Source organism: Cornus florida, unplaced genomic scaffold (genome assembly GCF_030987335.1).
Source record: "Cornus florida cultivar Cherokee Brave unplaced genomic scaffold, ASM3098733v1 CherokeeBrave_3.0.0_Hap2_Chr11, whole genome shotgun sequence".
NCBI lineage: Eukaryota > Viridiplantae > Streptophyta > Magnoliopsida > Cornales > Cornaceae > Cornus > Cornus florida.
Window position 1 is genome coordinate 68,499,932 of NW_026775581.1, and position 72,089 is coordinate 68,572,020.

The 72,089-nt window shown below is 37.8% G+C and overlaps 4 protein-coding genes and 1 long non-coding RNA gene across 6 annotated transcripts; 4 read left to right on the forward strand and 1 right to left on the reverse strand.

Annotated features, from left to right (window-relative positions):
• The first annotated feature begins 18,829 nt into the window (after positions 1–18,829).
• LOC132281237 (uncharacterized) lies at positions 18,830–21,532 on the forward strand. The gene is made up of 4 exons (XM_059782961.1): positions 18,830–19,277; positions 19,398–19,993; positions 20,042–20,631; positions 20,740–21,532. Exons 1-4 carry the CDS (start codon positions 18,830–18,832, stop codon positions 21,530–21,532), a joined length of 2,427 nt encoding a protein of 808 aa, XP_059638944.1.
• Positions 21,533–26,128: 4,596 nt separating this feature from the next.
• LOC132285281 (uncharacterized) lies at positions 26,129–31,842 on the reverse strand. Its single transcript, XM_059787448.1, has 4 exons — positions 31,724–31,842; positions 30,504–30,635; positions 28,517–28,719; positions 26,129–26,643 (listed from the first exon to the last, which is right to left on the reverse strand). Exons 1-4 carry the CDS (start codon positions 31,791–31,793, stop codon positions 26,626–26,628), a joined length of 423 nt encoding a protein of 140 aa, XP_059643431.1. The 5' UTR covers positions 31,794–31,842; the 3' UTR covers positions 26,129–26,625.
• A 3,141-nt stretch (positions 31,843–34,983) lies between these two features.
• On the forward strand, positions 34,984–37,157 carry LOC132287049 (uncharacterized). Its single transcript, XM_059789511.1, has 2 exons — positions 34,984–35,938; positions 36,041–37,157. Exons 1-2 carry the CDS (start codon positions 35,336–35,338, stop codon positions 36,854–36,856), a joined length of 1,419 nt encoding a protein of 472 aa, XP_059645494.1. The 5' UTR covers positions 34,984–35,335; the 3' UTR covers positions 36,857–37,157.
• A 7,251-nt stretch (positions 37,158–44,408) lies between these two features.
• Positions 44,409–50,684, forward strand: LOC132284908 (uncharacterized). 2 transcript variants are annotated; one of them, XR_009472393.1, is made up of 4 exons: positions 44,409–44,760; positions 46,176–46,290; positions 47,138–47,361; positions 49,678–50,684. It is a non-coding gene; the product is annotated as an uncharacterized LOC132284908 (long non-coding RNA). The 2 variants fall into 2 exon arrangements; XR_009472394.1 differs by lacking the exon at positions 46,176–46,290 and having other exon boundaries at positions 44,422–44,760; positions 49,678–50,682.
• Positions 50,685–51,484: 800 nt separating this feature from the next.
• LOC132286657 (putative RING-H2 finger protein ATL21A) lies at positions 51,485–54,254 on the forward strand. Its single transcript, XM_059789012.1, has 2 exons — positions 51,485–52,445; positions 53,423–54,254. The coding sequence occupies exons 1-2, from the start codon at positions 51,767–51,769 to the stop codon at positions 53,842–53,844; spliced, it is 1,101 nt and encodes a 366-aa protein (XP_059644995.1). The 5' UTR covers positions 51,485–51,766; the 3' UTR covers positions 53,845–54,254.
• Positions 54,255–72,089: the final 17,835 nt, after the last annotated feature.

Here is a 72,089-nt window from a genome sequence, read left to right on the forward strand (position 1 = left end):
CCTCTGAAAACTAAAAAGCATCATCTCTAATCAAACCAAACCTAATAAAGTTTTAACTTTAATAAAGTACGATATACATGTCTATATATAATTATATATACTATACTAATCACATCCGTTAATAGGTTTATTAAATTTCCATACCTATTAAATAATTATTAAAATAATATTCATACCTAGACCAATCTACCATTTCATTTTAAAAAAACTCCTTTGACCTTAATCCCATCCTAGTCAGTTGTTTAATCATTTATATAATAAATTATAATAAAAGGCATATTATAATTAATCCCAAAACCCGATGATGATTTTAACTAAATCACATATCCAAAATCTCAGCATTGACAAATCATCCATGTCTCCACCAATATTATTTTATTAATATAAAATAATACACTAACCAGTAAGTACTAGATTATTTTAATTTAAGAATATATAATCCTAATCCAGTCTATACATACAATAACCATAGATGATATTTTAATCATCTAACACATAACAATTTAATTACGCTTTGGCAAATTAACCATACCATTATAAATATTTTCATTGATATATTAGCAACTCAACCATTCCTCCTTAAATATATTTATTTATACATTGGCAAATTAACCATGCCTCCGCAAGTATATTTATTTACATATTTGGCAAATCAACCATGCCATTATAAATATATTTATTTATACATTGGCAACTCAACCATGCCTCATTTAAGTATATATATTTATACTTTTAAATTAACAATTCAACCATGCTTTCTGTGTATGTATTTTATTCATACAAATACTTAGGCAAAATACTTACGCCTATGGCAACTCATCCATGCCTACAATTCAACTATGTATCAACTTTAAATTTAAAAATAAATTAATTCACACATAACCATTTAATGCATATTATATGCATAAGATTAATTTAATAACCAGCCTAATATAATATATCAAATAAGAATAATAATTTAATTATCTTAAATGATATATACATATAGCCATATATTATATAATATTTGTATATGTATAATACCTTCAATAATAATCCTTGATTATTTAAAATCATATATACATATACATTAATGAATATATATATATATATATATATATATACATATAATTCCTTCCATCCTACACATAAATTAATTAAATCATATATACACATATATAATTAAGTATATATATAACTCCTTTCTTCACCAAACTATTAATTAATGACATTTACGTAAATTAAACGTTACTAAATATCGTCACAAATGTTTTCCCATAAATACTCCATATCAATTTAAATAGTTTTCCGACACCGTCTCACTAAAACGTAATTATCTTCTAGTAGGATAGGAAACTGATAATGAAATTAGTACCATTGGAAAGAGGACGAAAAATCCTTAAATTTGAGCTCAAGAATGACCCAATTTCGATTTAAGATGACTAAGTTATAACCGTTTTAATTTTATGTCACAAACAGACAACATAATTGGATGAACTCAAACACTACTGTGAGTGCACCCACACCGGATTAGCTCACTTGAGCTCACACAAATGCACCCACACCAGATTAGCTCACTTGAGCTCACATGTATGCACCCGCACCAGATTATCTCCCTTTCATCAATCAAATCAAACCGCTGGATTCCGCATGTGCATTAACATATCATGTACCGCAATGCACTGAATCAATCCATTAATATTTAAGTAATCTAATGGTCTAGATCAGTGTGTGCACCATTATTCCATGTACCGCGCCACACTGAATTGCTTCCCTATTGAGGCGCCGTTCCACTAACAGTGTATATATGTATAAACAATATACATATAAATATATTTCCAATAAATATATAAAAATAAATTCTAATAAATTACCAAAAATACCAGAAAAATATCAGAAAATTTAACAAAAATTCCAGAAATTTTAGAAACACTAATTAACCCCTCTTGGGTCCAAATCCAGCCTATCTGTTGATGTAAACAATATATACAACACATATATACAACTATAGAAATCTAAAATTCCAAAAAAAAAAATATAATAATTCATATTTTAAATATTCCGTTCTAGCCATCATTTAATCAATAAATTTAACCTTAGATTTTGATACTCAAGGTGAAATCCTTATAAGTTCTAAGAGGAAAGTTAGAGAATAACTCGCCTGAAGGTTTCAAAACGAAACCGAAGTTTCAAGCCTTGATTGCCTCTTCCAAATCCAATGTCCTCTTTCTCTAAGCCGGCCTCCTCTTTGTCGGCCTTCTCCTTTTTTCTCTCTCTCTTATTTTTTTAACGTGTAAACTTTTAACCCTAAAGTCTTATGCGTATATTTATACACATTAGAATCCAAATCCTATTCCTACTAGGACTTTCAAATAAAATAATAATTCTTAAATAATATATATCTATAAACACATATTATATTACAAATATATATATATACCTTCCATAATTAATCCATGGGTTAATTAAATCATATAGACCTATATATATCCATAAATATATATCTCTATATATATATTTTCATAACAATTATTAATTAATTATATTTATACAAAATTATATATATTTATAATTAATACAAAAATGATCATTTAAATAATTAAATAATCATAGGCCTTTATTAATTAACCCAATAAGGCTTCATACAAGCCCAATACCACATCTTTTGGTCCAACTTCCCTTAATCCCAAATTCAATTAATTTAAATAAATCAAATAATTAAATAGACACTTAAATAATAAAAACTAAAAACTAATTACACTAAGCACATAAACAAAATAATAAATTACAACCAAGTTATACCATACCAATAAAATTAACACGCCAACAACTCAATCAATAATTAAGCACACAGACAACAATCATCATATCAATAATTCACGAAATATAAATAAAATAAAACAATTAATCTAAGCACTCAATAAAACAAATCAATTAAACATTAAAATAAACGCAATTAATTCAAATTAAATCAAATACATCATTTAAAAATAAAATAAAAGTAATTAATTCCAATTAATAAATCATTTAAAATATCAGGGTATTACATTTATATTTCCAACTTCCTTCTATTTTTATTATTTATTTTTTTGTATACTGGTTGCATTGCATTAGTTTTGTTCAATGAGTTGATTTTAAGTTTAAGGGCTAATTCACATAAAATTTAATTTTGGGGCCTATATCCTACAGGCACTGCTAGTATCGAATGTATATATATTGTTTCAGTTCTTCAATCATTTCCTTTTTAAGCGTTTAGAGCAAGACTAATTTATGCACCAAATTTTTTTACTTTACTCTGGATAACAAATTTGTAACTTTTTTTGCTTAAGGTTTTATTATTTGATTTATAATAAGATTGATGGTGGCATTATTATTATTATTATTACTATTACTATCATTATTAATTTTAATTTATTCGGTAAATGGCTTCATGTATATAGAATTGGAGAGTATATATATGTTATCCACACATGTAAACAAGTTTCCTTATTTAATATATATATTTTTTAATATAGTTCTTTTGCAAAAAACTAAGTATGTAAAAAAAAAGTCCAAAGAAATTAGTTTTCTTCCTCTTTTTTTTCAATTTTAAAATTAAGTGTTCATTCTTGTTTGCATTTTTATGCAAATTTTTATCAGTTAATTGCTGAATGTAATATTAACTCTATATTAGTTACCATTTATTTTCTTTTTCACTTTTTTTTTTTAATTCTAAAATTAATGTGTTCATTTTTGTACGCATTCTTATGAAGCAACAAAATTAGTTAATTGGTGAACATAATATTAACTTCATGTTTCTTTCATGCCACTTTTAATTTCTATTGCGTGCATTAATTTGTATTTCATATTTTGATTTCTTTTGCATGTGTTTGATTTCTTAGGTTTACATATCATTTTTTTATTTTTTATTTATGTTAGTGTTTGAGTCCATCTATGTTGATTTTTGTTACATGTCTCTCATACCATATTTTGATTTATATCTCAATGTATTAAAAACTTTGGTATTTGAATTTCCAATACTATAAATTAAAAATATTGAGTTTTAGCTGATCGGTGCTACTCTTTCCTTTATCTTATGTGTAGTCTATAATCATGATTTTTTTTGCTATACTATGTGCAATTGTCTCCAATCAATATTCTTTTATCTTGTATTTTTTTTGTGCAAATAATGTTAAATATTAGATATTTTTATGATCAATGTCTATCCATTTTAAAACATTCTATTAGCGTGGACCACATTAGTGTCAGGCATATCATTTGTTGTTAGTTACCAACAAAGTGTGTGTGTGTGTGTGTGTGTGTGTGTCATATTCATGAATATTAGTCTTGATAGCTAACCATTTTAGATTTTAAATGGTCGACGACATGGGAATGTTACGGTGCAATAGAGCAAATACTTGGACTTGAGGGGCCAAAAAATTTAATCGGAGATCAGCATATGTACCTCCAACATTGTTTTGAGTCTAGGAATCATGATGCAAAGTTTGTAAAAGGTAGTACGGTAACTAAGATTCTAAACTTATATTAAGAGTTCTAAACATTTATAATTTTTAAATTTAAACTGCAAATTAAATTGTTGTGATTGCAGGTAGATTAGATTATCTACGACACTAAATGGTTGGCATTCCTGCGTACAAATGGAGTTAAGTTACAATAGGAAATTATTCATGTACAAGTTGGCATAAATGCCATGTATATTTATTTATTTATTATTATTATTTTTTTTATGTATAATTGAAATTTTTATTATACAATTATGTTATAATATAGAGAACAAATAATTTTGAAACACGTTACATAAAACTTGGGATGTATTCTATCCATATTAATGTGTTCTAGTGAAGAGCATTCATTCTTGGTTTATGTTGGGAATTCAATGAATAATTACAATTTCACATGCTTCAGTTTTAATTTGGAATGTATGTTTTCTATTAAGATTGATTTAATTTGTCTTTTTAAAATGTAATCAAATGTGATTTTTATTTGAGATGTGTGTCTTATCTATGAAGACTGTAAACCGTGTTCAAGTAAAATATGGAGTGATTCTTTCTACAATTTTGTTGGGATTTATTGTACGATATTTGATTGTCACATATTACATTTAATTTTGGGATGTATATATCTCCGTGATGTTCTTGTGTTGACGTAAAATAAAAGATGATTCATTTTAGGTTATTGTTAGGATTGTATTAACTATAATTTGAAACATATTATATATATATTATGGGATACATATTTTCCATGATGAATAATTAAATGTGTTCAAAATAAAAAATCAAAGATGATTTTTTGAAGGAGAAATAAATGGTGATTCAGTTACAATTATTCATGGAATTTAGTGCACACCATTGGAAAGACAACGAAAAATTAACAAAGTTAGGTTCAAAAATCACTTGATTCGGAGTCTAGATGAAGAATATATGAAACCTCGAAATTTTACAAAAAACTTAACAAAACTGTGGGAATAGGGATGTCAATACAACCAAGCTAACCTAAACAAATGTATGAGATTGTTTGGTATGTACAAATGTATTTGCATAAGAAGATTCGGAGTCTCGAAATCGGCAATGGATCGCCGATTACATAAAAGGACGTCAATACAACCAAGCCAACCTAGGGATGTTGTGCATCCTAAAATAAGGTCTCATTACCTGAAAAATATCCCAAACAACTAAGGGGAGTAAACAAGTTACTTGTAGGAAATGAGTATGCGTATACCCTATAGTGTTAATGCCTCTGTATGAATAATATAAACTATACTCAATGGATCATGCTTCCTAACGTCTACATTTCAAGGGTAAGCTAAGGCAACATCCTATGATTGAAATACATTGAAAGCAATCCACAATAGGTATAAAAATCAAATACAATGGGATAATCCATTATATACAACAAGTTATAGAATGAAATAGATTATTTCTTTAGTTTTTTCAATTTTTGCAGGGCCAAAGCAATAGAATGAAATACAACTTTAAGTTATTTGTTTTTGCAAATACATATGTACCAGTCATCCCAATATATTTGTACAAATAGAGATGTAAAACTGTTTCTCTTATATAATGGGATAGTTTGTACATATGTATTTGCATAAGCTTATAACTTAAAAGGCGTATTTGGATTATATTACTTTGGCCCTTACAAAATTGGAAATTCTTTAGACAACATGTCAATTATGTCTGAAGTAGTGTAGATGGAAGTACTCTGGTACTTACGAATATATTGGGATGTTCTTTATACCTTTATAATGAAACTACCTATATAAATATCGGGATGACGGGTAGATATGTATTTGCAAAATAACATAACTTAAGAGGTGTATTTGAATTCTATTACTTTGAGCCTTCAAAATTGACTTACGAATTTATTGGGATGTTCCCAATAACTTTGGAACGAAAATATGTTCATAACTATTGGGATAGTTTGTACATATGTATTTGCATAAGACTATAACTTAAAAGGTTTATTTGTATTATATTACTATGGCCCTGAAAAAATTGAAAATACCTTAGACAACACGTCAATTATGTCTGAAGTAGTGTGGATGCAAGTACTCTGCTACTTACGAAGGGCCAAAGTAATAGAATCCAAAGATACCTTTTAAGTTACAAGCTTTTGCAAAGGTACTTACGAATTTATCGAGATGTTCTCTATAACTTTGGAACAAAAGTTTGTACAAAAATATTGGAACTAGTATTATTTGTGAAGTAGTGTGAATACAAGTACTCTGGTACTTATGAATTTATTGGGATGTTCTCTATAATTTTAGAACAAAACGATACATAGATATTGAGATGATTTGTACATATGTATTTGCATAATCGTATAACTTAAAAGGTGTATTTGGATTGTATTACTTTGGTCCTGTAAAAATTGCAAATACTTTAGACAACACGTGAATTATGTATAAAGTAGTGTGGATGCAATTACGCTGGTACTTTTGAATTTATTGGGATGTTCTTTATAACTTTGGAACGAAACTTTGTACAAATGTATTAGGATGATTACGAATTTATTCGGATGATACGGCCAAACTTTAAACCACATATGTATTTGCATAAATAGATCACTTGAGAGTTGTATTTCGATTATTTTCCTTTGGACCTTAGAAATTGTCTTGCAAATTTATTGGGATATTTTCTATAAACTATTACCGACATTAACTATAAAAATATAAGGATAAATAAAACATATGTATTTGCATAAATGTATTACTTGAGAGTTGTATTTCGATTATTTTCCATTAGGCATTAGAAATTGTCTTACAAATTTATTGGGATGTTTGTTATAAACTAACGACATTAGCTATAAAAATATAAGGATAAATAGAACATATGTATTTGCATAAATGATTATATTTCAATTATTTTCATTTGGGTTTTGGAAATTATCTTACAAATTTATTGGGATGTTTTCTATAAAATATTACCGACATTAGCTATAAAAATATAAGGATAAATAGAACATATATATTTGTATAAATGGATCACTTGAGAGTTGTATTTCGATTATTTTGCTTTGGGCCTTGGAAATTGTCTTAAAATTTATTATGATGTTTTTTTATAAACTATTAACGACATTAGCTATAAAAATATAAGGATAAATAGAACATATCTATTTGCATAAATGGATCGCTTGAGAGTTATATTTGGATTATTTTCCTTTGGGCCTTAGAAATTGTCTTACAAATTTATTGGAATGTTTTCTATAAACTATTAACGACATTAACTATAAAAATATAAGGAAAAATAGAACATATCTATTTGCATAAATGGATCACTTGAAAGTTGTATTTCGATTATTTTTATTTGGGCTTTAGAAATTGTCTTACAAATTTATTAGGATGTTTGCTATAAATTATTTACGACATTAGCTATAAAAATATAAGGATATATAGAACATATGTATTTGCATAAATAAATCAGTTGAGAGTTATATTTAGATTATATTCCTTTAGGCCTTGCAAATTATCTTACAAATTTATTGGGATGTTAACTATAAATTATTAACTAAATTATCTATATAAATATAAGGATAAGTATAACATAATTATTTGCATAAATGGATCAGTTGAGAGTTGTATTTGGATTATATTTTCCTTTAGGCCTTGGAAATTGTCTTACAAATTTATTGAGATATTTTTCATAAACTATTAACGACATTAACTATAAAAATATAAGGATAAATAGAACATATCTATTTGCATAAATGGATTACTTGAGAGTTGTGTTTCGATTATTTGCATTTAGGCCATGGAAATTGTCTTACAAATTTATTGGGATGTTTGCTATAAATTATTTACGACATTAGCTATAAAAATATAAGGATATATAGAACATATGTATTTGCATAAATGGATCAATTGAGATTTGTATTTGGATTGTATTCCTTTGGGCGTTACAAATTGTCTTACAAATTTATTGGTATGTTATTTATAAATTATTAACGAAATTATCTATATAAGCATAAGGATAAGTATAACATATGTATTTGCATAAATGAATCAGTTGAGAGTTGTATTTGGATTGTATTCCTTTGGCCTTACAAATTGTCTTACAAATTTATTGGGATGTTTTCTATAAATTATGAATAAAAATATATTATGAAATGAAATGAAATTGATGGTTTATAAGCTAAGTTAAAAAAGTTATGTTGTAAAACAATTTTACTTAAATTGATGAGTTGACTTAAAAGTAATCATTAAAATTAAGAGCAATAAACGGTATTATATGCCAAATGTATTGTGTTAATACATCAATGCATTGCCTCGTTTTAAATAGGTCAGTCACCTGCATTTAATCATCGAAAAAAAAATCTAATTTCAATACATATATAATACACAAAATTATCTAAAGTCGGTCAACCACTACATTTCCAGATATACCAAAATGTACATACCGTATAAAACAACTCACGCAAATTCCAAAAGGTTACAAGTACGCAGACGAAAATGAACAACATCATAAAATTAAAGTCAAATATATATTGGAATGACTGTCAAGAATCAAAGAGTCGTTGTTGAATTGGTCAGCCTATCTCCGAAATTGGCAAGTGGGACGTTGGCGTGCCAGTCGATTGGCAATTGTTTTCATCTGGTATCTTTGAATATGATGATGGGACAAAATGCAATCCAATTTACATCTGGAGTCGTTCTTAAATGCATGTTCCACCTTAATAGCATATTTGCCTAGTTAGTTAATGGAGTATTGAGTTCACCACCATTAATATTGCAGGTGGTGGTAGCGTCACATATGAAAATTCTTATAGTTGCAATAATACTGACAATAACGAACAGGTGGTAGGGGATTGTTCAACTTTGATTGCCACCTGCCTCTCCAGATACAAGGGCTTCAGTGAAATTCTGCAACATAATAATGAGATTTATTACGTGTGCATAATTTAATAGACAAATGGTATTATTTATGAAACTACATGGAAAACGGTAAGGGGAGAAAAGTACCTCAACCTGAAATGTTCCTTTCGTTGAGTTCATCTTATTGTGAATCTTTAGCTCCATGGTTGGTTTCAACCTCTTACATTTTCATTTACATGTATCTTTACAATTGAGGCTATTGGGGATTTTGTCAGTGCTTTTGTTGCTCCCCAATTTTGCCTTTACCACAACTATAAATTGCATTCATCTCAGCAAATTTACGACTACAGTTTTGTGACCAATTAAGATTATCAAACAAACACAATGTATCAAGAATCCATGGCACTCAATTGCAAACCAAATTCAAACCAAAGCCAATCAATTTTCTATAACGTTAGGATAAGACTATAGAAAAAATTAAAGTCAATGAATATACTTAATTTCGTACAATAATGTGACAGTTTAATTTTTTTATTTTACTTTTTCTAACTGAGACATAAACTTCAAATCTTTTTCGGGACTAGTATTTTCTTAAATATTAAAACTATGTTAAGTTACTACTAATTATTACGACCACTCATAATTCTCAATTACCATTACAAACAATATCAAATAAAAACATATAGTCCATTCTGTATAACAAAGTACATCCCAACTCTTTTCTAGTATGTATCAGTAATTAAATTTGAACAATTTCTCATCCATTTATTAATTATCAACTATATACTAATACTTAAAAATATAAATTCCTCTCCAACATTAATTAGGGTTCACATGTCATAAAAGAAAAAGGTTAAGAATTATTCTTCAAAATATGAACCCAATTAATCATAGAACAATAAATGCAATTTTTGTTTCCAACATTAATTATGGTTCGAAAATTTTGCAATATGAAATATTAAATATGAACCCAATTAATCATAAGAACAATAATTATACAATATTTGTTTCCAACATTAAAAAGGTAAGAACAATAATTATGCAATATTTGTTTCCAACATTAAAAAGGGTTGAAAATTTTTCTTCAAAATACAATCCTAAAGAATCAGTACATAAATGTAATATTTATTTCCAACATTAATTAAGGTTCAGAATTAAATAAAAAGCAACCAAATTTTTTTTTTTTTTTTTTTTTTACAAAATCCGAATCCAAATAATCATAAGAATAATAAATGCAATATTTGTCTCCAACATTAATTAGGGTTGAGATACTAAACAATATATATATATAATCTTTAATAGTGGTTCAGATCAGGAATAAACTTATAAATACATCAACAAACTAAAAAAAAAACCTAATATATTGGAAACGACTTTAACTTATAATATTAAAAATAGGTAAGTCTTTATCTTTGTAAACCCAAATAATTTACGCCCGACACTTTCGCAATCTTTCTCTTCTCTCTCTTCCTTCTTATAACTTTCCTTTTCCAGCCACTCATGTACCCGAGACAGCATGTACCAGTTGCTCTGTTTCTTTGAAAACAATTATCTATGGAAGTAAAAAAAGAAAGAAGAACAAATTTGAGGAAAGAGATGAGACTTCTCTCTTGTTTTGGTAATAAATAAAAATTTGATTCTATTTTGAGCTTTTGGAGAAGAAGATACAATAAAGGGCGGGCTTTTGAAATTGGCTGCAACACTGTTCTGATATACGTATATATTATGCGTATAATTCATATATATTTTGTATATAATTTATATTGCCATAAATATAGATTTTAACTTTTTTACTGCCGCTATAATGAAAACCGGCCAGAACAGCAGCACTGTTCCAATGGAGAGGATTTTGGTTTGGGACGGCCCCGGCTTTTAATACATGTGTGTATTCTTAATTTCTTAATATATTAGAACTTAGAAATTCGTAATTAATCAATTTTTTTTATATAAAAAAGTCAATTTTTTTGAACTAATTAGATGTTACTTTTATATACTTAGAAATTAGTTATTAATGGTATCTTTAAAATATATTAGGTCGAATGATTATCTCACATAAATATATATATATATATATATATATATATATATATATATAAATAACATGTTTGAGGAAGGATAGGTAGCGCATGGCATTACCTAATAACTTAATTTTTTTAATTGAATAGTAAAGACGTACGGTTACAAAATGGTATGGTATCAAAGTAAGTTAAGTGTTTTAGAGCATCTCCAATCCAATGCTAAAACGTCTGTCATTTCTAAAATATAGCAAGGGGACTTTAAAAGGGGTTCTCCAATGCAATGTTAAAATGACTGTCAATTTTTAACTCTGCCAAAAGTTTTGCCAATTGTAGCACAAGAAATAGCTACTGTTATTTCAAAGAAAGAGAGAGAGAGAAAGGCGGGGTTTAGATTTGGCGCGCACGCGCGCGCACACACACACACACACACATATATATATTTTCAAAAAAGGTCATAAAAAATTTCATCAACGCTAGAGAGAAGAGTGCAGAGATGGTGTTGGAAAGAAATAAAGATTAATCTCGCCGGAATCCATGGACGCCACGGTTGCCAATGAGGATGTCTGTGAACTAGTAAACTGCTAGCGAGAGAGGAGTGTAGAGATGACATTGGAGAGAAACTTAAAAAAATTTGCCGGAATCGAAACCATGGTCGCTGATCATTTTTATTTAGAGATTGTCTTTGTTCTGGCAAAGGCATTGAAAGATGATGCGAAGAGATGGAGAAAAGCTGAAAAGTTGGAGAGGATAGATTTGGAGTTGTCTGTTTGTGATAAGGTGATGAGTTGTCAACTTCTTATTAGTTATTGAGATTTCATTTGACACCATCAGCAATAGAAGTCCATAAATCATTTTGTTTTTGTTTTCTTGTTTTTTGTTTTGTTTTTTTTTTTTTTTTTTTTTTTTTGTCCTTTTTTGACTACATATTTTAAATTTTTGCTTCTTTTTAATTAGGTTTAATTTTAGTTTCCTTCTAATATCTACAAATTGACTTGGAATGTGCCTAATATTAATATTACTGACACAAATATGAATGGTGGGAATGGTATTTGAAAAATAATGGTGGTTGTGTCAAAAAATAGCATTTTGCATAAAATGCATCATTGGAGCAGAATTGCTAAAATGTAGCATTTTGACACTGTAGCACTGTCAAAATATAGATTTGGCATCCAAATTTAGCAATTCTGCATTGGAGATGCTCTTAGGCGTGTATTAGGCCATCCGTAACATCCTCTTCGAAATTTTATTTTCTAAATTAGTCATATAAGCTTTTCTAAAAGTCGTAGCCAACTTTTGCTCTCAAAATTTTGGTGCTGCAGCCACCTCACCGGATTTTCGCTCTCTTAAAATAAATTTTTTTTTTAATTTAATTCTTCTGTTACCAACAACTATAATTATAACGGCTATATTTAAACAGCTATATTTTTCATCTTGTATAAAAGCAATACATCATCACTACATTCAACTAAAAAACAATACATTACATTATGGAATAAAATAACAAAAAAAAGAAAAGAGAAAAAAAAAAATGCAATATCCATTATCATGGATTAAAAACAATTATAAATAACAATACAATATACAAGCTTGGATTAAGTAAATAAATAGATTATGACAACTTTTATCACATAGATTCCAATATCTCCCTTTGTCGCATACGAACTCACTCTTACACTTCTGGTGTTGGCATCAATTTTTGATCTATTAGCATCATCTCCTTCTATTTTTCCAATAGTTTATCCTGAATCTCTAGTTGTTTAGCCTTTTATTTCTCTGTTTTTCTTGCCTCTCGCATCATTTTCGCATTTGCAAGATTATCTGAGTTCGTCTCAGTATGGAATTTGAGTTCATAAAAATTGTTTAGGAATGAACTCCGCACCTAATTCAAATTCGAACTCAAACCTATATCTTGGCATTGTTTCACTGTTTTTCTTTCAGGTGGTTGTTCAAGCGATTGACATTCTTCAACATCGAGTGCATCATTTTCACCGATGTTTTGTGAAGATTCAATCGAAGTTGAAGTTGGTGTCGTAATTGCATGAGTACATGTAGTAGACGCCGTACCTGCATCATTATCGAATGCACTCCTTCTCTTCTGCTGTTGTTCTGGGTTGTTATTTCCTTCTTGTTCGGCACAATGTATATGTCATTTACTGGTACTTTTCACAATATTCCATCAGCTGTCGGGAGTAAATTCTTTGTGATATTATGCCTTAAAAAGATTTTTAACTGGTAGCATCTACACAAAAAGTTAAAAGTAATTAGAAGTCGAATATTTAAAATATTTACGAGTTAAATTTAATAAAGTAAAAAACTAACTATGTCTTCATTGTTGTAGCCGTTAAGGTGATTCCTATTTATTTTATCCATGCATGCAGAAATTTAGGTCATCATTTTTTGCATGATGGACCAATGATTAATCAAACCATTTGGAATCCTGGAAGATGGACAACCAAGTTGAAGCACATTTTTTTTCATTCACCTGGAACCATAGTTTTACCCTAGTTTGGTTTGTACACGTAACTGCATCACCGGAGATGGCCAATCAAGCCTTGCATAGAGCTTCACTTTCGTCCCTCTTCCAATTAGACTGCCTATCAACCAGTTGTCTTGAGGAAGGTTCGGCGCTACTTGATTGTGGCATCTCAAGAACATAAATTGGGAAGGGATTTAGGATTCTGGTACACTACTCCCATAATATGGAGTACTGTCTGGTTGTGACTGGGAAAACAAATCGATATTATTTTCGTCAAAATGAAAAAAATTCATTGGTCGGTTAGAAGTTGCAGTAGAATGGTGATCTTGGATCCATGGAATTGGAAGAATATATAAATAAAAGTTAAAATAGACAAATAAATAAATGAAGCTTGGAAGAGTAGAAAATAGAGATGGGTTGAATGTAGTTTGGATGATGGTAGGAGTTGGGGAAATTAAAAAGTTGAAAAGTTCTTTCTTTTACTTTTTTTTCAAAAAATATAGTTGTTAAGGCACTATTTGTGTCAAACAAACAGTGCCTTAACGGGTAATTTGGCAGGTTTAAATAAATGAGGGAAAAAATGAAAAAAAAACTCTTTTTAGGTGGGAAAAAAATCCCCCCACCAACCCCCCCTCGCTCGGGCGCGCTTCTTCATCTTTTTTGTAGGCCAATATAGTCCTTAATTTGGGTTACCCAAACAATGCCTAAGGACTATATTATTTATTTACTGTTTTTTTTTTTTAAAACATCAAAAAAGTGAAAAAAGGGTTTTGGGGGCAACTGGTCAGCAAAACGGGGCCTTAGGACCATTGTCCCCTTTTGTTTTTGAAAAAATAGTAGTTGAACGGCAACGTTTTAAATATTTTATTTATTTTTATTACCTTCATTTTGAGAAGGATTTTTGAATTTTTCTTTTAAGCGAGCCTGTTGTGGCCTATTTAGGCCATTTGCTTGTCAAATTGGTCTCTAAAAAGCCCACTGCGGATGCTCTTATACGATGTTATGCAAAGTGTTCAAATCATATATCAGGTCCGGGCAAAGCCACAATTTTATTTTAGTGGGGCCAATATACTTGACAAAAAAATAAAAATAAAAAAACAAAAAACAATAATAATTACAAATAATATGATAATCAATGAGTAATATACTAAGTATAAGAAGGATAAATATATCACAAATATGAGAACCAAAATATTAATTGATAATATTTGGATGGAATATAATTACAATTGTTCACGATAGGTTTTTTGTATTTTGAAAATGATGCATAAAATTTCACGCATTGATTTCATAAATACACAATAATAAATTTAAATAAGAAGAAGAAAGTAAAAAGGAATAAGAGGATAAAAATAAATAAACAAAAGGTTGAATTATATACTAAATACATCATGCATAAGGGCAAAAAGAAAAGAAGTGCAATAATAATAATAATAATAATAATAATGAGAAAACTTCAAATATGGGTTAGACTAGTAGGCGAGATAGCCCGACTATAACATCCGTATCATTATCGACTTCCTTGTAGACAAGGTAAATGAGTCGATAAAGTGGCCCGACTGTGACAAAGGCGCCAAATGTTCAACTGTGACAAAGGCGCCAAAAGTTTGTTGGGGTGAATCGTTAAGGATACCGGAAGAGACATGGGCCGGATATGACCCACGGAAAGAGGATCGGACCGAGAAACTGGATTCAGCCCACACGGTGACGTTGCGGAATGGGCCGAATGCATAGCTAGGCCTGTAAGGAATGAAGCCTGTTGAAGGACCTAACTTAGAGAATCACTTATAGCATTCTAGTAGCACTTGTAAATGCCTATAAATAGGCAAGAAGGAGATAATGTAAGGGGATTTTTGTTGAAAATGTAATGAGACTCTATGAGGATAAAGAGAGTTAATTCTTTGCATCTTCAATTGGCGTCGTCTGTGGGAACCGATGAAGAACACTCATTCATGCTTGATCGATGTCATGTTAATTCAAACTAATCCATGAAGACAAAGCAAGATTTCTGGAAATTGAATCCAGATCGAAGAGATTGCAGTTTTTTTGAAGGATTGATTACTATTGGTTTTGACGTGTTTGCGTTGGAGTTATGCAGCTGAGATTTGCTTGATCGCAACTAGATCCGGTGAGTTAGAAGCTAGAAAAGCTCAGATCTAGCGAACTATGATCGCGATTCGGTGAATTTGAGTCCAGATCCGACGAGATTTGCATCAGTAAAGCTCATATCTGATTAAGATCTTGTGATTCATGCCTTCGCTTCGCTTCGCTTCGGAATCATGATAGGAGGCGAGAGCTCCAATCCGGTGGAAAATGTCCAATAGATGAAGCTTGATGAGTTGATGAACATGATCGAAGTTCTCAGGAAAGAGAATACAGAGCTGAAAGCTGGAATGCAGCGCCAAGAAGCTCCGGTGATTCTGCAACTGCTTCCGGCGGGTGAAGAGGTTATGCATCCTGTTGTTACGCGTCAAGGTGAGGGGGAAGAGAACAATCTGACAAATCCTTGTCACGAGGAGGTTAGGCCGGATGATTTGCCGCCAAATCCTCGCCGTTTTGATGATCGAGAAGGCTCAATTCACTTAGATCCACAGCATGAGCAGATCAGGCAGAACGAGGCAATGACTTTTAATCCGTATCAGGAGAGGTTCAACCGAGAAGAAGCTATGGAGTTTGGACATCACAAAATTACACCGATCTGGCAGAAGGAATATATGGAGGAAAGATCATCTGATTCGCTTTATCGACCTTCAATGGCTACGTTAGACTACCGAAGCTCAGAAAGGAGATCTACGGATCAGAGAGCTGCCACAAGGTTCCATAGAGAGAATGAGGCCCTTTGTTCAGCAGCTCGGACGGTTGACTCACCGTTTACTGATGAAATTCTGAATGCTCCGAGTCCGAGGAAATTCTCCATGCCAGTTTTCATCCTGTTTGACGGAACGACTGATCCGATCGATCATGTGTATCATATCCAATTGAAAATGGCTCTGAACACGGAGAACAACTCCTTAATGTGTAAATGTTTTCCAACAAGCTTAGCTAGACCAGCGCTTAATTAGTTCAAAAACTTACCGAGGGGATCGATTGATAGTTTCCGATTGCGATCGGTTCATCAGCCAGTACTATAGGAATAAGCACCAGGCAAAAGATGTCTCCAGTCTATTCACGATGCGACAGCATGAAGATGAACGCCTCCAAGCCTTTCTTACCAGATTTAATTTAACCATGAGCATAGTGATCGAATGTCATCCGTCCACGGCGATTCAGGCATTCAAGCTGGCCATGATTCGTGGGACTCCGTTCCACACAAGTCTGGTGGTGAACACGCCACAAACCATGGACGAGCTGAATGAAAGAGCTGGTGGATTTGTCCATTTGGAAGAGGAAGAGGCAGCTAATGCAAGGAAAACGTCAATTATGTCAACAGAGGAAAAGTCCAAAGCTAAGATCAGGCAAAAACCAGCTCCATCACAGCGGCAGATTCCTTGGAAAGCAGAAAAGAGGCCCAGGGAAGAGGAATTGGTCACTCTATTGAAAGTCACTCTAGCAAGGTTGTACCAAGAAAACAAAGATAAGTTCCGACTTCCTTTACCTATCAAACAACCACCGGAGCAGAGAGATAAGTCTAAGCATTGCGCTTTCCATTCTGACTTTGGCCATCAGACTAACGAATGCAGGAACTTAAGGAGGCAGGTGGAGATGTTGATAGCCAGAGGGGAGTTCGCAAGTTATATTCAAGGCCCGGCGGTAGAGCAGAATCAACCGGCGGAGCAAGTGAAGAGGAGGAATCAGAAGCCGAACTCCTATAACTCACAACTAATTCAAATAATCAATGCAATTCATGGCCGGCCTGAACGTGAAGAGTTAGATGAACTACTTCGAACACGACTCCGCCAGGCGCAGATGAAGAGGAGGATAGGCAGTGTAAACACTCTGCACCAACAAAGCACATCAACACAGATAAAGTTTGACAAAACAGATCTGTTGCGTTTTCAGATCCCTCATGATGACCCGTTAGTTGTTAGTTTGACAATGGCCGAATACTTAGTACGAAGAGTTCTGATTGATCCTGGAAGTAGTTCGAATGTTATGCCGAGGGACATGTTCGATTGGCTCGATATAAAGCCCGATAGGCTCAAGCCCACTGGCAATCCCTTGCTCGGGTTCGATGGAAAGCGGGTGGAACCCGTTGGAGTGGTGGAAGTAGCAGTGCATACCGCAGAAAGGGTTCTGATGGAGAGTTTTGTGGTTGTCGAGATTCATCCCTCTTCTAACCTTCTGATAGGCAGAGGGTTGATCCATATAGTTCACGGTGTTCCTTCCACTCTGCATCAAGTAATGAGATGCCTGGGGCCAGACGGAACCAAGGTGATTGACATTCATGGGGACCAGGTTGCAGCTAAGGAATGTTATTCAGTAACACTGAAATATGCTGGAAAAGGGAAAGCACCCATCCGTTCGGCAAGCCCGAGATAGCAATTACAGGAACCTCCACCCAAGCAGAATGGGGAGGGGGAGCCAGTGGACTTGACCGAAGAACCCTTAGTTGATGTACAGATCGATCAATTCCGACCAGAACGAACAACCAGAGTGGGGGTAAGACTTGCTGAGGGGGAGAAATAGGAGTTAGTTGATTTCTTGTCTCAGAACGCTGATGTATTCGCATGGAGCCACCTAGACATGCTTGGAATCAATCCTTCCGTATCCTGTCACTCCTTGAACATTAATCCCAATGCAAGACCTGTAAAGCAGAAGCAGCGAAAGTTTGCTCTAGAGCGTACCCGGATCATAGCCGAGGAGGTTGATAGGCTGCTTTATACAGGATTTATAAGAGAAGTGTACTATCCCGACTGGTTGTCAAATGTTGTTGTTGTGCAGAAGAAGAATGGGAAATGGTGAGTGTGCATTGACTTCACCAATTTGAACAAAGCCTGTCCGAAGGATAGCTTTCCGCTGCCCAAAATTAATCAAATGGTGGATGCTACTACTGGGTATGAGCGTTTAACCTTCTTAGATGCTTATTCAGGTTATAATCAGATCTCCATGGACCCTGCTGATGAAGAGAAAACTTCTTTCGTTACCGAGCGAGGGACCTATTGCTACAAAGTTATGCCGTTCGAACTGAAGAACGCTGGGGCAACTTATCAAAGGCTTATTAGCAAAATTTTCAAGGATCAAATAAGGAAGACAGTGGAAGCCTACATTGATGACATGGTAGTAAAAAGTAAGAAGAAAGTTGACCATTTGAAACATCTACAAGACGTATTTGATGTGTTGAGACAATATGGAATGAAGCTCAATCCAACCAAGTGCTCATTCGGCGTGAGTTCTGGTCAGTTCCTAGGACACGTGGTTAATTATAGAGGCATAGAAGCTAGCCTTGCCCAAACAAAAGCTCTGAGTAAGAATGCCGAGCCGAAGACAATCAAAGAAGTGCAAGCACTTATGGGACGGATAGCTGCATTGAGCCGGTTCATTTCCAAATTTTCAGGTTGCTGCAAACCATTTTTTGACACAATACGAAGCCATAAGAGACAAGTTTAGGGGGATGACTAGCGCCGAGCATTAACTGGTTTGAAAGAATATATGTAGAACCTTCCGGTCCTGTCAGCTCTCGAACCAGGAGAAAAGCTATTTTTATACCTCGGGGTATCCAGCATCGCGACAAGTGGCGTTCTAATCCGTTGTAAAGAGGAGAAGCAATATCCAGTGTTCTATGTTAGCAAAACGATGACTGAGGCTGAACGACGCTATTCAAAGGCCGAGCGGGTGATACTTTCGCTAGTACATGCGAAAAGAAAGCTCAGGCATTATTTTGAATCCCATCCTATCATCGTTATAACCATTTTCCCTATCAGAATAATCCTGCACAAGCCAGACCTCTTAGGGAGGATGACGAAGTGGGCCATAGAGTTAAGCTCATTTAACATAACATATGAACCCAGAACGGCAGTTAAAGGGCAAACAGTGGCAGATTTCTTGCTGGAATGTGATTCAGAAGACATGGAGGAAGACCTTCGAGGTTGCTTGTGGAAACTCTTTGTCGATGGATCCTCAAATCAGATGGAGGCAGGCATTGGAGTCAAACTACAGACACCAGAAGGCACGTTCCTAAGTCAAGCGCTCCGGCTTGAATTCAGAGCCACTAATAATGAAGCGGAATATGAGGCACTACTGGCTGGACTTAAGCTCGCCAAAGAGCTAAAGGTCAGGAATTTGACCGTCTTTAGTGACTCGCAGTTAATTGTCTGACAGGTCAATGGCGAATATGAAACCAAGGATGAAACGATGGAAGCATATCATTATACTGTTATACGAGAAGTCAGAAACTTTGAAAAAATTGAATTCATCCAAGTACCAAGAGAGCATAATGAAGATGCTGATCGGCTAGCATATAGCGCTTTGGTTTCTAGAGAGACATTGGCAAGGGTGATTCCCGTAGGAATACTGAACCAGCCATCCATTTTTGAAGAATCTTCGGGCCCAGATCCTTGGCAAGTGAATGTTATTCCAAATGAGCCAAGTTGGATTGATTCGATTGTAACTTATATTCGGAACGGTACTCTGCCTGAGCAAAGAGATGAGGCTAGGAAAATCAAATCGAACGCTGCAAAATACGCCATAGTGCATAACCAGTTATACAAGAGGTCTTTTTCTGGGCCGTACTTAAAATGCGTTACCCTCACAGAAGCTCGGCAGTTATTGCGGGCTATTCATGAAGGCATGTGTGGAAATCATTCAGGGGGAAGATCTTTAGCGCACAAAGCAATGACGCAAGGGTACTTCTGGCCGAACATGTCACGAGATGCGGAAGAATTCTCCAGAAGATTCGATAAGTGCCAAAGGTTTGGACCATTAATCCACCAACCACCTGAGGACTTGCACGTGATGGCCACACCATGGCCTTTCGCAGAATGGGGGATGGATGTGGTTGGTCCTCTGCCAACTGCAAGAGCTCAGAACAAGTATATATTGCTGGCAACAGATTACTTTACCAAATGGGTGGAAGCAGAGCCATATTCGAGCGTAACGCAAACCCATATAAGACGCTTCATCTGGAGTAATATTATTTACCATTTTGGTGTCCCGAGGTCAATTGTTATGGATAATGGGACTAATCTCGACAGCAAGCAAGTTAGAGAATTGCTGGAAGAATATGGAATTAACCAAAAATTGGCAGCAGTAAGTCATACCCAGGCCAATGAACAAGCAGAAATTATGAATAGAACAATTTTCGCTTGTATCAAGAAGAAATTGGAAAACCGTAAAGGGAAGTGGCTGGATGAACTCCCGAACGTCCTATGGGCTTACAGAACGACCCCTAGACGGCCGACCGGGGAAAGCCCATTCGCCATGGCATACGGAACCGAAGCAGTCATACAGGTTGAATATTTGGTTCCAACTGTCCAAAGCTTAGCATGGAATCAGGAACAAAATGAAAAAATGCTGAGATTTAACCTTAATATGTTAGAGGAAAAGAGAGATGCTGCGGTAATAAGGCTTGGATCCTATCAGCAGACACTGGCTAGCAGCCACAACAAAAGGGTGAAGCACAGAGATTTCACACTTGGTGATCTGGTTCTGAAGAAGAAGGTAGGAATGGTTAAAAAGATGATGTCGCCTTGTGAAGGACCATACAGAATTGCAAAGATCATAGGGAAGGGGGCATATATACTAGAGACCATGGCCGGAAGGTTGGTTAACAAGCCATGGAATGCTACATCTTTAAAAAGGTATTATATGTAGAAAGTTTAAAGTTCTAATTATGGCATTACTCATTTTCAGTGTACAGAATTCTGAAATTTATAAAAAACTATCTTCTTCTAAAAAGTTGAGTGTATGAAAACAGCAAAGTAAGTGGCAGCTGGCACTATGAGTCGAACGCCAAAAACTTGCCAAAAAAATAAAAGCGTGAAAGTGGCGAGTGGGATTCTAGCCGAGCGCCAACCACTCAGCAAAGTAAGTGGCAGTTGGCACTATGAGCCGAACGCCAAAAACTTGCCAAAAATTAAAAGAGTGAAAGTGGCAAGTGGCATTCTAGCCGAGCGCCAACACTCAGCAAAGTAAGTGGCAGCTGACACTATGAGCCGAACGTCAAGAACTTGCCAAAAATAGAAGAGTGAAAGTGGTAAGTGGCATTCTAGCCGAGCGCCACCCACTCAGCAAAGTAAGTGGCAGCTGGCACTATGAGCCGAACGCCAAGAATTTGCCAAAAATAAAAGAGTGAAAGTGGCAAGTGGCATTCTAGCCGAGCGCCAACCACTCAGCAAAGTAAGTAGGTTGGCACTATGAGCCGAACACCAAAAATTTACCAAAAAATAAAAGAGTGAAAGTGGCAAGTGGCATTCTAGCCGAGCGCCAACCACTTGGCAAAGTAAGTGGCAGCTGGCACTATGAGCCGAACGCCAAGAACTTGCCAAAAATAAAAGAGTGAAAGTGTCAAGTGGCATTCTAGTCGAGCGCCAACCACTTAGTAAAGTAAGTGGCAGCTGGCACTATGAGCCGAACGCCAAAAACTTGCGGAAAAAAATAAAAAATAAAAATAAAATGTGGCAAAGTGGCACACTAGCCGAACGCTAACCACTGACATACAGAGAGAAACCAGATCAGATAACATTAAATCATTAAGTAAAGGGATTTATGGCAAAAGTTCAACCAAAAGTCAGCCATCTCATTAATAGTGAAGTTTCTGAGTTACAAAAAATGAGGTATACAGATGACAAAAGTGCAAAAGGAAGGAGGTGGGGACATCAGAAAGGTTCTAACTAGAAGTATTTGCCCCGTCAGCTTCTTGATGGTGCTGAACGGTCCCTTCATCACTATTGGCGGTTCCGTCCTCACGAGGAGGAGAATCAAGCTGAATGACAGAATCATTCTGCTGAGTTCTATCCTCAGTAGCATTGGAAGAATCATTCTGCCGAGGTTCATCCTCAGCAGCGGTGGCGGATGGAGTCACAGTGGACAGAGGAAGAACGCCCAGAGGTTGAGCAGTAGAAGGAGTAGGAGTGATCCTAGAAAAGGCGATCTCTTGGCATTCATCAAATATACCCTCAGCAGGGGTAGAGTTTGGGTCGGCATAAACACCCGGAGGATCAATCTTCAGCTCCTTGTCAACCTCATCAGGGGTAGAACCGGTCTGACCTTCAGCTGGAATACGATCGATATAACCCTCTCGGAACCCCTGAGCATATCTGAGGGCCCCAACCCTGGAAAACCGAGCGTGCAAAACTAGCATACCACCATTTACCTTACTGATGGTGTTGAGTAAAGCATCACGCTCATCTAGAGCTCTTTTCTCAAAGGCCATCGGAGTGGATTGCTCATCACTCAGAAGGCGCTGAAGTTCTTCCTTCTCAGCCTTAAGAGATTCTCGCTCGGTATGCCAGACATTCTTCTCAAGTTGCAGAACATCCTTTTCGTCCTGAAGAGAGTCTGTCTCTTTTATCAGAGCGTCCCTCTCTTTCTCAACTTTGTTGAGCTGAACCATCAGCTCGGCATTCTGAGAAACTAAGGCATTGTTTTCCTTGTTAGCTGCACCAAGGTTGTCAGAGAGCTTACGAGCCTTGGCGTTTCCCAGCTCAACTTGCTTCTGCATGGCCATCATCCCAAATAGGGTCTGCAGAGATATACATGATAACTAATTAAGCTGAGTAGGTGATCAGAAGTAATCAAATGTAAAGACTATGTAAAGATTCATTGACTGAGGGGCAAAAGTTACCTCTATGGCAGACAAGGGGAACCGGCTGAACACTTCTTTCTGAGACAAACCCTTGGCTACCTCGATATCTTTAGAAGTCCACATGATCCTGTAGTATGCCATAGCGGTTTGACCATCCTTGAACATGGTCTCGTCTGGCTTTACAAACGACCCGTCTGTTCGAATAAAGCGGAGGTTCCATGGTGCCGATACAGAGGCAGAGGCATTAACAGAGATAGGCCCAGAGAGGGCAGAAGGCCTAGTCAAAGGGGGCCTAGTCAGAGGATGCACGAACACACTTGGCCCAGAGGGCCTAACCCTTTGAGACAAAGGAACGTCATCAATGCTGAGAGCACTATCAGGCTGAGGCCTTTTTCCTCTCGCCTTTTCCCAAGCGGCAACAGTGGCAGAGCTGGGAAGGTTGTTGACAGAAGGGGTCACGTTCGGATTGACAGGCGTAACGTTAGAGACCGGGTCGGTAGTCGTCACGGTCGGATCAATGGAAGGAGTGGTATCAGAAATAATGGCAGAAGAAGATATTGAAACTGGGGAAGAAGTTGCCACAGGGGCAACAACGGTCCTGGGGGCAGCCTTCTTCCTGCCGAAGGAAGGGATCTAGAGTTGACTAATTGTCTTGCCAAGGGCTGAGAGAGCAAGAAGGTTGTATGAGGTAAGGAGGTCCGAGCAAGAGGGAATGTCGTTCAGAACGCACTTCTTCAAATAGTTATCCCTATCCCTGCAAACACCGTAGCTCAAATCATCACAAGGAATGCCTAAGGAACGGCATAAGAAAGTATAAAAGCGAAGAACGCAAATCTCGCAAGGACAGTCACTCTTATGGGTTTTGTATTTTTTATACGAAGAGACAGAGCACTCGCCAAAAGCGCTCGGGATAGGGAAGTTGTGATACCCGGGTATTACAGAAGTCCTTTGCGACTGGAGAAAACCAGGCTCCCCTAATCCCAATTATATTTTTCCTCGAACCCTTCTCAGATTTGATTTTATCTTTGCATATGGACCTCTTCTCAATTGGGTAGAAATGGCAGAACGGTTCATCAATTCAGATTTTGCTAACCTTGTAACAGAGGAGAAGATCTATGAAGTCAAGATCTAGACCTCTGTCACGGTTCAGAAGCAACATAACAGATAGAACCCTAAGGAAATTTGGGTTTTCTTGCAAAGGGGAAAGTTTCAGTTTATTAAAAACGTAACTAAAGAAGGGATACAGAGGGAACCTAATGAGATTTAATTGAAGATTGGAAAACAAGACCTCGCCGGGAAGAAGGCTAGCACCAGTCCTGATATTTACATCTTTGGGGCAAGCCCTAATTTGAATGTCATCAGGAAGGTTGAGTCTCATACAAAGAACACTTAAATCTATAGTCATGGTGAAAACGAACAAAGATTCTGAGGAAGAACAGCAAATCCCTAAAGGAGGAGAAAAAAACAAAACTAACCTCGAAAGATTGAACATCGCGAAGAGCACTGCAAGATCACCGGAAAAGGAAGCTTTTGCAAAAGTTCGTCGGAGGGGATTTAACTCAAAAGAGATAGATGAAGATTTGAATGACGGTGAAGCAAGATAGAAATGGTAAAGAGGATTGATGGAACATCTCTGAGACTTATAAAGACAAGGTGGGCTCGAAGGCCGAGGAGTCAGGAAAGCGAGGAGTTTTTTGAATCTCGAAGCACCGACTCCCAAATCCAACCGTCCATTCTTCCATGAGATCTTCTTGAGCCGTCAAGCCATGATTAGCAGCCTCTAATAATTACCCCCTAATTAATTAGGGAGTAATTATGGGGGCAGTTGAGGATATCGGAAGAGACATGGGCTAGATATGACCCACGAAAAGAGGATCAGGCCGAGAAACTGGATTCAGCCCACACGGTGACGTTGCGGAATAGGCCGAATGCATAGCTAGGCCCGTAAGGAATGAAGCCTGTCGAGGGACCCAACTTAGAGAATCACTTATAGCATTCTAGTAGCACTTGTAAATGCCTATAAATAGGCAGGAAGGAGAGAATGTAAGGGGATTTTTGTTGAAAATGTAACGAGACTCTGTGAGGATAGAGAGAGTCAATTCTTTGCATCTTCAATCATGAATGTCACAGGGTCTTGTGTCAGAGGGCAAATATCATAGGGTTCATGCAGACTCCTTGCAGAAATTATTAGTTATAGAGTTGTTGGATTATGATGCACTTTTTTTTTTTTTTTTTCCGAATTAAGATTTTGAATTTCCTAATGGGATTGCAATTCTTAGATGTGATTTTTTTTAAGTCACTTCCTTATACGTGCCCTACTTCTTTTCTAAGTCACATAAAGAGCGTGTCCAGAGTTAACATATTTAGAAGAAAAAATGTAGTAAAATTGGTAGAGATGTATCTTTACACTTTTTAATGCATTTGAATGGTCCACACGATTGTTTTGTTCACGCTTTGATTGATTGTTTGTTTTGTTCACAACAATTGTCAAGCCTCATCTTCTACCATTATTTTTTTTTTTCTTTTTGTACTTATTTTCTGCATAAATACAATATGCATGACTTTCATTCATCGCATGTTCTTGACTTTGCTCTACAATGCGCCCCAGTGGAACACCAACAATTTAGTACACATCCTGGTTAAAGAGATATTAGAAAGCAACATGTAACAACCAGTCACAGGACTGAAAAGCCATGAAATAATGTCTGACATTCTCTAATCAACAGAACTTAGTTCCAACATGCAATAACCATCAACACATTAGCAAAATCATGTCTCCTCTATGCAAAATTACCATCAATATTTTCCTGAGCCAAGTTGCATAGAATCACAATTGAAATAAAGAGAAACTTCAACGGCCTCTCAAAACAAACTTGAACAGAATAGCTCAGGAAATTCGGAACCAAAGCAAAAAAGGTCGAGAAATTTTCCCGACGAAACAAATAGGTCAGCGAAGGAAAAGCTAATGCATGCCTCCCATTTCTTCACTTTTGGTGTGTTTATCAAAGATATCAATTAGTTGATCATTCTCTTAAAATCTCCAAGTTTGAAGAGTAATGTTTTTATTTTTTATTTCCCGAGAGAAAGGAATGAAAAATTATATATGAAAGCCAAAGAACTGTTGAATGATGTCCTCCCTTCTCACAACTCCATCAAAAGATCAGAAACACCCACCCATCTGCCAAAAATAAATAAATAAAAAGAGTCAAAAACAAGGAATAATAATCAATTCTACAAGCTAATTGTGTAAACAAGGAATAAAAGTTCTGGTTAAAGTACATACAAATTATTTCCTCATATCATGATCATCATCTTTGCCTTTATCCTATATGATTGAGATTGGTTGCACGAATTTTATTTTCATTTCTGTACTCTTACAAGTCATATCTCTTATTATATTTAACTTTTTAAAATCACTTCTAATAGTTCATCCCATGCGAGTTTTGGTCGATCTCTTTGCATCTTACCTTTTATCCAAATAAATGTAGTAATCCACCTTTTCTTACCGGTGCATCCATGGGTCTTTGTTGTATATGAACATATCACATAAGTCTACTTTCTCTTATTTTACCACTAATAGGCGCAACTCCTAGTTTCTCCTTCACATGTTGATCATTAATCCTATTTTTTCTTGTCATTCCTATCATCCATCTTAATATTCTCATTTCAATAACATGAATGCATTGTTCTTATTTCTTTTTTAACACCCAACATTCCACTCCATATGATACATAGTTGGCCTAATAACCATCATATAAAACTTATTTGGTATTCATTTGTCACAACCCTACTCCAATCCTACTTATTACATTGTCATCTATCTCTCCATCATTATTGTATGCTGGACCCTAAATATTAAAAATGGCTATTTTTAGTAAAATCCTTTGGTAACCGTCCTATAAAATTAGACTCCTTGGATGTTCAATGCTTTAGAAAGCTAAGAAATTGCCCCTCTGAATGCAGCTCTTAAAATCTATATTGTTGAAAATAAGGGACAGACAAAACACAGACCAATAAAAAGGAGGGGGGTGTTGCTTAACAGGAGACAAAGAACAAAAATATAAATGAAATGAAGAACTAAAAAAAGGAAAAAGTTTTCAAAATACAACAACAACAATAATTGCATTAATTGACATACAACACATGAATTAGTTATGGACTTGACAAGACATTAATTGCATTGTAAGGAGGATATGACTACAAATAGGTATCTATTAAGAAGCATGAACTCTTCTACAAAGGCGTGGTGTCCATATTGGACATGTGTCAACGACAACACTTCATAGACACTCTAAACACGTCTAACACTTCATCGACTTGTCTATAATTTGAAAATAAATTCATTATTTTGGCCATTTATCCAATGCATCCCAAACACTTGGCCAATGCATTCTAGACACTCCCCAACACAAGTCTTATGTCATACACACACATCCAAGAGTAGCTATGTTCAACAATCTTGGAAACAATATGAACACACCTCTAGGCAAAGTCAATTTTTTTAAGGAAATAAACATTATGCACATATTGTGGTCATGCATGCAATGACATCTTTTAATATAGGATAAAAATATAATTACATTGACAAACTAGGAGAGTAGTATAATATATAATATAATAATTAATATTTACATAACTTCATCTTCGAAATTATGTAACTCATAGTATAGAAATTAAAAGGCAAAGTTTTACGATTGTCTTAATAGATAGAATGTATATAAATCAATTTTTTTATTTATATATAGATGCGTTCACGCCATGTCCATATCCTATATTTTTTGGCTTTGATGTGTCAGCACCTTATAGTGTCCGCATATGTGCTACTTAGAGTATCTAATTTCATTACCAAATGGTGCTAGTTGAAAATGGACCACTTTCCAATAATATGGTCCAACCTTCAAAATTTTCTCCAGTGTGATACTTGATATATGAAGAGTGACTCAATCATAGACATGCACACTTCAGATAAAAATAATTTAAGGAACGCCAGTGATTATTATATTATTAAATATGTGAATTTCTCAATAATCTAGCAAAGAGGTCTGACATACCAAAATAGCCTCAATCTCTTCTTCAGAGACAGGTCTTCGATTGGGCTGAAGAGAAGCTTTTCCTCCCAAAGTCATGTTCGTTTGGGCAGACCTTGAAAATGAAGTTTGATGAGCATCACCAGTCATAGATGCTGCTTGAGGTTTGGATGAAGTTTGATGAGCATCACCAGTCATAGATGCTGCTTGAGGTTTGGATGTGGAATCTGCAGAGGAAACTACTTTAACACTCCAATAGAATTGAGAAAAGTCAAATGGTTTAAGCAGATAATGAATTATAAAATAAGTGCATGCAGACACCAACTGAATAAAGCATTAAACTGGGAATGGTAAACATATCCTCTAAAATGACTAATGTTTGTCCACATAGAAAAATCACAAAATTCTCACAGTGTAAGAATATAAATTTTTTATTTTATTTTATTTTATTTTTATTTTATATATATATATATATATATATATATAGAAATGAACATTGAAGAAGCACAATATAAGTTTGGAAGATAAGTCCACAAGTTGGTTCCGAAGGGTAAGCAATATATTTTTTTGATAAGTAAAAAATATATTAGAAAAGCGTTCAAAAGGGGAACGCGTCGCTAATACACAAAAACGAAAGACCTAAGGACCAACATAGTCCAATAGATCAAATAAATCATCAATCGAGGAGAAAGCACTGCCTCTTACATAACATAAAAGAGAACGAAGAGAAGGTTAAGCAATATTAATTGTCAACTACAAAGTGAAAAGCGCACTGTGCACCTATAAACTAGAATGAGAAAAACATCAATGCTTTGACTTTTGACTAGGTATACCCAACCTACTTAAAGTAATTAATCCTTCATTGCAATTTTACCCACCCCACCTCCGCCCCTATTGGGGCAGGTGTGGGACTCTTTTAATAAGGTTTGGGACGGGTATGGAAATAAATAACAAAGCTAATTCGGGTTTGGGCAGGGATGGGTTTTACTCTATCCCATCCTGCCCCAAATATATATATATATATATATATATAACATTTATGGAACTTATATTTTATATACATAATATACCAACCCTAACACATTTTAACCCTAAAGCTTCCAAAATATGCCACACCCCACCCATTCAGTATTCACTCTACCCCCTTCCATCATGATCTCACTGGTGCCTCTCTGTCTCTCCCCCTCCCTCACTCCTTTAAGCACAATGCCGAAAAGATCCACACCAATGTCTTCATCTTCTTCTACTTTACTCTACCTCTCTCTACAAAGTTTTGTAGAATACAGATTTTTATTTTTATTTTTTTATCTCTGTGATGATAAGAGTAGTTGCTTGAGAAGTGTTTAGTTCACAAAGCCTCAGATTCATGACTGAAGACTTTCCGATCGGCAATATTCAACTTAGGCGCACAGCCTCGCATTTCAATCTAGCTAAGTCTTTTGACGGCAAACGTCCGATTGTATTAGTGACGTTCTCATATATATCAATGTATGTATATACATATAGATCTCTCTCTATAGGGATGGGATTAGGTGTATAGACCGCGACCGGTATGGAACAAACAATATCTAATCGGGAAGGGGTAGAGTTTGGGAGAACCCAGACCAAACCCACCCCGTTGCCATCCCTATCCCCAACTGTTACTTGCCCCATGGCTTGGAGCTTACAAGCTTATTGTCAGAATTTCTTAAAAACTACTTTTTCTAAGGCTTGATACTCATCATCCGGATCAATAGTTGAGCCCCATTTAAGCGTCTCTCTCTCTCTCTCTCTCTATATATATATATATATATATATATATATATATATATATATATCGATCTATCTCCCCATGGTTTGCAGCTTACAAGCTTATCGTCAGAATTTCTTAAAAACTACTTTTTTCTACTGCTCTATCTCTCTCTCTTTCTCTCTATCTATCTATCTCTTAGATGAATTGTACCAAATCAACTCAATTGTTATAATGATCAGTCTATCTAAACTCAATGAATAAAGCTATACATACATATACCTTCATTTGTTTTAGGATTGAAAAGTGCCCAAATGTGGAAAGATGGAATAGAGGTGGCAGTAGCACAAACTGAAAACAGTGTGAAATAAAATCGAGTGATGGTATTTTCATTTGCAATAAAGTCCCCCCCAACTGCAACCATAAATAGATTGAAGTCAAAGATGATTTAAGAACAAGAGGAAAACCAAAAAGTTAGTCGATTTAAGCTGCTAGAATATATACAATGGATCCACGATCTAGAAAGGGAATGTGTGCCTTGACATTGTTGAATGACTAATAAAAATAAAGTTAGCCGTTTAAGTTAACATAAGTAAGGCTTTATTAAGTTGCAAAGCATTGGGCATTCTTTTAGTGCCAATTGCTGGTCAAGTACTTTTTTTCCCGGACGGTGGCACAAAAGCTCTACTGTAACAGATGATAATATAAGCAGCTAAAAAGGTTAAGGTTTTCTGTGTTACATGAACAGCTGATATATTAGCACAACCACACTATGGGCAATGTTAAAGTGAGCAACAACCTCAGACATTGTTATAGTGGAAAAGCTCATAGAAATTACATCCGGTGATCCAATACAGTCCACAATAGCAAGAAAACATTGACGGTCATATTCTTAACCATCTAATTACAAAAAGTTCTTTTGGGACCATTTCAGATTTGATTACAGACTTAAAGACACCCAAAATTATATATTACATGATCAACCATAAGTATCAAAGCAATTTGGGACATATCAACAGCTCTGTAAATAGAAGTCAATCACAAAGCTATAAGCAATGTCAGGACATAAAATCTGAAGGGTAGCTTAATTTTTCTAGAGCTGGAAACATTTCCCTACTAGCAGAGTGCAGGAGGTTTGAGGGTTAAAATGTACACAGCTTTACCTCGGCATGCAGAGACTTCTCAGTTGTAATTTTCTAGCAAACACGCACATCATTTTCATTAAATTCAACCCGGATACAGAAACATATTCAATCTAATATATCTTCGGACAATTTCATAAAACATATTAATATAATGCTTTGAAATTTCACAATAGTATGTAATGATGTTACAAAATTCAATCATAGATAAAATAAAAATAAAATAAAATAACCCTGCTCAATAGTTCAATCAATTGGTCCAACAATAGGTTCTTTTGGTGAGTGATCGGACAAACACGCATACATATACATATACACACATAAAAAGTTTATCTGTTTTGGGTATACAGAAGAACAAACCAGAGGTTTTAGGATGCCGCTGAGGAAACTTGATGCGGGGAATTCGCTTCATCACCTGCGCTGCACTCATCTCTCTCTCCCTCTCTCTACAAAACCAATCCTCCTACAGAATCTGATTAAGGTGCTATTTAAGGGTATGATGAAGTTGGGAGTGGAATATGTTCGGTTTCCACCCGACCCATATGACCCATCGCAGACCCGAATGGGCTTGGACAAGATTAACCTGTTTGGGATTGCTCTTAAAAGCCCTTTTATTTTGAAAAATTGCATTAAATGTGTTTGGTAAACCATTAAACCTTAGAAGCATTGTAAAAGAGCTTTTATTTTGAAAAATTGTATTTATTTTCAATCAATGAGCGATGCAGCACCTCTAAATGTGTTTGGTAAAAGCAATTTTAATGATTACCAAATTGAAGAGAGAATTTGAAGCTTTTAAAATTGGGTTTTGAGTATAGGTTGAATATTTTAAGTAATTATTCTACATTAAGTCAACTATGTCTTTTTTTATTTTTTATAAAGATAATTACATTCAGACGTTTAAATAGTTCAAGTCTCCCCATGGAGGCATACGGGAATGACTATCAAATAAAGAAAAAATTATAATAATTTAATTATAAAAATGCTCATTATAAGAGCATCTTCAGTCGTTTGTTAAAATACTTTTTAATTTTTTTTTTGTAAAATATATATTGTCACATATGATATATAATTTTTTATTTTATTTTTTTATCTCTAGCGGTCTGTTAAGGTACACTACCATGTTACCAATGTGTAAAATTATTGTGTATTTTATATAACTTTTTTACACAGTCACATCAGTATATTTTCTTTTTCTTCCCTCTTTTGCATTTCGTTAACGAATTAACTCTATATTTAGTAAGTTTGTAAAAATTATGTGGGGTCCAGGCATGACAAAGGTTGGTTGTTATTGGAGAATATATTTTTACACGAAAGATATAAAACAACTATTGAAACTAAAAATAAATAATTCAAATTTTTGTATAAATTTATTATGACACATCAAATTAAAAAAATAAAAAAATAAAAAAAAAAAAACACACACACACACAATGATCAAAGATGCTCTAATGTGTTATCAAACACCTGACTGTTTTTTTATTTATTGACTTACGTATTTTATGCTTGGGTTGGGCCGTTGAGGCCGCCAGAGTTGGGGCCATGACCAGTCTTACCTTCTCCTTTGAAAAATAAAATAGAATAGAGACAATATGTTTAGTGCACAAGTCTTGGCATATGTTAATTACTACATATTATATCATCATATTATGGTTTTGTACTGGTTATCATTATTCTATTTTTTAAAAACTTCTTTTTTTCAAACACTCAAATTATTCTTTTTGGGACTTGAATTGGCAACAGGTATAAAAAGGGGCATCGGAGTACAACCCTTGGTTACTTAATATAATTGTTTACTTGTTTTATTATATGTTAATTGAATTATTATTGTATTTGAAGATTATATAATTTTATGTATTTATTTCGATCTTAATATGGTCATTTTATTCTTACGGAGATTTAAAATTTAAAAATTAAAAGAAATAGCACCGACCTATATCATTTAGTTGTATAATTCAAATTTTTATTTTTAATTTTTATCAACTTGTGAGAAGAAGTGTAAACGAACTTGACAAAATAGATTGAATTATTTGTTGGTCCAACCGGAACCTAGCTACGGAGTCTATGGAGAATAAGAGACTAAGCTCAAATGTACCAGTGATTTGAGCTCCCATTAAGCTTCCTCGGTTTGGATGTTGAATTCGGTCATGCAACCATTTTAAATTAACAACATAATAATAGTTATATAAATGTGTTAAAATTTTAATTTAATATAATGTTGTATGCGTGTTGTTTTTTCAATATAAATATATTATATAATTTGTTGAAAATTATGGCATTGGTGCTTATATTTTGTGATATATTTGTATTCATCGTGATATTAATGTGTAATATTCTGTTCATCGTGATATATTGGTGTTCATCGTGCACAAAATCCCCCAACCAAGGTAAAATTCGGTTCTTTTTTGTGATCTAATAATCAAGCCCCTTCGATTGGAAATAAATAATTGACAAACTATAGATTTTAATTTTTCCCTTACGAAGTATTCAAAATTCTATAATCATGTTTGAATACTCGTGATTGAATTTCATTGTTTGTGACTGAAGATGCAAGAAACTCCTTCTACTCTTTCTCTCTCTAGAATTCTTACACCTCAACCCGAATCAAGATCCCCCTCCTCTTCATTCCAACTCCTATTTATAGATACTTCCCAGATATTTACAAGATATTTACAAGATATTTACTAATTGCTGGACCTGGGCCTATTCCTCAGTAAGCCCTGGTCACTCTTGATGGGCTTACTCCCGCTCGGCCCATATGGCAGTGTCTTTTTATGGGCTGACCCAGCTGTTCGGACTGAAGGTTGTGTTTTGCGAGTCGGACCTGGCCCATGTCATCCAGGGCCTCCTCAACTGCCCCCATAATTGCCCCTTATTTAATAAGGGGTAATTATTGATGGCGTCTCATCATGACGCTGACGGCTCGAGATAACCACGTGGGGGAGCGAACGGTCAGATCCAGAATCAATGTTCCGGGGTTCGAGGGATTTCTTGCCTTCCCGACGCTTCGGCCCTCGGGCCCCCTTGCCTATATAATGCTCTCGAATTCCACTTCACTTCCCTTTACCGTCTCCATCATCAGCCAAATCTCCCTCTTTCTAGAACTGTGCTAAGCCTTTTCCGGTGAAATCCTTCGAGAGTCATTCTCCCAGCGATCTTGCAGTCCTCCGAGGTTAGTTTCGTTCTTTTTACTTTCGGCAGGCTTCCATTTTCCCTCTTCTAGATTCTTCTTGCACTTCCACCATGGTTGTAGATCTGGGTGTTCTTCGTATGAGACTTAGACTTCCTGACAACATCGTAGTTAGGGTTTGCCCCCAAGACGTTAATATTACGACCGGCGCCGGCCTCCTGCCCGGCGAAGTCTTATTCACAAACCTTCAACTGAATGTTGTTAGGTTCCCTCTGCACCCTTTCTTTAGTTACGTCTTCAACAGATTGGGGATATCCCCTCTGCAGGTCAACCCCAACTTCTTTAGGATCATATCTGTTATGCTCTTATTGATGCGTGACAGAAATCTGGACCTTGACCTCATAGACCTCCTTCTGTGTTATAAGGTCAGTAAGATCCGTACTAACGAGCCCTTCTATCACCTCTACCCGTTCGAGAAGATGTCCATATGCACTGACACAATAAAATCTGAAAAGGGTTGGAGGGATAGCATAGTGGGTATTAGTGGGGCTTGGTCTTCGCCGGCTGCAGAGGATTACCCAATCCCGAGCGCCTTTGGTGTCTGCTCTGTCTCCTCCTATAAAAAATTCAAATCCCATAAACACGACTGCCCCTGTGAAACATGCGTTCCTCGTTTTTGCACTTACTTATGCCGCTCCTTGGGAATACCTTGTGATGACTTGAGCTACAGTGTTTGCAGGGATAGGATTAACTACTTGAAGAGATACGTTCTGAACGATATTCCTTCCTGCTCAGATCTCCTCACTTCAGACAACCTCTTTGCGCTCTCATCACTCGGCTACAATATGAGCAGACTGCAGATTCCCTCTTTTGGCAGGAGGAAAAATACTCCCCCAGTCATTCCTGCTGCTGGGGCGACCTCCTCTCCAGCGTCGGCTTCTTCTTCAGCCACCATATCTGACACTGTTCCGAGCGCAGTGGCTACTAACCCTGCTGCCAGCGCCCCTGCGGCCAACCAGAACGCGCCCTCCCCAGCTACCATAGCTCCTGCTGCTGCGGGGGGCGGTCGGGACAAAGAGCGAGGCAAAAGGCCTCATCCTGACAGTGAAATCGACCCTGAGGAGGAGCCTCTTATTAGAAGGACCCGAGTCTCTGGGCCGGGTACTCTCTTGCACCGAGCGATCAGAGCTCCTTCTCACTCTGGGCCTCCTGCAGCTGGTGGCTCTGCTTCTGCTTCAGGCCCCCCTTCTATCCCCAGCTTGCCGCCATGGGCCCCTCGGTACACTCGAACGGATGGGACGTTCGTGAAACCGAACGAGACCATGCTGAAGGATGGCCAGACCGCTATGGCCTACTACAGGAGCATGTGGACTCCGAAGGACATTGAGGCGGCAAAGGGCCTTTCCCAGAAGGACGTGTTCAGTCGCTTTCCCCAATCTGCTATGGAGGTGACTTTTATTTTCTAACTCATGAATTCTCTTATATTACTTGGTCTTGCCTTCTCCCGTTCTGACTATTGGTTTAACCGTTCTTATTGTGCACCTATGCAGACATTGTTTGGGATGATGGCCATGCAGAAGCAGGTGGAAATGGGGAACGCCAGGGCCCGAAAGTATTCTGACAGCCTGGAGGTGGCTAATAAAGAGAACGACCTCCTTGCCATGAAGAATACCGAGGTGCTGGTTCGGCTTGACAAAGCCGAGCAAGAGAGAGATGTCCTGAAAAAGGAGAATGATTCCCTTCAGGATGAGAAGGACGCCCTCCAGCTCGAGAAGAGCGTCTGGCAGACTGAGCAGGAATCACTCAGAGAAGAGAAGGCAGAACTCCAACGTCTTCTAGCTGATGAACAGTCTGCTCGGATGGCTTTTGAAAAAAGAGCTCTGGACGAGCGTACCGCTCTGATCGACGCTATCAGCAGAGTGGGTGGTGGGATGCTGGCCCTTCATGCTCGGTTCTCCAGGGTCGGTGCTCTTCGGTATGCTCAAGGATTCCGGGAAGGCTTCGCCGACCGGGTTCCGGATGAGGGACAGACCAGCTCCACTCCGGATGAGGTAGACAAGGATCTGGGGATCGAGCCTCTGGGGGTCTATGTCGACCCAGAACCCACCGAAGCGGAGCATATATTTGATGAGTGCCAGGACATCGCATCCTCAAGGATCATCACAGCTCCTCCTACCGCTCTGCCACTGACCGCTCCCCAATCGTCAACCGTGGCTCCCTCTGTAGCCACTGCTGACGCTGAACCCCAGCCGAACGACTCAGTTATTCACCTGGATTCCCCACCTCATGAAGGTGAGGCGGCTGATGGGGCCGAGGAGGCGAGTCGGCAGGACCAGGATGCTGTTGGCACTGAGGCGTCTAGCTAGGGCTCCTTCGAATTCTTCCAGTTCATATCTTCTTGTAATGATGGACACCTCTCTTTTGTAAACTAAATGTTCAATATTAATGAAATGGCCGAACTCTTTTTCTCTATGTGTTGTGCTCTGTTCAACTTATCTTCAGTACATATATATCTTTTCTCTCTTTTTCTTTTTATATTAGTTTTGCTGTGTGTTTGTACGGCAAGTGCCTGGCGCTCGGCTAGAATGCCACTTGCCACTTGGCTTTAAATTTTTAGCAAGTGTCTGGCGTTCGGCTTATAGTGCCAGCTGCCACTTATCTTGCTTAAGTGCCTGGCGCTCGGCTAGAATGCCACTTGCCACTTGGCTTTCAATTTTTAGCAAGTGTCTGGCGTTCGGCTTATAGTGCCAGCTGCCACTTATCTTGCTTAAGTGCCTGGCGCTCGGCTAGAATGCCACTTGCCACTTGGCTTTCAATTTTTAGCAAGTGTCTGGCGTTCGGCTTATAGTGCCAGCTGCCACTTATCTTGCTTAAGTGCCTGGCGCTCGGCTAGAATGCCACTTGCCACTTGGCTTTCAATTTTTAGCAAGTGTCTGGCGTTCGGCTTATAGTGCCAGCTGCCACTTATCTTGCTTAAGTGCCTGGCGCTCGGCTAGAATGCCACTTGCCACTTGGCTTTAAATTTTTAGCAAGTGTCTGGCGTTCGGCTTATAGTGCCAGCTGCCACTTATCTTGCTTAAGTGCCTGGCGCTCGGCTAGAATGCCACTTGCCACTTGGCTTTAAATTTTTAGCAAGTGTCTGGCGTTCGGCTTATAGTGCCAGCTGCCACTTATCTTGCTTAAGTGCTTGGCGCTCGGCTAGAATGCCACTTGCCACTTGGCTTTAAATTTTTAGCAAGTGTCTGGCGTTCGGCTTATAGTGCCAGCTGCCACTTATCTTGCTTAAGTGCATGGCGCTCGGCTAGAATGCCACTTGCCACTTGGCTTTAAATTTTTAGCAAGTGTCTGGCGTTCGGCTTATAGTGCCAGCTGCCACTTATCTTGCTTAAGTGCCTGGCGCTCGGCTAGAATGCCACTTGCCACTTGGCTTTAAATTCTTATAGTAGACCATTGGAAAAGAAAATTCTTCTCTTCTTTTTTTTGTAAATTCCGGTAACTTGCTCATTCATATGTATTTGATTAACAACAAATAACATCCAATTAAAACCAGAACTTAGCTTCTATTGATAGTACCTCTTCAGAGACGTGGCGTTCCAGGGCTTGCTGACCAACTTTCCCGCCATGGTTTCCAACGTATATGCCCCTTTGCCAATGACTTCTGCAATTCTGTATGGGCCTTCCCAGGGTGGCATCATTTTTTTGACCATCCCCACCTTTCTTTTCAGAACCAGATCGCCCGGGGCAAAATCCCTGTGTTTTACTCTCTTATTGTGACTATTCGCCAGCACTTGCTGATACGATGCTAGCCTTATAGCCGCTGCGTCCCTCCTTTCGTCTATCATGTCGAGGTTCAATCTTAACATCTTGTCGTTCTGATCTCGACTCCATGCTAAGCTTCTGATAGTGGGGACTAAATGCTCAACCGGTATAACTGCTTCGGTACCATACGCCATCGCGAACGGGCTCTCCCCAGTCGGCCGCCTTGGGGTGGTTCTGTAAGCCCATAGAACGTTCGGGAGTTCATCCAACCACTTCCCCTTATGATCTTCCAGCTTCTTCTTAATGCAGGCGAAAATGGTTCTGTTTGTGATTTCTGCTTGTCCGTTAGCCTGAGGATGACTTACTGCAGCCAACTTCTGGTTGATTCCATACTCCTCCAGCAGCTTTCTTACTTGCCTGCTGTCGAGGTTTGTGCCATTGTCCATGACTATTGTTCTGAGAACACCGAAGCGGCAGATAATGTTGTTCCAGATAAATCGTCTCACCTGAGTCTGAGTCACGCTAGGATACGGTTCTGCCTCCACCCATTTAGTGAAATAATCCGTGGCCAGTAACACATACTTGTTCTGAGCTCTTGCAGTTGGCAGAGGACCGACCACATCCATCCCCCATTGCGCGAAAGGCCACGGCGAGGCCATTACGTGCAATTCTTCAGGTGGTTGGTGGATCATTGGTCCATATCGTTGGCACTTATCGCACCTTCGAGAGAACTCCTCCGCATCTCTTGACATGTTTGGCCAAAAATACCCTTGTGTCATTGCTTTATGCGCTAACGATCTTCCCCCAGAATGATTGCCACACACACCCTCATGAATAGCTCGCAATACCTGCTGCGATTCCGCGGGGGTGACACATTTCAAGTACGGGCCAGAATAGGACCTTCTGTACAGCTGGTTCCGCACGATGGCGTACTTGGCAGCATTCTTTTTGAGTTTCCTAGCTTCATCCCTTTGCATAGGCAAAACGCCATCTCGAATATAGGTAATGATTGGGTCAATCCAACTCGGTTCATACGGTATGACGTTGACTTGCCAAGGGTCCGAGACCATCGGTTCTTCGAAAATGGACGGCTGGGTCACTATTCCCACTGGAATCACCCTCGCCAATGTTTCACCGCAACTTGAAGCACTGCATGCTAAACGGTCTGCATCTGCATTCTGTTCCCTCGGCAACTGTATGAATTCAATCTTTGCAAAGTCCTTGGCTCTACGCAGAACGGCAGAACGGTATGCCCCCATCATGTCATCCTTGGTTGCGTACTCACCATTTACCTGCCGAACAATCAGCTGCGAGTCACTATACACTGTCAAACTTTTGATCTGTAGCTCTTTGGCCAACTTTAATCCATTTAGCAACGCCTCGTATTCCGCTTCATTATTGGTGGCTCGGAACTCAAGTCTGAGTGCTTGGCTCAAGGAAGTACCCTCTGGGGTTTGCAGTTTGATCCCAATCCCAGCCCCCGTCTGGTTAGAGGAGCCATCCACAAAAAGTTTCCAAGAGCCGCTTCTAAGGTCCTCTTCCGTATCTTCGGCATCACATTCTAGTAGGAAATCGGCCACCGCTTGCCCTTTAATAGCTGTTCTCGGCTCGTACGTTATGTCAAATGAACTCAACTCTATGGCCCACTTTGTCATTCTGCCCGAGAGCTCTGGCTTGTGCATGAGCGTTCTGATTGGGAAAGTTGTTAGAACAGCTATGGGGTGGGATTCAAAATAATGCCTTAACTTTCTTTTTGCATTTACAAGTGCAAGTACCACCCGTTCGGCCTTTGAGTATCTTTTTTCTGCCTCCATCAGTGTTTTGCTTACATAAAATACTGGGTATTGCACCCCTTCCTTGCAACGAATCAGAACGGCACTCGTCGCGACACCAGATACTCCAAGATATAGAAATAACTTTTCTTCCGGTTCTGGGGCTGACAGGACTGGCGGATTCTGCATATATTGCTTCAAATGAGTCAATGCCTGTCGTTGCTCATCCCCCCAGACCTGCCTTCCATGGCTCCGAATCGTGTCAAAGAATGGTTTGCAGTGGTCTGACAACTTTGAAATAAATCGACTTAATGCAGCTATTCGTCCTGTTAGGGCTTGCACCTCTCTGATCGTCTTTGGCTCGGCATTCTTAATCAAAGCCTCTGCTTGAGCGGGGCTAACTTCGATGCCCCTGCGGTTGACCACGTGTCCCAGAAACTGCCCGGAACTCACACCGAACGAGCACTTGGTCGGATTGAGCCTCATCCCATATCGCTTTAGTACATCAAATACCTCTTGCAGATGCTTCAGATGATCATCCTTTTTCCTACTTTTCACCACCATGTCATCAATATAGGCTTCGACAATCTTACCCATTTGATTCTTAAAAACTTTGCTGACAAGTCGTTGATAAGTTGCTCCCGCATTCTTTAATCCAAAAGGCATAACCTTGTAGCAGTACGTTCCTCGCTCGGTGACAAAAGAAGTTTTTTCTTCATCTGCGGGGTCCATAGGAATCTGATTATATCCTGAATATGCGTCCAGAAAGGTTAAACGCTCATACCCCGTGGTGGCATCCACCATTTGATCAATCTTAGGCAACGGGAAACTGTCCTTCGGGCAGGCTTTGTTTAAATTGGTGAAATCAATGCATACGCGCCATTTCCCATTTTTCTTCTGCACCACAACGACGTTGGACAACCACTCAGGGTAGTGCACCTCTCTGATAAATCCCGCATCAAGCAGCCTATCAACTTCTTCCGTTATGATCTGATTACGTTCTGGAGCAAATCTTCGCTGCTTCTGTTTCACTGGTTTGAAATTAGGATTGACATTCAGGGAATGACAGGAGACGGAAGGACTAATTCCAGGCATGTCGAGATGACTCCATGCAAATACGTCGACATTGTGGGATAAGAAATCCACTAGCTCTTGCTGCTCTTCTCTGGTCAGTCTTATACCCACTCTGGTAGTTCGTTCTGGCCTGGACTGATCGATCTGCACATCCAGAAGGGGCTCCTCGGTCAAGTCGGCTGACTCCTCCACCCTACTCTGCTCGAGTGGAGGTTCCTGTAATTGCTATCCGGGGCTTGTCGACCGGACGGGCGCCTTTCCCTTCCCTGCATGCTTTAGTGTGACGGAATAACACTCTTTGGCTGCGACCTGATCCCCCCGAATGTCTATCACTTTATCTCCATCGGGCCCGAGGCACCTCATGACCTGATGCAGAGTTGAGGGTACACCTCGGACTCTGTGAATCCATCCTCTTCCCATCAGGAGATTATACGAGGGGTGAATTTCCACAACCACAAAAGTTTCCATAAGAGCTCGCTCTGCAGCTTGAACTTCTACTTCCACCATCCCGACGGGTTCCACCCTCTTCCCATCGAACCCTAATAAGGGATTTCCGGTGGGCTTGAGCCTCTCTGGTTTAATGTCGAGCCTGTCAAATGTGTCCCTCGGCATAACATTCGCACTGCTCCCAGGATCGATCAGAACTCTGCGCACCAAGCACTCTGCCACTGTCAAACTGACTACCAACGGGTCGTCATGAGGCAGTTGGACACGCTGCAGGTCTGTCCAGTCGAACTTTATCTGCATTGACGGGCTCTGTTGGTGTAGAGTGGTCACATTGCCGACCCTTTTCTTCATCTGCGCCTGCCGCAGGCGCACCCGTAGCAGCTCATCTGGCTCTTCACTAGGCTCGGGTCGACCATGGATAGCATTGATTATACGAACTGGTTGCGAATTGTGGGAGCTTTGTTTATGACTCCTTTTTATTTGTTCCACTGGTCGATTCTGCTCCATCGCCGAGCCTTGAACATAACTCGCAAACTCCCCTCTAGCTATCAACATCTCCACTTGCCTCCTCAGGTTCCTGCATTCGTTAGTCTGATGTCCGAAATCAGAATGAAAAGCACAATGTTTAGTTTGATCCCTCTGTTCGAGGGGTTGTCTAATTGGCAGTGGTGGATGAAACTTGTCCTTGTTCTCCTGATATAACCTCGCCAGAGTGACCTTCAGCGGAGTAATCAACTCTTCCTCCCTGGACCTTTTTTCGGCCTTCCAAGTGGTCTGACGTTGCGGCTGAGCCTGCTTCTGCCTGATCTTTGCCTTGGACTTTTCCTCGGTCGACACAAGCGACGTTGTCCGAGCATTAGCTGCCTCCTCTTCTTCGAGGCGCACAAAGCCATCGGCTCTCTCATTGAGTTCATCCATGGTAGCTGGCGTATTCACTACCAGACTGGTGTGAAACGGAGTTCCGCGTGTCATGGCTAACTTGAAGGCTTGAACTGCCGTGGAAGGATGGCATTCGATTACCATACTCTTAGTGAGATTAAACCTGGTAAGAAAGGCCTGGAGCCGTTCATCCTTGTGTTGCCGCATCGTGAACAGGCTCGAGATGTCCTTCGGCGGGCGTTTGTTCCCATAGTACTGGCTTATGAACCGATCGCACAGGTCCCTGAAACTGCCAATGGAGCTCCTAGGCAAGTTTTTGAACCAGCTGAGCGCCGGTCCGGCCAAACTTGTAGGGAAGCATTTGCACATTAAAGAGTCGTTTTCCGTATTCAGGGCCATTTTCAACTGGATATGATACACATGATCGATCGGATCGGTTGTTCCGTCAAACAGAATAAAGACTGGCATAGCAAACTTCCTTGGATGCGGCGCATTCAAGATCTCGTCGGTGAACGGTGAATCCACCGTCCGAGCTGCGGATCGGAGAGCTTCATTCTCTCTCTGGAGTCCGGCGGTAGCTCTGTGAGTTACGGTTCTGCCCTCCGAACCGTGATGAGTGACAGTAACCATGGAGGGCCGGTAAGACGGATCGAACGACCGTTCCTCTATGAACTCTCTCTGCCAAGGCGACGCTACTCGACGGCGATCTACCTCCATCACTTCCTCTCGGTCAAACCTTTCCCGCTGCGGATCAACGTGAGTCGAGCCTTCGTGATCTTCAACTCGACGAACATTTGGCGGCGAATTGTCCATCATCCTTTCATCACGGTGGTGAGCTGACTGATTGTTCTCGTTCTGATCGCCTTGATGCGCGATACTAGATGGAACACCTCCTTCTCCGACCGGAAGCGGATGCGAGACTGCGGGTATTTGCCGATGCTGCAATCCAGCTTTCAATTCTGCATTTTCTTTTCTGAGAGCTTCAATCAAATTCATCAACTCTTCAAGCTTTGTTTGCTGGACAGCCTCCATCGGATTGGAGCTTTCACCTATCATTATTCCCGAACGGAGTAAAGGCATTAATCTCAAGTTCGCGAGTAGATCTAAGCTTCGTGAGTAGGAATTTTTAGATCTGGCTTCTAATTCTCCGAATTATGCTCACTGTTTACAAGATCTGAATTGCCTGGACTCTAAATCCGTCAGATCCTGTCACAATCGAGCAACTCGCGGTTGCGTAGATCTGAAGTCACTCCTGCCAAAGCTTCAAGAATCGTAATTCCTCCAGAGTAGGTCACAATCGCTCAGATCTGGATTCAAATCCGCAAGATCGAGTCTCGATCAACCGAATTGGTTTGAATCCATTCGATACTCCTCATTGATCAACCAAACTTTTATGCGTTTCCCACAGACGGCGCCAATTGAAGATGCAAGAAACTCCTTCTACTCTTTCTCTCTCTAGAATTCTTACACCTCAACCCGAATCAAGATCCCCCTCCTCTTCATTCCAACTCCTATTTATAGATACTTCCCAGATATTTACAAGATATTTACAAGATATTTACTAATTGCTGGACCTGGGCCTATTCCTCAGTAAGCCCTGGTCACTCTTGATGGGCTTACTCCCGCTCGGCCCATATGGCAGTGTCTTTTTATGGGCTGACCCAGCTGTTCGGACTGAAGGTTGTGTTTTGCGAGTCGGACCTGGCCCATGTCATCCAGGGCCTCCTCAGTGACCCTACTCTTCCTTGCACCAAAATCCAAATTCCTTACCATTATACAAACAAAATATGAATTTGAAAAGACAAATAATTATAAAATGCTATTTTTAGGATATTTAAGCTCTTTATTAAAATCATGTTCATTGTATCATATTGTCTCATACACCATTTTTTTTTAAATCTAATATACAATTTGTATAACTCAATTTACACTCACTTTTCGACTTTGTCTGAATTTATTACATTGCGATCGCAATTGATACGTGACTGATAGTGCAAAGTATGATTCAAATTGAAAGACTAGTGTGACAGATTCAAATTAGGACGGAATTATCCGAATGGGTCCATACTTCAGATTTGTCAAACACAACAACGGATTTATAAATAAAAAAAAAAAAAAAAAAGGCCAAAAAAAAAAGGGAAGGTAAATTACACTTATTACACACAGAACTCTCTTATTACACTGACGCCCCTTATTAAATAGAGCAAAAAAATCGACCTGTAAGATCTGGTGTGTATATATTTTGGTACGAGATGAAAATGGCTGATGTGTTTGAAGATGTAGCCAAACCCAAAGTTTCAATCCAAGAGTAGCTAAAGGATGTTGAGGAACAGGAGTTGGTAAAGCTTTTTGTTTCATTTAGCTATGTTTTCTTTCTCTGCCATTAATCATGCTAATTGTCTGTTTGGTGGCTGAGAAACGTAGGAGAAGAAAATAATTGAACTTTTGAACAGTGTTCTTCATTTAATTTAATTTTATTAGGTCACTTATAAGCTTGCACTTCACTCTAGCAAATTTTGACAATTTTGCCAAATTGTTAGTTTCCCTAATTTAAAACCCTTGCAATAATAATAAAAAAAAAAAATGCTTTGTTTTGCATCATGTTCCTGCCAATCACTCAGAGCATTTCACTTTCTGAAAGTGAAATTTTCTTCTTGAATTTAGGGTTTGTAATATTAGGGTGTTCTGAATTTTCATGAGTTGCAAGTGTTGTATTGTCCCTTATGTTTGTTCAGTCAATTATTTTCTGTGTTTCTTGATACCACTGCATTCAAATTTCAAGGAGAAAGTAATTTTGATCATTTGAGTTGGTGGTCATATGCATAATGCATTGGTTATTTATAATCATAAATTGATAATCCACCCAGCGTATCGTATGAGAATTGCAAAGGCACTTTTTTGGTGCTGCCAAAAATTGCATATCTGGAAAAACTGGACAAAGTGAATAAAGATTTGAGGATTAAATCCCCGACATTTTAATAATTTGCTGTCGTTTCCATACTAAAGTGAGAACTAAAATCACCCTTAAGGTTCTCCTTGTTTTAGTCCTGATATTCCAGAGGTGACTTGTGAAGCTCATTAACTATACCTAGACGATTCAAAAGTGAAATTATGAGAGTTTTAAGAGTTTATGTTATAGATTATGGCTCAAAACTTCTTAAGTGCAATAGTGGGCAGTTTTCTTCTGTCTTCTTGCAGAGTTGAGCCAATCCTTTATTCCTTTCTGCAACGTTGAGAATACAAAGTCACAAAACGTTATACTATACCACATTACATTGAGATTAAAAGGAGAGAGAAAAAGGGAGCCATTGCCCATACCCTTCATTTTGTGTGTTTTACTAGATATTCTCTTGTCGTCAAACACATATCATCTGTGACAGAAATAGTTATTTATTTGATATTGGGATCTTAAGTTATGGTATCATTCCGGTTCACGATTGAATGCCGGAACGAGAAATTAAAAGAAATGTTGAAAGTATTGCTTTTGTTTCTTTCATCTTTTGGACCACATAATACACTATCATAAGCAAGTTAGGTCTTTGGAAAAAGAGAGTAACATGTATGCCAATTTTTTCTTTATGACTCCATGCGTCAGTATGAACTACATATTGTACGCATTCAGTAACATGATATGAAAGATGGCATGATTCCTAAGTCTGTTATAAATCAGAAGGCTTTTTATCAAAGTTGCTAAATTTATTTTAATGCTAAGTGCCTCATTTATTTATTTTTATTTAATTATTTGTATCCAAAGGAATGCTCAAATAGAAGAGGTTATATGAAGAGGCAGGCGATCTTCTCATGCCTGACTTGCACCCTAGATGGGAATGCTGGGGTGCGCACAGCGTGTTTGCGATGATAGCCATGAGGTATCATCCAGTAAGATGAGTTAATTTGATGCCTAACTGATTAACTAATGGACATGAATTGTTAATTGAGATGTCAATCATAATTCACCGTTAAGAGTCAGCTCTCATGTTTGTTTGTTACATATGCTAATAATAACACATTTACTGGATTTATATTGTCTGCAAGAATAAGAGCTTGTGTGTTATAAGGCCATAATCCTGTAAAACTATTTAGTGTATATAGTTTGATAAAATCTTATGTGTTATGCTTTAGTGATCATTTTTTTTAGTTTCCAGTTGTATTGTTATATGGCCTTCAGATAAAATAAATCCAAGAAAATTAATATGCTTCTTGATTTGTGGGTTCACTCCCTGATGTTCCAGATACAGATCCTCCCTCTCCCTCACTCATCTTGAAGATTCCTTAGAATCTTTTTAGTTCTTTTTATGCTGACAAAATGAATTGCTTTACCTTTAGTTATTCCAAACCTATCAGAAATGCTCCCGTATTTATGCTTCGGTATGGTTTAAAAGTTGATATATAGTTCGATTAGAACAAACAAACGATGTCATAGTTTATTTCTTGGAATTTATTGCTTTACAATATTGACATTGCACGTGTCTTTTGATTATTGGAGAAGAATCATATATCTTAAAGTGCACTCCTATCTTGGCTTGATGACTACTCTTGGTCTTACTTTATTGCAGTTTTCATGTTGAAAAATCAGATTTTTTTATTATTTTTTATTTAGAAATATATTTATTTAAATTATAGTTCTGCATAACTTTTCTGTATAGTAATAGTATCCCATTTTATAAATTTTCACTTATATCTAATGATTTTGTTATCTTTTGCCTCATGGACAAGATTGTGGAAATTCAAAATTTGGGGATTTCTGCTGTAAGCTTTCCCCAAATAAAGATATAGAAAATGTGGAGAATTTATAAAACCATAACTTCAAAGGTTCATACTGCATGTGCGGTCGCCCGTATCCTGATCCAGATGTTGAGGAACAAATAGAGATGATTCAATGATGTCTATCTGAGGACTGGTTTCATGAGGTGCATATTGGTCTTGAGTCTTCTGATGAGGTTGGTAGTTTACGTTTTGGTCTGTCGCCTAGAGTAATTAATTTTTACTGTCTAGTCATTTAGTATACTTTTGTTCATTAGTTATTCCTAGGGTCATATGTCATGTAGTAAAAAGTGCGAGACTGTACAAGGGCTGCTGATTAATGCTGGTAAAATGTAAATTGATTTACCCAGTATGGGATAAACTCTTCCAGGTTTTGGGTTTGATGAGTTAACATGGAGAGAAGAAAATCAGTTGGGTTAATTGCTTTCATTTAATCTGTTTGATGGTTTGAAATGATAAAGTGAACGTGTATGTATCACCTATGTTAGTATCTGGAATAAGAGGCACATTATTTATGCATCTTTGGTAATATTACATTTATGTTGTAGGTTAGTTATTGCAAAAAATTTAGTTACATGAAATACTCTGAAAGTCTTTTGTGGTTTTTGCCTGGGCAATCAGTAAGCAACCCTTATGGCATGTGCCTCATTTGAACCCCGAGAAGGTCCTGCCCTGGTGCTTCACACCTCCAGTTTTGTCTTATAATGGAGTTTTGTCCCAGGGGTGGAGCCAATTAAGGCATAGGGGGGGCACGTGCCCCCCTGGCTTAGTTCCGCCCAATAGAACATATATATAGTTAATTTGTAAATTTTTTTCAGTTTATATGAAAAATTATATATTGTGCCCCCCTAAATTTTTAATTTTTAAAATTATCTTAACTTTTTCTTTCTTTTGTTCTTTAAATTCCTTAAATTTCTTTAAAAAAAAGTCAAGTTTTCCTTTTTGAATCATACTCTAATTTTTTTCCTTTCAAATATATCTTAATTTTCTTTCTTTTTTCTTCTTAAAATTCTACTTTTTGCATCTTATATCAATGTTAGTCGAATTTGGAATTTTTTTTTTTTTTTTTTAAATTGTGCCCCCTCTGAATTGAAATCGTGGCTCCGCCCCTGATCCAAACATCTGCTGAAAATTGGCAAGTATAAGGTTGAAAATAAAAATCAGCTTATTTATGTCAAATTTATGTGTATTATGTAACTTTCTGATTCACACGTATATTTATTTTAGTCTAAGTAGCACAAATATGGATAAATGACAAAAAATATTGTGAAAGGGGAAGTAGGAAGGATAGAAGATACATCTCTAGGGAAGGGAGGGAGGGTCCCCATCTTTCCTTTTCTTTGGTCAAGCCGAAGGGCGCGAAAAAGATATTATTATTTAGACATTATGCACTTAATATTTTAAATTAATACACTGGTTGATAAAATCCTTTTGACTTTATCCAAAAAATATTGATTCTAACTCTCTCCTCTCTTTCTCCCACTTCTGGATGAAAGCAAAATGGTGGGCCCGGGGGATTCTTCATCCCTCCTCTAATCCTCCACCTATTACTATCCCTTCTACCAAACAATGGAAGCTTGCTCCATTCCTCCTCTCTTCGTCCCTTCCCTTCCTTCCCTTCAACTAAACATAGGCAAAATCCTAAGAGTGCAACACATACATGGTGATCTTATAGCAATAAATATTCAAGCTTCAGTATGTATACATCTATTATATAAAATAAATATATAATTTAATTATTCTTCTTTATTCCTAGAATAAAAATTGAGTGATATGGCCTATGAAAGTTGAAAAATATCAGAAAGATTATTATATTACATGTATTACTATCTTAATTACCACATTTTTATCCTTATAATTATATTAATATTATATGTTTATATATTAAAATGTCCATTTCATCATTTGTAATGGCATGTTTACGATTTCAATTTCTTTTATCTTTCAAAATAAAGCTTGGAGAGTTCATGGTGTGTTCGTCTTGTTTCCAATAGGGTTAAACATGGCTCTTATTAAGATGAGCGTGTGATACGCAAGTTGTGGAGTCATTGAGATGTAATCAACAAGTGTCCAAAATAACTGAATTTTCTTTTACTATGGACATATCCACGAGGAGTTGGAGATGTGTCTAGGACTAGGAAGCATGATTATGTCACCTTCAATAGAATTTTCCTACTACATAGATTCTAATGGTCCAAGATCTGTTGAGAGGCTCTGTTTCGTGTTGGATTTACATCCTTAAAAGGATCTGGTACAGGATTCTGTATTGTAGGCAATTTCTGATGTATAATTATATCTATTTAATTCAGATTCAAAAATCTGTACATTTTACATGAAATTATTTCTTTGAAATGATACTTCTTTTACCTTTTCTTGTCTTCTTTTTTTTATTATATATATATTTTTAGTAGTTTATGTAATTATTTCATTTCTTTTAATCTGACCCTTTTTATAATTGAGATCTATATCCGGTCCATTTGTCTGTGCCATAGATTCCACGAAATGACGAAGGAGAGCTTCGTATGAGGATTTCTTCTGCCAGGCGTCCAGAGTAGTTTGTTCTTTCTTGACCATTTATCATCAAACCATTTAGGCAGTGGTTAGGCAGCATCATGCTACAAATACAACCAAAGAAAAAGGTGGGTTGGAAGATAATCCTTCGGCTTGTGAATCCTTGGGGAAGCCTGAGAATGGCATTTGTTCTCTCGACTCTTCTCCCAAATTGGACTGCGCTGAAACTGGTGCTAATTCTGAAGCTGTGTGCAAGGAAAAGGGTGCACTTGTAGAACATGCTGAGAAAGATATGGTATCCAAGCCTCCAAGGTGGCAGTCCAAGTGCGATATGTGTCCTTGGACTTGGTGTTAATCTGGTTGTAGCTACCCCTGTTTTAGAAAAGAGTAAATCAAATGTTTCTTTCAAAAAATTGGTGAGACATTCTTTGCGGATGTGAGCAATGTGCAGATTTCTACAAGCAGAAGAAAATTGGTTTTTTTGCTCGACAGAGAGGACTGACTCAGTTGTGGAGTATGAGAAAATGGCAAAGCAGAGAAGGGACGAAAAATTGCAGCAACAAGAGGGTGTCGAGTTAAACTTTCTCAACAAACTTGGCCACGTAGAGGAAATGGAGGTTCTGAAATGGCATTGCTGACATGAAGAATGAGATTGATCATGCTTTCCTGGTATGTCCTTGGTATTTGAAAGTTCAGTGCTTGATTAGCATCTCCCACACTACTTTTATTGCAGAAAGATACAGACAACAATATATATATATATATAGACACACACACGCGCGCGCGTGTGTGAGTGTGCATAGTTAGATGTTTGAAATTTAAAATATTTACGTATCTATGTATAAATTTAAAATAATAATTATTTGCCAATGTTGTCTGCATGTATCAACTCTAAATTCCTCTTCAAATCTCATTGTCGTCAAACAATGAATCCATTTTTCTTATCATAGTTAATGTACTACATAAAGAAATCACGTTAACAGGAACTATCATATTTCCTATTTATATTGATAATTTGGCAATAGGTACTAGAAATATAAATTTTTTAAGCCCCTCGAGTACAGATATAGCATCATATTAGTCCCAATAAGCCGGTGTTATATAAGTGCCAGAGAAGGTATTGTCTCTCTCTTGACGTTTAACTAGTGATGTTATGGTAATTATTTAATTCAAATCACATGATCTCATGCAGGCTTCAATTAACAATTAATTTAGTCTATTTTATACAACATATATGATTAATTAATTAACCCATAGCCCTAACCTACACTATAACATCAAACACTTTGAAAATTATGCCACCTTTGCATAATTCCTACTTTCCAAATACATCACGATATCTCTTTTTCTTGAATGTCCTTTTCTTCACCGTCACACGCAATATAATATGTAATGATTTAACAGCTTTATTGTAATTTTTTTAACACGGGGTTTGACTCGCTACAGTGCTAAACAAAATTACAGAGTTACTTTTTTACCCATTCACAGCTGAGCAACATACACACGTCTATGCATACAAAAAAATATGTCTATATGTTTTGTTGAAGTGTAGACCAAGATATTTTATACCATGAGCGAAATGGGAAAGATGTAATAGAAATTGTGAACACCCTATCAAGGTTGTCTATAAGAAATTCTAAAGACATTAAAGGGCATTCTCATTTATGCATTTATACAAGTCTGTGTTGATGCATTAAACGATGTTAAAAGGGCAGTTTAGTACACGAAACTCCCGTCACCGCTGAATTTGAAGAGTTTTGTTGCGTCGGATGAATGTAACTTACCTTGCATTTGAGAGGATGTTTCTGTTTCGATTCATGAACAGTGTTTATGAAGCATAAAAGCATTGACTTCTCAGTTGGACTAGCCAATGCTTAAAAATCATAAACTAAGTACCTCTATTTTGTTTTCTTATTCAGCTCTTTATTGAAGAAAACATACCAACTGTAGGAATTGTGGGGTTTTTAATTTTAGAAAATCCGTGCCCAAATGAGCCTATAAAAAGTATAATTCCATTGGCACGACCAAATACCTCGGAAAAAAGGGCATGTTTTTAGTCCTTGGAATCAAATGAATACGTTACTCTCCTTTTTCTTCTTCTCCTTCTTTACACACACAGCTTTATGTGCCCAAATTTGCTCACCATCCCTCTGTGGCGACTCCGAGCCGTTAGTCCACTTCCCTTTCCGGCTATTCGGCCGGCAATCCTTCCATTGTGGCTACCCCGGTTTCGCCCTTTCATGCAACAACCATAACCAAACAGTTCTAAACCTACCTTCCTCCGGTGAATTCATCGTGAAAAGTATTGACTACGCCTCACAATCCATATATATCAGTGATCCCGATGGTTGCCTACCCAAAAGGATGGAAGAATCCTTCAGTCTTTCGGATTCTCCTTTCTCTGCTTCTCACACCAACCTCATGTTCATCAACTGTACTTTAGCAGACTGGTATAAGTACATAATGTATCAGGGCGTGCTCGTGCCTTGTCTTAGCAGCAATAACTACAGGGTTGTAGCTGTGGATGCTTCTGCTCCAGGCGGGTACGTGCCACCAACCTGCCGGAGTTGGAGGGTCGGGTTTTATGGGTACTACTGGGGCACCATGGATGGTATTGGTACAGCAGATATTCAGCTTCATTGGGATGTGCCCTCATGTAAATCTTGTGTGCTTGAAGGTGGGACTTGTGGGTTTGAAAGTAATACAGAGATGACGATTGGTTGCTCTGGTCTTCCTACACAAAGCAACGGTGAGTTAAAAGTTTCGTATATTGTTTGAACAACTCTACAACTAAGGGCCTGTTTGGCAACCGAAAACATTTTAGGTTTCTATTTTCATTCGAAACAGGCACAATGTTTTTGTTTTGAATTGTGTTCAATAATGACTAGATGCATGTTGAAAACATGAAAACATATTTAGTCAAAAAAAAAAAACACACACAAAACAAAATCGATTGCCAAACAGAATCTAATTAAATCTTGACATGTAAGTTTAGCTGGTTATACATCATCATCCAACTTAAGTCACATTTATGTTCAATCAATTTTGTTGCTTGGCATTCCATTTAATAAATAAATAAATTCCGATGAGAGATATTTCTGATGATTCGGTGAGAACTTAAACTATATAATGGTAAAATTATAGTATAGAAATGGTCTTTTTTCCCTTCAAAAAGATGAATTTCTATCTACTCCGTTGACTCCTTGGAAAATACTTGTCCAAGAAAATACACGTAAGAGTATTGGGAGGGATATCTAGAAGTATCATAATCTTTATAATATTTTACACAAATTCATTATTTTTGTCAATTTTTTTTTTTTTAATTATTTTTTTTTATCATAGATGTAATATTGATATATTTTTTAATAGCACTAGCAAGACCAATATTATGATTAGATTAATGCTCAACCTACCTTGACATTAGTGAGGTTACTTCTAGGTGGTTGGAGAGTCCAAATCAAGCTCAATAATCTCCCTTCCATTTATGTGATTATAGCTCTTCATAATTCGAAAGATGTGGAATGAAACTTATGTTAGGTGGCATAGGTTGCAGTGGATTCACGTCTCCACTCATATAATCTTTTGTATAACTCATATAATCTTTTGTATATATAACTTTCTGTATATATCATTCGAATTCGAAAGATGTATTTAAGATGTATTTTTTTTAATATGAAATCTCGACTATCCTTAGTAATTATTGAATTTTCAATTTCATATAATTAGGTCTTCCAAGGAGTGCCAAATATGGTTTAATCTTGGGTGTTGGAATACCTGGGCTTTTAACCTTCATTGGACTTGCATGTTACATTGGTGGCCGGACCAGAGCTCATAGTCAACGAGGCCCACTAAGGTCCGGAACCGAACTCTTTACCGTCACCGCCACTCCTGGGTCAGCTCGTGTTGCATCGGGCCTCGATGGGCCAACCATAGAATCTTATCCGAAGACTGTGCTTGGTGAGAGCCGGAGGCTACCCAACCCACAAGATGGGACTTGCCCAATATGTCTGTCGGAGTACCAGCCCAAAGACACCTTGAGGTCCATACCGGAATGCAATCACTATTTTCATGCTACTTGCATAGATGAGTGGCTAGGGATGAATTCCACGTGTCCTCTGTGCCGAAATTCACCTGATGGATCATCCTGATGTTGCGTTTAAGAGCACTGAATCGGCTTCAAGGTGTCAATTTGTCACTCCCGTTCTCAAATACAGTTTGTCCTCTAAATCTCGTCATATGTACATGGTATATATTTTGTATGTTCGGGGATGGAACCAGAAAATAAGGTGAGGGGGGCAATACTGAATTTTTAAAATAATTTTGCCCCGCTGGGCGGAGGGAGGTAATAATGAATTTTTTAAATAATTTCGCCTTCGCCGGGGGGGGGGGGTTTGATGTTACGTTTAAGAGCACTGAATCGGCTTCAAGGCGTCAATTTGCCACTCCCGCTCCCAAATACAGTTTGTGCTCTGAAACCCGTTATATATACATGGTATATATTGTATGTTCAAGGACGGAGTCAGAAAATAAGGTGATGGGGCAATAATGAATATTTTTAATAATTTCGGGGGTTGGGAAGGGGAGGGGAATAGTAATATTTTATGGGTGCTTAATTGAAAAAATTAAATTAATTAGGGTAAGTAAAAATATATATATATTCAGGTGGCAATTGCGCCCACTGAACTATATATAATATGTTAGAGTGAAATTGATCAAATACATTTGTCATCCTCTAAACTTTGATGAAAATCTATATGTTACCATTTATGCATTTTCTATTTAACTTCTTTCAAATTCGAAAAATATATAATTTATACAAAGTATGTGATTAATTAATTAAACCATAGCCCTAAACTACTCTATGACATCAAACACTATTAATATTATTATGCTAGCTTTTCATAATTCCAAACTTCCGAATACATCGTGATCACTCTCTCTTTTTCTTGGATGTCCTTAGCAGCAACATTCGTTGTTTCTATGTGGATTTGACTTGATACAGTGCTAAACAAAAACACAGAGTTACTTTTTTACCCCTTCATCACTGGGCAACATGCACAGATGTATATGCATATAAATATATATGCCTATATGTTTTGTTGAAGCTGTCCAGAGTAAGATATTTTATACAATGAAAAAAAATGAAAAATATATGCGTGTGTGTGTGTGTGTGTGTGTATATAGTATTGTAATTGTTATCATCCTATCAAGGTTGTCTATAAGCATTTCTAAACAGGTTTTAAAGGGCAGTCAAGTATTGATACAAGTCTGTTGATGCATGTGTTAAAATGACAATTTAGTACACAAAACTTCGGTCACAACTGAATTTGAAGAGTTTTATGAATGTAATTTACATTGCATGTGAGAGGATGTTACAGGTTCGAATAATGCTATATAGGCCAATTACTTTAATCTATTTTTCTAATTGAGTTTTCTTTTTATTCATTTAATAAATAAATTCAAATGTAGGTCTCATCCATACTATCAAACGAAAGACTTGTCAAACAAGTTTGAAGAATTATTTTCTTTCTCATTCAATTCATGAACAGTGTTTTTTATGAAGCCGCCACCAGTACTACAAGTCAAAACGTCCATTTAACATTGTATGACAAAAAATTCATGACTTAAATTACTATAGTACCCTTATTTTGTTTTCTTATTTGAGCTCCTTATTGAAGAAAACACACCAACTGTAGGAATTGTGAGGATTTTAATTTCAGAAAATCCTTGCCCAAATGAGCCTATAAAGGGGTACATAAACCCCACTGGCACGCCAAACACACCTTAATATCATGGGTTAATTACATTGACACAATATTACATAAAAATATCTTTTGAAAATAATTATCACTCATATTATAAATATTTGATCCGTTTTTATTTCCACCCCAAAAGTTATTTGTTAGATGTATTAGACTACTTTTTACATGTAAAAAGTCATTGTTATCCCCTTTGACTTTATGTTGACTTACAAAAAAACTTGTCTCATACATAAAATGACTTAATTACCCTCATAGAACCATGTTAACCCAAATAGCCATCGGAATATCTATAGATATAAATATAGATATGCTTGCTTATCCTCTGTATATACCAAACTGAATGCACCATGGCTCTGTATTTATACAACATGCTATATATATATATATATATATATATATATATATATATATCTACTAGATAAAGCAGGTGTAGGTGCAAAATTTCGCTCAACTAATAATGATTGAGAAAAATAAAACAACTCACTAAAAAACAATAAGAATAAATAAGAACAATGTATAGAGAAGCGTAGAATTACTTGATTCTTTTATTGGAGGTCTGGGCCTCTATTTATACACAAAAGATTAGTTGAATTATGGTAGGACTCGCATCGCTTGTCCTCCAATTCTTTCCTTATAGAAATTCTTTACAAATAGAGCTCATTCCTTTGTATAATTTTCATTGTGTAGTAGTTTCTTTCTTTGCTGTATCCTTCTTCTAATATGACTAATTTCCTTATAATGGATTTGGGCTATAAGTAACCTGATCCATGTGACATTGCTAACGGGCTGGATCTCTTGTTTCAGGCTTGAGCAATGTTACAGAGATCAATTATCTGCGACCTTCGGTTAGTGTCTTATGACTTTGGGCTGTCAACGAGCTTGGACTGGGCCTTGAGCAGGATGGGCCTCTGACATTTGTGATGGGTATTTATATTGCGATGATGTGTACAGTTCTCATTGGAGGGAGATTTTTCCCTCTTTAATTGGATTGCGGCTCCTATTAAAAAGGGAATTGAAGTTGCACGGTTGTCTATTTTACAAAAAGACGGTTCGAAGATTGCCCATTGCCATTCTGCCTTAAAAGATTCCATAAGGGTTACTTTTTGTGATACCCCTCGATTCTAGAGCCACGGGTGATCAAGTCCGAGCACAGATCCGAGGGATATCAGACAATTAATATATAAACAAGCAAGAATAAAACTGAATTAATAATAAAATAATGATACGCTGAAAAGAATTCTAATTGTAAAACCTCCAAAATAAAAGTTTTAATATAAATAAACTTTCCAATCCGTACAACTCGGGAATCCATCTAGTGGACCCCTAATATTTCCAACTGGTAAAACATTTACAGAATTAAAATCCAAAACCAAAATAAGAAAGAAAATCCTATGTAGCCGGAAGAGTGAGTGACTGTATCTGCATCACCACGATCAAACCCTAAGCCTGGTACTCACGAACACCTGAAAAATAAAGGTGGGTCAGGCCCACATGCAAGTTCCATCCTACTACAATCCGTACATAAACCCGATACGCAGATACATCCTAGATAGCTCGACAATAACTACAATAGTCCATAGATATATATATACACACTATAGGATGCTCACTAGCCTATAACATAGTTCAGCCTGGGTAGAAGGTGACATATAAAACACGCTTTTCAGCGGCCAAGTACCTAGACCCACCAGGGAACATTAGCTATATCTAGCTACTCAACCTTTGCAATATACGCACCCTAACCGTGATCAGGAGACTCAAGCTCGTATCACAGTACCATAAATATATATATAAATTCCTTCCTAATGCCGAAAGATAAAACAAGCATCCATTATGTCGTTCAACTGTTTTAGTTGACAAGACATGTATCCATGTAGGAGTTAACTATTTTAGTTAATCCATTCCGTATGTAAGAAGGGGTAGGACTTAGCTTTTTGATCTAATCCATCCCTGATATGTCACCGTCCCATACCGGTACATATAATGCAAATGATCCATAAACGATGCACATTCATTAGAACATCAAATAAATCCAGAAACCAGCACAATAGAAAACAGATATTATTAAGATCCTACTATGCATCCAGTATATGATTATAATCATTAATCCTCCAAATAAATTGTTAAAGTATTGATAAACAATTTATATTATCCACATCTATACAATTGATAAAACAGAAGTTAAACAGTTCATCAATTAACATCCATAACCTGTTATAATGATCAGTCAGAAATATGAACTAAATACATTATACTAGATATCCCAAACCATCCTCTCATACCATATTATTTAAATTGCCAAAACAAAGACAAGTAATGAAATCCTCCATAAATCCTTAACAGCATAAAAGTTAGCATTTACACCACATGACGTCCCTTTGATCCTCCACTCCAAAACCTGTGCCTGATATAATATGACACTCTGAATTCCAAACTGCTCATTATATGAAACCCCAACAGTATTCCCACACTAGTCCATTTAGTTCGCTAAACCAAAACTAGCAACTAAAATTCCTACCACTCCTGACAGCATACCATTTAATATTTAAGTTAATACTGTCTATGCCCATATCCCACACCGAACTTCCTGGCCTCCATTAAAGTATATAAATAATTTATATAATATCCCAAAAGTAATTCGATACCAGTCAGTTTAAGTTATTAAAACAAATTTATTAACTTAAACATTCATCCTTCCTTGACAGCATGCCTATTCCACGTTTCTGTTTCCTGATGCCCCTTAAGATTAGCACCCTAGCATAACCAACTATTTAAGGGTCTTAATAGGTTAATTTTAACATATTTGAAACCCCCTTTAATTTTTAGTATTTGCGTTTAACCCCAGAACTCCGAAAAATTTGCAGAAAACACCCCGTAGGGGTTTTTTTTCCATGGGAGCCGGCTCCCCTTTATTGGAGCCGGCTCCTAGGCTTCTAGAGCCGGCTCTCCCTCATGGAGAGCCGGCTCTCTCTTCATGGGAGCCGGCTCCCACCATTCGGGAGCCGGCTCTCACCCCTGAGAGCCCCTCTCTGCTTCACTGCTTCGTTTCTGCTTCGTCCGGTTGTCGTCTGCTCTTCCGGCGAAGCCCAATGTCCTATCCCAAATCTTTTTAACATTCCTAGGGTTCTATTCAAGTTCCTAAAGTCCGAGAAACCCTACATATTCCAATATGCATTTATTAACAAAGCTTCAACTGAAACAATTTTCTTTTCCTCTGTTTATCTTCTTCGCTTCCGGCGAAGACCACTCCTCTGCTCCAAGTTTCCTTAAAGTTCTTAAGGTTCAATACAAGTCCCAACAATCATAGAAACTTTTTAAATTCTATTATGAACTTGATTGACAGAAGTTTATATAAAAAAACACACAGTTTGAGAAAAACCCAATCTCAGTTTTTTTTTTGAACGTAAAACAGGTTACAGTCTAATATAACCTGCATCAACTATTAGTTTTAAAGGTTGAATTAATCCCTGGAGACTATATAGAATGCACAGAACACAAGTTTATAGGAAGGAGACAGAATGAAACTTGCCTTAAGATTCCGGTTTGAAACCTTCTATCGCCGTTACTAAATTCTGCAACGAACTGTAGACTACCTGCAACTCTCCCACTGTTCCAGTTTTATTCCACAAGCCATCGACTCTTTCTTCCTTGATCCCACCTGCAATTCATGGCTGCAATCCTAATTGATTCTCTCAATCTCCTTCTGTTTTTCCTTCTCAAGGAACCTCTCTGTTTTTCCTCTCATAAACCCTTACGTGAATTGAGTTTTAATTTCCTCACCCTAGCAGACGTATAAGATTTATATATATACACGTCCCAACCTTAAGTCAAATTATATAACCGTATATTTATAAGATTTACGTAAAACCTAATTTAAGTCGGCGACTACACAAAAATAAAACCCTAAATCTAAACCATAAATACAACATACCTAAATTACCTAAGCTACCAAAAACGACACGTCAATTACATAAATACAACACACCTAAATTATATAAGCTACCAAAAACTGCATCAATTAAGTCACTAATAATTATATAAGCTACCAAAAATTAACCAATAATTAAATGAAAAATAATTACAATGAATTTAAACAACCACAATTATCAATTAAGCAAATAAAACCCTTAAACATATAACCAGATAAATCATATTTAAATGCACATAAATCAACTAATCAATAAATCAATAAAATGCACATAAAATAAATAAAGAAATTCCAGTTATATCCTTTTAAAAATTAGGGGTATTACATTCTTCCCCCGTAACAAAAGGAATTCCGTCCTCGGAATTCGCAAAAATCTGAATTAATGTCTTTGCAAAATTCATTTCCGTTTTCGTGTGGCACAGCCCCTTTAAATGAGCGCCACCCAAATTCCAACACATCCAACCATATACAAAATTCCTATGTTTAAGAAATAGCATAAATGTTCAACTCCTAGATTGTATCTAGCAACGATCCAATCCTACCCAATGTTTAATGAAGGGTAACCATTCCTCATCCTTCCATAGAACTAACACATAAAAGTCCTATGCATCCAGCGCTTAACAAGTTGGTAACGCTAAACAATAGGCTACTGCCGAAACTAATAACCAAAACCCGTGAAGAGTCAGTACGATACATAAAACTGACTTCCCTCCAAAACACATTGCTTCCGATACGGCAAACCGTTCAAACAACCCTTCCCAGATAGAAAACTCCCATGTACGAGTTCAACGAGCTACAAAATCCGACTGTTGCCTCCAAACCGTGAGCACTCATTACCAAAAGAGAGCATGGTTCTCCAATGTATCCTTACATAAAGTCAAGGTTTTATTAGATAACCTTGCTTCCATGTCGGACCAACCAGTAAGAGATCGACACAACCCGACTATCTAAAATCCCAAACATTGTCGCACGAACCTCCTTGTGCCAACAATAGCACAGATAATATCTGAAACGGTAAGTAACGCTTTCAATTACCCATGCCAACCTAGGATATGTATCCTAAGCATATATGCCATGATTAAATAGAATATCACGATCCCATTTCCCGTCTAGAGATGCAAAGCATAGTTGTTGCTCCAACACCTTCAGAAAGCTCCTTTGACATAGCACCGGTTATCTTTCATATTGAATAACCACATGCTATAACTCTGTTATCAGCGCAATGTACAACTGATAAGAAATGCCAAAGTAAACTCCACTAAAGTGTAGTCCACAAGCGAACTTGCTCTATCCACTACTCTTAAACCATATGGAATTAAAATTCCAACAAATGTCAGTCATTTCTACTAACCATCCCCTCCTGATTAGTCCTACTCCTATTTCGATATAAGAAAGGACTAAAACCTCCAGTGATATCCAAGTATCAATTTTCCACCTTACTAATAGATGATACTCTTGGAGACAGTTATGTACATGTCCCTACCCGTACCGCACCAAAACTAACATTGTATGTCGGGATGCAACCCATAACCAATTGACTGCACCGAAAAATTTATGAATTTTACAGCTCAGTCACTCCAACCTTCCTAGAAGCAGAAAGATAACTACCAATCGTCCTTCAGTACCTTAAACTCATCTGAGTAAGGTACTACCTCCTGTGGGGTCAGCTCAAACATTCTAAGTTGACCACTTCTATTTCCCTGGTAATAGCAAGTGGTATTATTTTCACATGCTAAACCACAACGGATTGCGTAATAACCACCGAAGGTTCAATTTCCATATCGGTTAAGAAGATCATCATCCTCCCTGTTACTTTCACCAGACGAAGCTTAATGCAAATGTGAATCACCACATCTATCCATCTAAGTTGTCTCGTGATCTGTGCTATTTGTAGGAACTGATATCTTACCAGTTCCAAAATAGACATAGTGAAGCTGACTTAATTTTATCAGTCAACGATATCCCAACCAAGATCCTGACCCCTGTGTAAGATCAGTAATCTCTCATCTAGATCCGTGAAAACTACTCTGTTAGTCCCGCTCTAGCATGAGAAGTGGCCGCAAGGATCGAATGATCTCTGACGGTCCATCTAGATTATTTACCAGATATCAAACTTTGAGACGGATATTAGATGTTCGGTCTCATCTTCAAGTCTTTGACATCTTACTTTTCTAACATAAGCAAGTGTCTATTAGACATCCCGTCTAACTGTAACCGCATATCTTTTCATCCTCCAAATAGTCAACAATTTCCGAGCAACAACTATTTGTTGCGAACAGTAACCAAAAAAAAAAATTTCCATATTATTTGTGCAAATGAGTGACTCTGCCTCCTCCTTGATATGCATCGCCAGCACCTCCTCCTAATGACACCCCCTGATGAGAATAAAATTCTTGATTAAGAATTGACTGATGACTAGTAAATTCGTCTATTATCCTCAGTCGGTGTCATTCCAACAAGTACTTAAACCAGTACCAAAATCCTCTTACTGACTTAGGAACACCTATTTAAAATATTCCTAAAAGATATTCAGTCAAGCCAGTTCCTTCAATAAACCAGCATGACGTTACAGCTTATCCAATGAATCTATATCATTTGACTCAAAACTGCTGGTTTTTTTCTTATCCCATCCTGAACACATACTACAACCAAGCATGTCTAGGTTCATTTGATTGACTAAAGTTTAGATATACTAACCAAATCCTATGATCACATGCCTACAATCCTAGCGTAGTTATCGCTACTCCTCCAAAATGATAGTTGGTTGATCACATACTCGTGTCCCCAACTAAACCACATTCCCCCTCCTGAACATTTAACAAAAAGGAAACACATAATGCACACACAATAGAACACAATAAAATCTACGTAAAACATCGTTCCTCCTTGTAAAGAAAATCTCTTTTAGAGATCAACTGTGCCTGATTGGTTCATAATCTCCTTCCTACAGTTTCGGAGGTAATCACTCGACCTCAAAACATAGCTCAAAACCAACTCCATTTGCCTCAGTAAATGCCAAAGGCTTAACCTTCATCCTCCTTATACACAGGTTACAAACCGTCTAATGTAGCTGTATAAAGCAACTTAGATCATCAAAACCTAATCCTCATACTCCCCGGAACGTGCTATATAATCTTTGCTTCGTTCTGAGAAGAACTTCATCCGATTCCCAAACCCCTGAAGAGTTCCCTTTATCTACCTCGTTTAAAGGTAATACACAAAGTTAACTATCCACCTCAACTCTATGAGTATCGTTCACTATACTATTAGCGAACAAGATCACTTTCACATGATCCCTGATTTTCAACATTTAATATCCTCTTTCTTGAGTTTGTTGAAATCTCCTCCACTAGAATCCTCTTTGGACTCCCATTCCTCGGTTGTCTCTTTTAGGAGAATAACTAAAATCGTGTTAGTCCCTTTATACGGGGACCTAAAACACACTCCTATATCCCTCATTGGCTTATACTTCCAAAAGTAATGCCAACCAGAACTAAACCTTAAATCCCAAGTTCTGCTTCTGATAGAGAACTCGATAACGTACTCCTCTACTCCTTCGGTCTGATTTGCTGTCGCCGCAGACCCCATCCTCCTTCTAGTGTCAACCATTCCATAATTATGGAATATAATTGATACCAGGAGCTCCTCCTAATGAACCGTAAAAGAGTACAACGAATCCTAATATGGCTCTAAGTTTTTAAGAGACGCAACGCGGAAGACTTCTAATGAAAGACACTCCTAAGGACACTAGAACCTGGAGTGCTCTGATACCAACTGTGATACCCCTCGATTCTAGAGCCACGGGTGATCAAGTCCGAGCACAGATCCGAGGGATATCAGACAATTAATATATAAACAAGCAAGAATAAAACTGAATTAATAATAAAATAATGATACGCTGAAAAGAATTCTAATTGTAAAACCTCCAAAATAAAAGTTTTAATATAAATAAACTTTCCAATCCGTACAACTCGGGAATCCATCTAGTGGACCCCTAATATTTCCAACTGGTAAAACATTTACAGAATTAAAATCCAAAACCAAAATAAGAAAGAAAATCCTATGTAGCCGGAAGAGTGAGTGACTGTATCTGCATCACCACGATCAAACCCTAAGCCTGGTACTCACGAACACCTGAAAAATAAAGGTGGGTCAGGCCCACATGCAAGTTTCATCCTACTACAATCCGTACATAAACCCGATACGCAGATACATCCTAGATAGCTCGACAATAACTACAATAGTCCATAAATATATATATACACACTATAGGATGCTCACTAGCCTATAACATAGTTCAGCCTGGGTAGAAGGTGACATATAAAACACGCTTTTCAGCAGCCAAGTACCTAGACCCACCAGGGAACATTAGCTATATCTAGCTACTCAACCTTTGCAATATACGCACCCTAACCGTGATCAGGAGACTCAAGCTCGTATCACAGTACCATAAATATATATATAAATTCCTTCCTAATGCCGAAAGATAAAACAAGCATCCATTATGTCGTTCAACTGTTTTAGTTGACAAGACATGTATCCATGTAGGAGTTAACTATTTTAGTTAATCCATTCCGTATGTAAGAAGGGGTAGGACTTAGCTTTTTGATCTAATCCATCCCTGATATGTCACCGTCCCATACCGGTACATATAATGCAAATGATCCATAAACGATGCACATTCATTAGAACATCAAATAAATCCAGAAACCAGCACAATAGAAAACAGATATTATTAAGATCCTACTATGCATCCAGTATATGATTATAATCATTAATCCTCTAAATAAATTGTTAAAGTATTGATAAACAATTTATATTATCCACATCCATACAATTGATAAAACAGAAGTTAAACAGTTCATCAATTAACATCCATAACCTGTTATAATGATCAGTCAGAAATATGAACTAAATACATTATACTAGATATCCCAAACCATCCTCTCATACCATATTATTTAAATTGCCAAAACAAAGACAAGTAATGAAATCCTCCATAAATCCTTAACAGCATAAAAGTTAGCATTTACACCACATGACGTCCCTTTGATCCTCCACTCCAAAACCTGTGCCTGATATAATATGACACTCTGAATTCCAAACTGCTCATTATATGAAACCCCAACAGTATTCCCACACTAGTCCATTTAGTTCGCTAAACCAAAACTAGCAACTAAAATTCCTACCACTCCTGACAGCATACCATTTAATATTTAAGTTAATACTGTCTATGCCCATATCCCACACCGAACTTCCTGGCCTCCATTAAAGTATATAAATAATTTATATAATATCCCAAAAGTAATTCGATACTAGTCAGTTTAAGTTATTAAAACAAATTTATTAACTTAAACATTCATCCTTCCTTGACAGCATGCCTATTCCACGTTTCTGTTTCCTGATGCCCCTTAAGATTAGCACCCTAGCATAACCAACTATTTAAGGGTCTTAATAGGTTAATTTTAACATATTTGAAACCCCCTTTAATTTTTAGTATTTGCGTTTAACCCCAGAACTCCGAAAAATTTGCAGAAAACACCCCGTAGGGGTTTTTTTTCCATGGGAGCCGGCTCCCCTTTATTGGAGCCGGCTCCTAGGCTTCTAGAGCCGGCTCTCCCACATGGAGAGCCGGCTCTCTCTTCATGGGAGCCGGCTCCCACCATTCGGGAGCCGGCTCTCACCCCTGAGAGCCCCTCTCTGCTTCACTGCTTCGTTTCTGCTTCGTCCGGTTGTCGTCTGCTCTTCCGGCGAAGCCCAATGTCCTATCCCAAATCTTTTTAACATTCCTAGGGTTCTATTCAAGTTCCTAAAGTCCGAGAAACCCTACATATTCCAATATGCATTTATTAACAAAGCTTCAACTGAAACAATTTTCTTTTCCTCTGTTTATCTTCTTCGCTTCCGGCGAAGACCACTCCTCTGCTCCAAGTTTCCTTAAAGTTCTTAAGGTTCAATACAAGTCCCAACAATCATAGAAACTTTTTAAATTCTATTATGAACTTGATTGACAGAAGTTTATATAAAAAAACACACAGTTTGAGAAAAACCCAATCTCAGTTTTTTTTTTGAACGTAAAACAGGTTACAGTCTAATATAACCTGCATCAACTATTAGTTTTAAAGGTTGAATTAATCCCTGGAGACTATATAGAATGCACAGAACACAAGTTTATAGGAAGGAGACAGAATGAAACTTGCCTTAAGATTCCGGTTTGAAACCTTCTATCGCCGTTACTAAATTCTGCAACGAACTGTAGACTACCTGCAACTCTCCCACTGTTCCAGTTTTATTCCACAAGCCATCGACTCTTTCTTCCTTGATCCCACCTGCAATCCATGGCTGCAATCCTAATTGATTCTCTCAATCTCCTTCTGTCTTTCCTTCTCAAGGAACCTCTCTGTTTTTCCTCTCATAAACCCTTACGTGAATTGAGTTTTAATTTCCTCACCCTAGCAGACGTATAAGATTTATATATATACACGTCCCAACCTTAAGTCAAATTATATAACCGTATATTTATAAGATTTACGTAAAACCTAATTTAAGTCGGCGACTACACAAAAATAAAACCCTAAATCTAAACCATAAATACAACACACCTAAATTACCTAAGCTACCAAAAACGACACGTCAATTACATAAATACAACACACCTAAATTATATAAGCTACCAAAAACTGCATCAATTAAGTCACTAATAATTATATAAGCTACCAAAAATTAACCAATAATTAAATTAAAAATAATTACAATGAATTTAAACAACCACAATTATCAATTAAGCAAATAAAACCCTTAAACACATAACCAGATAAATCATATTTAAATGCACATAAATCAACTAATCAATAAATCAATAAAATGCACATAAAATAAATAAAGAAATTCCAGTTATATCCTTTTAAAAATTAGGGGTATTACACTTTTGCTCTCACTACGTTTCTTGCATTCTTCATTCCGTCGTCTTATCAGGTTAGTTCTTCATCTTTTTTTCTTCGATCTTGTATTATGAGTACTTCGACTACTCCTGAACGTATAGAGATCGTAGATTCTGAGTCCACTCCTTTGTCTTCCCCTAATCTCATTAGGGTTCCCCCACCTAGGGTTTCGAACTTCCCTAAACCTATAAATGACTCGGCTAATCAGCCGGGTGCTTCCCCGATCCAGGCTAAAACATCCACCTCTGGGTCGGATAATATCCTCACCAAGGAAGAAAGAAACGCAATTTTATCTATTCGTTACATCTCGTTCTCCATTAAATCCGTAATGGAAGAATTCGAGATTCCCGAGGGGGTAGAAATTGCATAATACCCTAAAGGCGCTGATTTTTGCGCCGGCGAGGGCGTCGGAGAAGACGAGTTGCTCCTCTCTGTTGGGCACCTCAAAGCTCTTAGGTTCCCCCTTCATCCTTTCTATCACTTAGTCTTCAACAAATTCGGGATTGCACCCCTGCAAGTAAACCCTAACTTCTTTCGAGTAATCTCGGCACTCCTCATTTGCCGGTGGCAGGAGAGTCTTGACCTGACTCTGGCTAACTTGCTGATTACTTATTCTATTTTTAAGCACGGAACCGAACCTTGTCGTTTCTTTTTCATTTCCCCCTTGCACCAAAGGATATGTACAGACCTCCCTACTTCTGAGAAGAAGTGAAAAGAGAGGATGATAATTGTTAAAGGGAGATGGGCCATGCCCTAATCGAGCAAACTCCCAATCCCTCGCAAGTTCGGGAATTTAGGTATAGAACATCCCCCCTTTCTTCATGAAGATTGTTCTGGCTGTTTCCCATGTCGAGTCTTATTCTTTCGATATATTTACGAGTTTCTTGGTGTTTTTTTAGCGACATTTCCTTCTTCGGCTGCCAAGAAGAGGTTTTCCTTCCTGGAAAGGCAGGTTTAGAGCGACCCTCCCTCGGTTGAGCTTACTTACTTCTGCGAATCTTAAAGCAGTTGCTTCCAGAGCTATAACCGTTAATCTCATGGACCTCTCACTTCCATCATTTGACAGTTTCCCTATGACTAAGGAAGAAAAACAGAAGGCTGAAGCCTTGAAGAAGAAAGCTGCAGAGAATGCTCCGCTGACTATATTGCGTACAAATAAGCAGGAGAAGGAGATTAACGAAATCCCTTTGAACAAAAGGGCAAGGCTGAACCCCTCTTCAACCGCGAAACCCAAGGGTGCTTCCAACCTAAAAAGCAAAGGGAAGAAAACTGAGGAGATTAACCCTGAGGATGAGGTCAGCGCCTACGTCCTTGCTGAGGCTGGGGCACCTTGGACTCCTTCCTTCTCGAAGGCTGACAAGTCCATCCTCCATGTTGGTGATTCTATGATCACTGACCCATCTGCAGCACTGGCTATTGCTCGGGGAATGTGGCTCCCCAAGGATGAAGAAATTATCGGCAAAATGGGGTTGGAACAGCTATTCTCATTTGCCCCTATTCGAGCCATAGAGGTTTGTTCCTCCTTCATTTCCATTGTCATAATTGTCTTACAAACTTTCTTACATTGTTATTATCTCATGACGCAGGGCTTGTATCATACTATGGCCCTCTGTGCTACTGCTGAGGCTCAGTCTCTTTCTCTTAAGAAGCTGGAGAAAGAACTCAGTAATTCTGAGAAGAAGGCATCCCATGTCATTGCCAATGCACAAATTGCATATGAGGCTCGGGATGTTTACAAGAAGCGTCTGGCTGCTTCTGATGCCAAAGTTGAGTTGCTGGAGGCTGAAGTCCAGCGCTTGAATGATGCCCTTAGCACCTGCATCGTTGCCGGGAGGCAGATGCAAGGTCGTTACTCCAGTCTGGTGCGCTTATCAAGTGCAAAAGCTTACCGGTCCGGCTTCAATCAAGGCTCAGGCCCCAAATCGATGGATCTTGATGCCTTTGATGTGAACATGGGGGTATCCTTCCCTTATACAGAGGGTCCGAAGGCTCAAGAGGCTGAGGTGCTTTTTGCTGAAATGGTGAAGGCTCACCCGGAAGATCCTCCAAGCTCATCAACGTCTGTAACTCCTGGTCCTTCAATTCCTCCACCTGTAAGTCCAGCTATAGTAGATGCTTTCGAATCTGCCCTGTTTGATCCGAAGAGGAAGTAGGATCAAGCAAATAATTTTTTTTTTCTTTCCCTTGTAATGAAACACTTTTGAGAATGAATGATATATCCTTGTTTCTTAAGCTGTGTTTCTTTTATTCTGCTTCGACTGAGTATGCTTGTATGCTTCTGATATTGCACTCACTCTGTTGAGAAAGATTTTTTTTTTTGTTTAAAAGGAAGGTACTCTGCTTGAAGGTTCCTTATTTGTTTTAGTCCGAAGCAAAATAAATAAGAGGTTTTCCAAGCCGGACACTCAGTGTCCAAGGCGAGGTTTTTGCCGAGCTGGACACTTAGGGTCCGAGGCGAGATTTTTGCCGAGCTGGACACTTAGGGTCTGAGGCGAGATTTTGCCAAGCCGGACACTTAGGGTCTGAGGCGAATGAATTACTCCCCGGCGCTGAGCCTGAAGAAGGTTTTGCCAAGCCGAACACTTAGGGTCCGAGGCGAGATTTTTCCAAGCCGGACACTTAGGGTCCGAGGCGAATGAATTACTCCTCGGCACTGAGCCCGAAGGAGGTTTTACCGAGCTGGACACTAAGGGTCCGAGGTGAGTTTTTGCCGAGCTGGACACTTAGAGTCCGAGGCGAATGAATTACTCCCCAACGCTGAGCCGGAGGGAGGTTGCCGAGCCGGACACTTAGGGTCCGAGGCGAATGAATTACTCCCCGGTGCTGAGCCGGAGGGAGGTTGTGCCGAGCTAGACATTTAGGGTCCGAGGCGAGGTTTTTGCCTAGCCGGACATTTAGGGTCCGAGGTAAATGAATTACTCCCCGGCGCTGAGCCGGAGGGAGGTTGTGCCGAGCCGGACACTTAGGGTTCGAGGCGAGGTTTTTGCCTAGCCGGACACTTAGGGTCCAAGGCGAGATTTTGCCGAGCCAGACACTTGGGGTCTGAGGCGAATGAATTACTCCCCGGCACTGAGCCTAAAGGAGGTTTTCATACATATATTCTTCTCTTCATCATTTTTTTTTTTTTTTAAACAACTTGCCGAGGATTCAAAAATGATAGGAGGCCAAGAAAGCAAGTAACAATGGCTGCGAAGTTTCTTATTTGTTTACTTTGGAGACTTTCCTTCATTAATACTCCCTTCTTGGCAACCATACGTCATGGACTACGCATATATTAACTACATTTCCTTTCTATTTTTATCCGATATGGGACAAAGAGTTTTAACCATAGGTCAAAACGCATGCTTTTTAATAACTTGCTTCCAACATTGTTTTGCATAAAAGCATAAAATTGCATAATCATAGTGTAGTATGAAATTTTTTTTGCATAAAATTTGAAAATTTCAAATTTCTTTCTTTGCATAAAAAGTTTCAGAATTTTTTTCTTTTTTTTCTTTGCATAAAAACTGCATAAAAATTGCTTTCTTTGCATAAAAATTGCTAATGCATACTGCGATTGCATAATTGCACAATCATAGAATGATGGTATGGCCCCCATTTTTATGGAAATAAACAAATAAAAGCAAAATAAAGTAAAACATGGCTGACTGTGGGCTTACGCAGCCTTATTTGTGAAGAATTCTTAATAAAATTGACAAACTTAACTAATGGAAATACCGTTTAAGGTGTATTGCATTCCAAGGACGCGCAATGAGACGTCCGTCAGCTTCGGCCAAACGATATACTCCCTTCCCCACTACTTCGGTAATCGTGTAGGGTCCGGTCCAATTAGGTTCCAGTTTCTTTACATGAGCTGTCTCTTACTTCAAAACCCAATCGCTTACCGCAAAGCTCCGGAATCTGACACGTTTGTTATAATTGTTGCGCAGTTGCTACTGATATGAAGCAAGCCTTATTGCTGTAACATCCCTTTTTTCATCGAGGAGGTCGAGACTATGTTCGAGCTGCTGACTATTGTTTCCTTCAAGCAACAAGGATGTCCGAAGGGTTGGAATCGCCGTTTCGGTTGGAATTACTGCTTCGGATCCATAAGCCATGGCAAAGGGACTCTCCCCCATGGGCCACCGTGGTGTGGTTCGGTACGCTCAAAGCACCTGAGGGAGATTCTCGTACCATTTCGTTTTGAGTTTCTCCAATTTCTTCTTTAAACAACAGAAAATGGTCCGATTAGTTATTTCAGCCTGTCCATTCCCTTGTGGATGACTAACTGCAGCTAACTTTTGTATAATTCCATGCTCAGCAAAGAATTTTCTGGTACTTATATTGTCGAGGTTCTTACCATTGTCCATCATAATGACTTTTGGGATCCCAAACCGGTAAATGATGTTGTTCCAAAGGAAAGTTTTTACCTGCTCATAGGTCACACTTGAGTAGGCCTCGGCTTCTACCCATTTAGTGAAATAATCTGTAGCCAGTAGCACATACTCCTTTTGTTCCACAGTCTTGGGTAACAGGCCCACCATATCAATCCCCCATTGTGCGAATGGCCATAGATTTGCCATTGCATGCAAATCTTCGGCAGGTTGATGCTTCATGGGACCGTGACGTTGACATTTGTCACACCTCCGAGTATACTCTTCTGCATTCCGGGCCAAGTACGGCGAGAAGTAACCTTGAGTCAGGACTTTATGCGTAAGGAACTAACCCCAGAATGGTTGCCACAATCTCCGTCATGGATTTGTTTCAACACCACAAGGGCCTCAGTAGGGCTTAAACATTTCAGGTAAGGACCTAAAAATGACTTTCGGTATAACTGATTGTTAATGATGGCATATTTAGCTGCGGTGAGACGGAGCTTCCGTGGTTCGGACTTTTGGTTTGGAAGAAGTCCATGCTTGAGGTAATCTTCCAATGGATCAATCCAGCATGGTTCTCTAGGAATAACTAGAATCACCATTAGTTCCTGCGGAGGATTAATGCTGGGCTTGTCCAGGACGTCAATCGGCACAATCCGAGTCAAATCTTCATTTGAGGATGACGCTGATGTGGCCAATTGATCTGCTTCGGCACTCTCAACAAGAGGTACCTGATAGAATTCGACCTGTTCGAATCCCCGTGCAATGTTCTCTACAGCTTCTTTATATGTTTTCATTCTTTCCTCTTTGGGATGGTACTAACCTGTCACTTGATTTATAACAAGCTGTGAGTCACTAAAAACCTTTAACCAACATACCTAGAGGCTGCTGGCCAATCGAAGACCAGCAAGTAACGCCTCGTACTCGGCCTTATTGTTCGTAGCCGAGAACTTCAAACAGATAGATTGCTGCAGCTTGGTGCCTTCAGGTGTTGACATTACAACTCCTACCCCTGCACTTGTTTGATTCGAGGAGCCATCGACTCGAAGTTCCCACTGTGGTTCAGGGTGTACCGGCTCTTCGGAAGTGTCTTCATATTCGAGAAGAAAGTCTGCTACGGCTTGTCCTTTGTGCGACGCATTTGGCTCGTAAGTTATGTCGAAGGAACTAAGCTCGATAGCCCACTTGGTAATTCTCCCAGATAGATCAGGCTTAGAAAGTATACCCCGTATAGGATAGTTGGTAAGTATCACAATGCTATGAGATTCAAAATAATACCGAAGCTTCCTCTTAGCATAAATCAAGGCTAAGATGACTTTTTCTGCTTTACTATATCGTGTCTCCGCATCTGTCATGGTCTTACTTGTGTAGAAGACTGGATATTGCCTCTTTCCTTCCTTTCTAATC

Bases quoted from the DNA above. Each gene is read 5' to 3' on its own strand.
- LOC132286657 (XM_059789012.1), top strand. From the start codon at position 51,767: ATGAATACGTTACTCTCCTTTTTCTTCTTCTCCTTCTTTACACACACA. The intron at 52,446-53,422 runs GTGAGTTAAAAG...TCATATAATTAG, and splicing joins TCTTCCTACACAAAGCAACG to GTCTTCCAAGGAGTGCCAAA.
- LOC132281237 (XM_059782961.1), top strand. From the start codon at position 18,830: ATGGACCCTGCTGATGAAGAGAAAACTTCTTTCGTTACCGAGCGAGGG. The intron at 19,278-19,397 runs GTTGCTGCAAAC...CGGTCCTGTCAG, and splicing joins GTTCATTTCCAAATTTTCAG to CTCTCGAACCAGGAGAAAAG. The intron at 19,994-20,041 runs GTCAGGAATTTG...ATTGTCTGACAG, and splicing joins AGCTCGCCAAAGAGCTAAAG to GTCAATGGCGAATATGAAAC.
- LOC132287049 (XM_059789511.1), top strand. From the start codon at position 35,336: ATGAGCAGACTGCAGATTCCCTCTTTTGGCAGGAGGAAAAATACTCCC. The intron at 35,939-36,040 runs GTGACTTTTATT...GCACCTATGCAG, and splicing joins TTCCCCAATCTGCTATGGAG to ACATTGTTTGGGATGATGGC.
- LOC132285281 (XM_059787448.1), bottom strand. From the start codon at position 31,793: ATGAGTGCAGCGCAGGTGATGAAGCGAATTCCCCGCATCAAGTTTCCT. The intron at 30,636-31,723 runs GTTTGTTCTTCT...TTATGGTTGCAG, and splicing joins GCGGCATCCTAAAACCTCTG to TTGGGGGGGACTTTATTGCA. The intron at 28,720-30,503 runs GTATATGTATGT...TTTCCTCTGCAG, and splicing joins CAATCCTAAAACAAATGAAG to ATTCCACATCCAAACCTCAA.